At 54.6% G+C, this 71,342-nt stretch overlaps 1 protein-coding gene across 4 annotated transcripts; it reads right to left on the bottom strand.

Annotated features, from left to right (window-relative positions):
• Positions 1-25,657: 25,657 nt before the first annotated feature.
• On the bottom strand, positions 25,658-61,703 carry LOC122377363 (protein big brother-like). 4 transcript variants are annotated; one of them, XR_006255851.1, is made up of 7 exons: positions 61,488-61,703; positions 46,273-46,362; positions 46,031-46,135; positions 32,294-32,413; positions 31,584-31,687; positions 25,936-26,038; positions 25,658-25,904 (listed from the first exon to the last, which is right to left on the bottom strand). XR_006255851.1 is itself a non-coding variant. In XM_043357299.1 (6 exons), exons 1-5 carry the CDS (start codon positions 61,641-61,643, stop codon positions 31,592-31,594), a joined length of 567 nt encoding a protein of 188 aa, XP_043213234.1. In that variant the 5' UTR covers positions 61,644-61,703; the 3' UTR covers positions 25,658-26,038; positions 31,584-31,591. The 4 variants fall into 4 exon arrangements, 2 of the variants coding, with proteins under 2 accessions (XP_043213234.1, XP_043213243.1); XR_006255852.1 differs by having other exon boundaries at positions 31,588-31,687; XM_043357299.1 differs by having other exon boundaries at positions 25,658-26,038.
• Between the last annotated feature and the right edge of the window lie 9,639 nt (positions 61,704-71,342).

The raw sequence follows: 71,342 nt of genomic DNA, 5'->3' as shown, positions 1-71,342 counted from the left end.
CATGACGTCATTCTAACGTCATTTGTGGCCAACCTATCACAGCCTCTGGAAATTTTTTGGTCAGAATGTGTAAAATCGATGCCCGGAGGGGTCCTGAAAGTTTGGTGGCGATATCTCCAGCCGTTTAGGAGATATCGACGGAAAAGGACAGGAGGGCCGTTTCGCCCCCCCCCCCCCTACGGGGCGCGGGTTAACCCGAAATGATCGGTCGAAATGATGTTGCATATCATTCGACTCGGAACAAAATGATACCATTTCGAAGGCTCTACCTTTATTATGTGACAAGTTATTGACACAAAAGTCATTTGACCTCAGTTGACCTCATGGCTCAGTTGACCTGACCCTTGGATAAGTACACCAAACAAAGAAAAAACAAGTGACATAATGTTAAGTTCTGTGGTATCAGAGCACAAAAGTGATTGAACGAAGCGTATTTTCCGAATTGGAGTCATTTGAATATTTTCCCGTAGGCTTAACATTATGACGCATTGACCTCTAACTAAGCTAATGTCAGTGACATATGAACTATATGTTATACAACTCGGTGAACTTAGCAGTTAGCACATCCTGAAAGTTTGAAGGAACCCAGTCCAAAAGTGTGAGTTGGACAGGTGCATAAAGAAAATTGAAATTTGACCATCACATTGTATCGGTTTTTCTGACCTGGTGACCTGACCCAAGGTCACCCGGACCTGAAATTTTCAGGGAATATGTAAAAACGTTGCCCCATTATAGGCTGTGCCAAATTTGGCGGCGCTGTGCAAAACCGTTTTCACGCTACTATCTTTGAAAAACCTTAGGGGGGTGCATCGACCCCCTGCCAGGGCGAAGGTTAACCCTCGCACGACCAGGCCATTTCTCATAACACGAACGACCAGGGGGGGGGGGGGGTTGTTACGACCCCCCCCTGGCGTTTCGAAACGGAAGGTCGTAGAGCTTAGCAGAAAAAAACCAACGGATTGCTCTCAACGAGATCTCGCGATTGGTGGTATATTTTTTGGTCCTAGGTCAACATTTGACCTACTTTTGACCGGTCAAAGGTCAAATTTTCGGAAAAATATACTTTTTTCAACTTTCGGCGGCGATTGCGGCAAAACGGTGGGAGATATCGACTTGAAACCTTCACTATCGTGTTCCTTGATCAATTCTCTATCGTTTGGTATGTATTTCGTTTCCCTAGCTCTAACAATGGCGCGTTGGGAGCGCCGGAAGTCGGCAAGGTCACAGTCGGCGGCAGAAATTCGAAAAATCAAAATTTAAATTTTTGAAATCTGATTGTATTTTTGGATTTGGGAGGTCCATTTGCTCCCTATAGAAGCTAATATTGCTGCATATTTCCATTGAGGTGACAAGAATTAGCAAAATAGTGGTTCGGGCGCTTTTCAAAAATAGTACCGGACGCTGTTCCTCTTGTGACGTCATAGCTCCGTGACCTGACCTGACCCGGTCAAATTTCTTATACCATATGATAGCCAATACTTGCCCCAACATGCATGGGAAGTTTCATCACGATCCATCAACCGATGTCCGTACCACCGGCAGGAAACCTCGGGCGTTGGCACTCAGTTTGTGAAAATCCGGCCGGAGGCTGTACCTCTTATGACATCATAACTCCGTGACCTGACATGACCCGATCAATTTTTTTCGGCAAAAGATGCGCAAAGGTTGCCCCAGAGGGTATTGAAAATTTCAGCCCGCTACGACAAGCCGTTTAGCGTGCACTCCGCAAAAAACCTCAGGGGGGGGGGGTTGATACAACCCCCCCCCCCTAGGCGTTCTAGGGTTAATGTGACCTGGAATAAAAAGTTCACACATAATGCTAAATTATGTATCATAACCCGCGACCGCCTGGGGCGGGGGGTCGGATCCGGCCCCCTTCCGTTTTTCTCGAATAACTCATGAACCGCTTACGCTATCAATTTGAAACTTTGCATACCTTCTTCCCTATCAATTTGACGTCTCCTGTATAATTGTTAAGAAAAATTTTTCAAAATCTTTTGAGATATATCTATTTTAGTGATGTAACTACATGGCGTTTTCAGTCAAAAAGTGGTAAATGTTTAAAAAATCGCCAAAAATCAAGGTTTCAAGCAAATTGCAAGTTAGGGACATATATAGACGCAGCTCAACGATTTCTTTAAAATGCCTATCTCGGATTTTCCATAAAATGTGTTTTTCATCCCTAAAATTCAAAAAACTATATTTTTTGAAAAACAGCTAATAAAATCCAAAATTTTGAGGATTTCCAAAAAAAAAACGGAATATATGTTATAGAGCTCTATCAGAACATTAGATGTCCCAGATTTCAACTTTCTATCTCGATTTTTGACCCCCAAATTGTAAAAAATAGCTCCAACATGCATAGCACATGGTGACGTCATAAGCATTTTCGTGACTTAGAGGCACTTCTGAACATCGCATGTGAAAACAAATGGCACCACTAGATTCCGGGAACAAAGCTCGTCTAGAAAAAATGCATTTTTAATGTCAAAAATAAAAAGTTAAAAAATTGCCTTTTCTTCTTAGCCCTCGTTTAGTTATATATGGTAACTGAAGGTTTGTTGTCAATAGTTAAAACACTTTTCTTTAGAATTGTGTTTTTCTATTGAAAAACAAATCTGAGTTCCCTGACAATTTGGCAAAATATAAACAATTTTTATGCTTTCAATGCACACTTATCACCAGCACAGTGACTTGGGGTCACATATAACCATTACCATCGGATTCGGGGTGAAAAAATAAGCCATAAAACATGTGTCGCACTCACATGTAGCAGAAAGTGAAAACCGTGACCTTTCGTGCCCTGGCCTGACCTTGACCCGTACTTAGTATGACCCCTATACGCACATGGTACGGTTCTCCAGGGTATTAGTCGTTGGTCGCTCGGCGAGCGGGAGGGCAACCAGTTCCGCCCCTGTATCGCGTGACCCCTTGCTCCGCCCAGTTACGCACGAGCGTACTCCACGCCGCGTAGTAGTGTGGGGAGGGGAGGGTTAGAATGGTGGCATGTGTAGAGGCTAGAACCGGTTTCCACCGCCATGCCACCGCCCAGCGACATGGAGCGGGGTCGGTGACCCGGGCGCAGGGAAAGGTCAGAGGTCAGCTATAACGTAGAACTTTGTGCCTCTCTCCCCTCCGCGTGTAACGACCGCACGACAGCGGCCGGCCGCCGATCAGGCTAGACATGTCAAGGTCACCCGCAGTCAACGGGCTCAGAGGGTTGGTCGAGTGCGCGTCCGTGGCTGACGACAGTCTCGACCATGTGCTATGGTGCCGATAGACTAGCGTGGGTAATAAGTTTTTGTTCAGGCTGCTGGGATGTGTCATCTTGATATGATGCTTTGTAACATGTATGATACGCAACCTCGCTGGCAGTGGCCGAGAGGAGGGGGGGGGGAGGGAGGCGGGTGCCGCCTCCACATGTTTATTTTTGTTGATAGGTGCGAGAGCTGAAATTTGGCAAGCCTGACCTTTGGTTCAAGCTGAATTTTTATGACAGCAGCTGTATTTTCACCCTCGCCCATATTGGTGTTTTGCCAGCGTCTATCGTAAAGAGGGGGAGGAGGGTCCGTTGGACCCCTTTGCCGTTCAGCCCCAAATCGAGCTAGAGCTTCGCGGAAAAAGAGCGTGTTGCCCGTGACGAGGGGAGGCCGATGATACCCAATTTTAACCCTCGCCGGCACAGGGGGGTTGATGCAAACCCCCTAAGGTTTTTCGCGAATAACTCGCGTAAAAAGCGGCCGGTCACGACGAAACTTTCAGTACCCTCGCATTGATCAATTTTACACCTACCCTGAAAATTTTTTGACCCTGACCCAAATGACCTTTGACCGGTGACCTCTTTTCCGAGACCATGTTTGGCCGGAATCGCGATTCGGCGTATGTCGGCTCGCATTAGCCGCGCGTTTGCAAGCTTTTCGTGGTTTCAAACGTTCAAACATGTGATTTGATGTTGATCCCATACATTAGGGTGGGTTTCAAGGTCAGCTGAAGGTCAGGTCAGGTCATTGACCTTTGAAGACCTCGGGTGACCTCGGTTCACTTTTTCGAGTTTTACATGCTTCTAGGCTAGTTTTTGGAGCTGAATTCGAATTTAGCAACCATTTGAACATTTCCGAAGTAGTTTTTGTGCCTTCGTAACATGTTACGAAGCTGTCAGAGGCGGTTGACACGTATTACGAATACCCGTCACAACCCCTACCGGTTGACCTGACCTGACCTGACCCGACCTGGTCTAAATGCTTAAAGACATCATCTCTGATCAAAACTAATACGATATTCGTGATCAGCACCCCGGAAAACCACATAGCAGCCACACTTAACGACTTTCTAACAGGTCCCGATTTTCCCGGTTTTTGGGTCATTGATCTGACCTGGAAGGTCACCCGATGACCTAGGACCTTAAAATTGGGTATCATCGGCTTCCTCTCGTGACGGGCAACACGCTCGTTTTTTTCCGCGAAGCTCTAGCTCGATCAGGGGCCAAACGCGAGGGGGGTCGTACCAACCCCCCTTGTGCCGTCGAAGGACGCAAAATGGCCTGTGCCGGCGAGGGTTAAGGTCCTAGGTCATTGGTTGACAGGTCAATATAACTCAAAAGTAGGGGAATCGGGACCTGTTGGAGCTTCGTAAAGTGAAGCTGTTATAGGGCTTTGCGGGGTGCTGATCACGAAATTCAAGCTAGTTTTGATCACAGATGATGTTTTCGTGCATTTAGGCCAGGTCGGGTCAGGTCAGGTCAGGTCACATGTTACGAGTGAACCAAAACTACTTCTTAAATGTTCAAACGGTTTCTAAGTGCGAAATCAACTCCAAAATCTACCCTAGAAACATGTAGAACTCGAAAGAGTGAACAAAGGTCATCAAAGGTCAGTGACCTGACTGATCTTCACGTAACCTTGATACCCACTAGAATCCATGCGATCAACATCCTTTCACATGTTTGATCGCTTAAAGCCACAAAAAGACAATAAAACGCGTTCTACTCGAAATACGCCAAAACGCGATTCCGGCCAAACATGGTCTCGGAAAACAGGTCACAAGTCAAAGGTCTTTTGAGTCAGGGTCATGCAAATTATAGGGTAGGCGTAATATTGAATAACTCGAGGGTACTGAAAGTTTCGCCGCAATCAGCCGCTGTTTGCGCGAGTTATTTGCGAAAAACTGAGGGTAGGAGGTCTGTCCAATCGACACCCTCCTACAAGTGCGAAGGTTAAGGTCAGGCCGTTGACCAATGACGTCAAAAGTGAACCTCTGTAAGGCCCCAAAATGTCGCAACGTCGCAGCACCCTTCGTGCCAGGGGTCTTTTCAACGGGGACTGAAGCTTATATGATCTAGTACTATCTCCAAGAGGCCTCACAACTTGTATTTAGCTATCTCGTATTTTTCTTAAGAGTCACTTGAAGTCAGGTCGGTCACGCAACCTCACGATTATTAATCAATTGGGAAATATGAAACCTGTTATTTTGGCGCCGGGAGCCATCTAAAGCTGTCTCAAGCGCATGAATTCGCGATTTTATACAATTTTTGCAAGCCCCAGCATTCACTTTTTCATTCTTAAAGTTAGGCGACTTCATTTATGACGTCACTAAGGTCACAGGAGATTTCACCAAAAAAGTCCCGATCAAATTGAGCTAGCAAGTCGGGAAGCCACCAGTGGACTTGTAAGGACCTACCGCATCGAAGAAGCGATATGACCTCCTTGAGTCAGCCTCGTGGCTTGAGTGGCTCTGCCCTGACATGACCTGAGGTAAACACCTTAAATTGACCTCAACAAAAACAAAGCGTTAACTATTCGACGCGTTTGAGCATGCAAAACTCTTGGCTCTGTAACCACTTAACCCTATTCCTGGCGGGCTCCGCCGGGACAAGAAACTGGCGGGGGGGGGGGCCGATTCGGCCCCCCCCCTGAGATCTCGAGAACGAAGCAAGATAGCGAAAGCGGTAAACGGCATCGGATACGCATGGACAAGGTCTACAATTTTTACTAAGGTCATTTTCAGGTCAGGTCAAAGATGACGTCACAGGGGTCGAAAAAGTCAAAATGGCGGCGCTAGATATGGAGAGAGTTTTTCTCGAATAACTTTCGAATTAGTCAAGATAGGAACAAACTAAGGGCATCATTGTGATCCTCTCGTCAATCCGCATCGAATGATATATATGTTGACCTCGAAAGGTCAAGGTCAAAGGTTGACCTCAGGTCACGTGACCTCGAGGTCATCATGTATATCATTCGATGCGTCTTGACGAGCTGAACACAATGAGACCATCCACGCGTCTGTATCTTGTTCCTGTACGGAGTTATTGGCCAAAAACCTTTGGTGACCTTTGATGACGTCACATGACCTCACAGCTGCCCAACAGCAAAACAGACCTCAAGGTAGTGAAGGTTGATCGTATATGAAGTCATGTATGGTATATGGGGCCATTCCGACCCGTTTTAGTGGTAAAAACAGGGAGTTGATTTTCCCCCATTGACTTATAATGGGGAGGTCGCGAAACTGACCTGACCTTAGGTCACCGATATCAAAATTCCGAGATATACAAATTGCACATACTGGTACCCTAACTAAAGCCTGAAGAGAAGAAATTGATCGGTCAAAAACTCTAGCTCTGGCGTGTTTGCAAACTTTTCTGAGGTAGGGTCACCAAACCGCCTCTGGTGACCTGACCTGAGGTCAGATCAACTCAAAATTTTCAGACATGTTGCGTAGAAGCCTTTTAGGAAAAGTCAGAAAATTTGAGCTTCCTAGCTCAACGCGTTTGGGAGAAATAACCAAAAAAACCTCAGGGGGGGGGGGCTCCTGAGGCCCCCCCCCCGCCAGGAATAGGGTTAAGGTGAAGTTGTTTAACAAAAACCGATCCCGCGACTTAGAGCACTTATACTGACCTCAGAGTTTATCGGTGGACCTGAGACATTCAACTCGGGTACCAGTTGCTACATCTCCTGCATCTCATACGACGCACGCGCTCAGTTTTATCCGCAAGGCGCTAGCTCAATTAGGGGCAAAAAGACGGAGAGGGGTCGTAATCGCCCCCCCCCCTCGGCCGGGGTATATGCAGAAAACCCAAAATTCCGTTGAAGGTTAAGCACTGAAGTGATATATTATGATGCGAGAAGGCATAGGTAAAAACAAGTATGCACACGAGCGGATGTGAATTAAACTGTGTTTGAGGTATGCCTTTTTTATTATACATTCGATTTGCTTTAGTTACTGGTAAGAACAGATACAACCAAGAAGAGCGCCCCTGAAGAAAAGGTGGCGCACCGGACCGGTGCGATTTTAAGGTCCAAGGTCAGTCGGGGAGCTCTAAGTTCGGATCAAGCGCTGCATGTTAGGGTTAAAACTTAATAAAAAAAAAAAATGGGAGCAAACAAGCATCCCGATTTTGGCAGCATCGTCATGCTTAATCACGGCACTCATCCACTCCCTCGGCCGAAATATTAGTTCCTTTTTGTATGAGTTCTGGCATAATCCCGCACATTATGCTGCATGTTGTTTGCCATGAAAAAAACATGTTCAGCGACGTTCTACGCAGTACGCACTAACCTAACCACCATCCCATCATCCACTACTAGCCACCATCCCGTTCTGTGATCCGTTCCACCCCACACGAATCAGCCGAGATACTAGTCAGTCGGGCTAGCGCTATCCTCCCCTCCCTTCCTGACTGCACAGCGCTAAAACCCAGAGCCGAGACTTCCCGAGCGCGACCTCTGACCCCACGCGGTCCGAAGGGTCGGCCGATGCCTAAGGGCGCGCCGCGCGCCGGCCACCCGGATAGCCTCTGCCGAGTCTCCCTTCCATACACCGTTTACTACGCGCTCGATTCATTCATGATTCTGTGTTTCCGCGTCCCTCTCGCTAGGTGGCACCATGGATGTCATAGGCGATCCCAGGAAGATTGCGGCCAGAATACCCCAAACGGCAGAAAATGAGGTTTTTGGTGGATATCTCGGAAAGTATTTGGCATACAACGATGAAATTTCACAGTCTCGTGGTAAATGTGCATACACATAATCCGGGTTGATACTTATGCATTTAAACATTATATAGGACCAGATATGTCCGAAAAAGCAAAACCAACAAGACTTTTACTGGAGAGCCGTACCTTCACTAGGTCTTTGAGGTCATTTTTGCTGAGTTTCGAGCAGCAGCTATCGATTCCGCTGTCCGTAAGCCTAATCATGCAAAACCCCAGAATTTGACCTTTGACCTGATCTTGACCCGAAAGTTGACCTCAATCTAAAATCTTAAGAGTGCTTTAGAAAGGTCTCGTAGAGACCTTTCGAACGCCGCCTCGCGGGGCTCGATACAACCATTGGTTCTCGAGATAACAGGGGGGGGGTCGGATCCGCCCCCCCCAGGCTGTCGTGGGTACGGAAATAGCCCAGGCGGTGCCGGGTTAAGCGATACCAAGTTTGGCGGTGCCGTGTGCCACGGTTTTCTTTACACACGCAAAAAGACTGGCCAAAAGGTAGTGTCCAACCCCCCCCCCCCTCCTCAGCCTGGGCGAATGTTAAGAGCAACATTGCTTTATATAAAAGGCTTCCATCTGAATACAATAAATAAATAAACAAAAAGCCACAGGATGGGAGCAAATTTCTTATCTCCCGATTTATTCACATGAGGCAGAATTCGCTGATAAGACCCGTTTGTTGATGCCAAGTATACCGTAAGACGATTTCCGTCGGAGGGGTCGAGTAAGGGGATCATCACCCTAACAGGGTGGGACCGATACCTATTTGTTCCCCCAGAAACAAAGACAGCCAGTCCTCCACATATATAGGAGCTCCGCGCGGACGCCGAAATGCACGGACACCGATACGGAGCTGGTGCCGGCGCCCTCCGCGCAGCCCGGCCGTCACCACGGACTCAAATCGCGGGCGCTTCCTGCGGCGATTTATCTACAGACGCGCTGACACGACACATCGCCCCAGGCGCCGGTGACGTCGGCGTCCGGCCGTGACGTGGGCGGAGGTCCGGCGGCGCCGCGCGGGGCGCCGGGGGGGGGGGGGGTCGCCGGGGTCGCCCCCTGTGTGCACCCCGGCTGCGGCACACAAGGCCCTATATACCGCGGCACAGAGCGGCTGAGTCACGGCCGAGAGGGCGCGGCGGCGGCGAGTCCTTGCCGGCGGCGAGGCCGGCCGGCCGCCACTGCTGAGCGGCACTGGACGCTGCAGTACGGCGCGCCGGGCCGCTGACAGACGGCGGCGGCGCGGCAGGAGTTGCGGTCACAGGTGGTCGCCGACGCGCTGACCGCACGACCGGCAGCGCGAGTGCCGCGGCCGATAGGTATCGGGCGCAGCCGGCGTTCTGTCGGGCGACAACTGGCCGCGCGGACCGGGACGGCGGCGACTGACCGCTGAGACTGACCGACTCCAGAGCGGCGACTGACCGCTGAGACTGACCGACCTCAGAGCGGCGGCTGACCGACTCCAGACCGGCGGCTGACCGACCCCAGAGCGGCTGACCGACCCCAGAGCGGCTGACCGACTCGCGACTAACCGACTCCAGAGCGGCGACTGACCGGCTCCAGACCGGCGGCTAACCGACCCCAGACCGGCGGCTGACCGACCTGACCGCGGCGGCTGACCGATCCTACACGGCGACTGGCCGATCTGACCGCGGCAGCCCTCTCGTTTTGGAGTGGGTGGCCGATGTCGAACAGCGACTCGACAGCGCGACATGGGTACGGCTCGATCAGTAACACCGGCACCGGGCCCGCGGCCGCAGTCGCGCGCCTCAGCGAGCGCCTCAGCGAGCGCCGCTGAAATTCAAGGTACAGTTAGTCATGTGCTGGCCGTCTTTTCCGGCCCCATATCGGGAGCGACTGCGCAGTGCGCCCGCTGTCAGCGTGATGTCATTACATCTCGACTGGGCGATGGCCGGGGCTGATTACTGGCCGGCGCACCGCTCCGCTCTGATCGACAGGACACGGCACAGGGCTCCGAGGCCCGCGGCCCCCTCCTCGGGGCGGGGGAGGGAGAGGGGAGCGGAGCGGCCGACGGCGCGGGCGGCACAGACCGCTCGTAAAGGGCGCCTCTGGGAAGCAGCCGCAGCAGCCGCCCCCAGCTGGCCGGCAGACCGGCGGCGAGTGGTGCCTGAGGTCACAGCTGGCCGGGCCGGAGAGGGACGTCAGAGGTATGTACGTACGGCGGGCGGACCAGCCTCAGGGACGGCAGGGGAGCTGGCACTCCGGAGCAGGGGAGCCACACAGGAGCTGCGGAGCAGTTGGTCCCCGGCTGCCCGGTGTCTGGCCAGGCTCAGTGTCAGCGTCGGGCTCTCAGTCGAACGGTCCACTGAATCAGCCGACTGGAGCTCAGAGTAAGGCAGTGCACCGTTCACCGAACGTTTACTGGCTGTCGAGGTGAACGGCGGAGCTGCGTCAGCGGACTATCCGGAGAGCTGGGAAAACCGCGGGCGTCAGAGGGCCGGGCACACAGCTCTACGCCTTCATCGGCAGCTCCCATCGAACTGAGTAGGTGTGAGCTGTGCCCCCGCGTCTCCGCCTCACGCCACTGGCCGTCCGGAGCTTCCGCCGTGGCCCTGCCGCCGCTGAACTTCCTCCGCGCCACGGCCGTCCGCCGGCCTCCGGCCATTGATCGGCTGCTCCCCTCTGGGATCACCTCCGCCGGCCGGAGCCGCAGCCGCCCTCGCCGCCCGGTCCGCCGCCACCCACCGCCCGGTCCGCCGCCCCCCACCGCCCGGTCCGCCGCCACCCACCGCCCGGTCCGCCGCCACCCACCTCCCGGTCCGCTACCCAGGCTGACCGCTCCGCCGGCCCCACCGTACCGCCCGGTCCGCTACCCAGGCTGTCCGCTCCGCCGGCACCCAGTAGCAGTACCGCCCGGTCCGCTACCCAGGCTGTCCGCTCCGCCGGCACCCAGTACCGCCCGCTCCGCCGCCACCCCCCACCGCCCGGTCCGCTACCCAGGCTGTCCGCTCCGCCGGCCCCACCGTACCGCCCGGTCCGCTACCCAGGCTGTCCGCTCCGCCGGCCCCACCGTACCGCTGCTGTCAGACCCTGTCCCACTGTCCCACTGACCGGCAGCTGTCCCGCCACCAGTCGGTGTACCGTCACCGCTTCTGATGTCTTCCACCGCGCCTGTCTGTTCCCGATCCTGCTCTGTACCCCTGCCGCCGGTCACCGCCGCCGCCTCCCTCTCCCCGGCCGCCGCCCGAGATGAGATGCCGTCGCGTCTCGTCAGCGCCGGATGGAAATTCCAATGGCTCACGCGCGGTTCCGGCCGCCTGCAAGGCGCGCAACAAAGAGCCTGAGCGGCTGAGTCAGTCAGTGGGTCGCCGAGTCGCCGAGTCGCCGAGTCGCCGAGTCGCCGAGTCGCCGCGGGCCGGCGCTCCGAGCGGGGCAGATGAACGGCTCGTGCTCTCCAGTAGGGGAGGGGACGGGGTGAGGGGGTGTGCGCTGGCAGTGGCCCGCGCAGGGGCGGATCCAAGGGGGGGGTCACATGGGTCATGGCCCCCCCTTGAGGCCCGGGGGCCCAAAGACCTGCCAGGGGCACCACCGGCCTATCAGGGGTATCACAGTCCTGACAGGGGCACCACAGGACCGCCAGGGGCACCACAGGCCTAGCAGGGACACCACGGGCCTGGTGCCCCTGGGCCCTGACAGGACCGTAACGCCCCTGACAAGCCTGAAGTGTCCCCGGTAGGCACGTGGTGCCCCTGACAGGCCTGAGGCGCCCCTGCAAGGGCGGTGGTGCCCCTGGCAGGCCTGTGGTGTCCATGGCAGGCCTGTGGTGCCCTTGCTAGGCCTCTGGTGCCCCTGACAGGCTTGTAATGCCCCTGGAAGGACTGTGGTGCCCCTGGGCCCTGACAAGCCTGAGGTGCCCCTGACAGGCCAGTGGTGCCCTTGCTAGGCCTGTGGTGCCCCTGGCAGGCCTCTGGTGCCCCTGACAGGCTTGCGGTGCCCTTGGAAGGACTGTGGTGTCCCTGGGCCCTGACAAGCCTGAGGTGTCCCTGACAGGCCCGTGGTGCCCTTGTTAGGCCTGTGGTGCCCCTGGAAGGCCTCTGGTGCCCTTGCTAGGCCGCTGGTGCCCCTGGCAGGCCTCTGGTGCCCTTGCTAGGCCGCTGGTACCCCTGCGCCCGGAGAGGACTGGTGCCCCTGAAAAGTCTGAAGTGCCCCTCGGCAGGCCCGTGGTGCCCCTGACAGGCCCAAGGTGCCCCTGACAGGCCCAAGGTGCCCCTGCGAGGCCGGTGGTGCCCCTGGCAGACCTCTGGTGCCCCTGGCAGGTCTGTGGTGCCCCTGGCAGGTCTGTGGCGCCCCTGGCAGACCTGTGTTGACTGGTGCCCCTGCTAGGTCGCTGGTGCCCCTCACAGACCTGTGGTGCCCCTGGGCCTTGACAAGCCTGAGATGCCTGGCTTTGACAGGCTCGTGGTGCCCCTGATAGACCAGTGGTGCCCTTGCTAGGCCTGTAGTGCCCCTGGCAGGCCTCTGGTGCCCCTGCTACCCCTGCGCCCGGAGAGGACTATGGTGCCCCTGAAAAGCCTGAAGTGCCTCTCGACAGGCCCGTGGTGCCCCTGGGCCCTGACAGGCCCAAGTTACCCCTGCGAGGTCGGTGGTGCTCCTGGCAGACCTCTGGTGCCCCTTGCAGGTCTGTGGTGCCCCTGGCAGGCCTGTGTTGACTGGTGCCCCTGCTAGGCCGCTGGTGCCCCTCACAGGCCTGCGGTGCCCCTGGAAGGACTGTGGTGCCCCTGCCCCTAGGGGTGCTCATGGGCCCAACAGGTCCGTTGTGCCCCTGACAGGCCTGTCGTGTATACTTGCTAGACCTGTGGTGCCCCTACTTCCTGGCAGGCCTGTGGTGCCCCTGGCGGGCCTGTGGCGCCCCTACAAGGCCGTAGGTGCCCCTGAAAGGTTTGTGGTGTCCCTTAAAGGACTTTGGTGCCCCTGACAAGCCTGAAGTGTCAAGGACAGACCCTTTAGGACGCCAGGGTCAAGTTCGTCGGACTGACAACGATTTGCTTACCTGATAACGTTCCTGGTAAGTACTCACTACTCAGCGTCCACAACATATATACACATAGCATCTATGCACATAGCACATTCATATATACTTGCTTACAATTGGTAAATGTGGTTGTGGCTAAGAGTTAAGATACTGACTAAAAATAAAAAAAAAATAAAAAAACTGAAAATGGGGGCACCACCAAAATGAAGTGGACGAAATCCGTTGAGTTTTTAATTTTGGGTATAGGTAGGGGCACCACTTCGATTCATGACCCTCCCCTTGGAGTTTTCCTGGATCCGCCCCTGCGGCCGCGGCGGCAGTGGTGCAGTGGGCACGAGTGGAGGCAGCACGGCTACTATACCTGTCCGGCCCCTGGACGCAGAGGGGGGGGGGGGGGCTAGGAGTGAGCAGCCGCCCAGTGAAGTTGCTGTGAAGTATGTCCTTCACTTCCTACAAGTATGTGTTTCACGAGCAGTGAAGCACATACTTGTTTGCATGTTCGGACCCGAGCGGGCAGGTGCCCGCGTGATCATATCTTAATGCCAAATGTCAAATAACAAGGTGACATGTTCTTCTATAGGCTCTAGCATGAACATAAGCTGCCGGGAAGGTACATAAGTACTGCAAGTACTTAAATACCCCCCCCCCCCCCAGTGCAGGAGCGCCGTCGCTCGTCAAATGCAGTGGTAGCGCCGGCAGTGCAGTGGTAGCTCAGCTCCGGCAGTGCAGTGGTAGCTCAGTGCCGGCAGTGCAGTGGTAGCTCAGCTCCGGCAGTACAGTGGTAGCTCAGCTCCGGCAGTGCAGTGGTAGCGCCGGCAGTGCAGTGCAGGAGCGCTGTCGCTCGTCAAGTGCAGTGGTAGCGCCGGCAGTGCAGTGATAGCTCAGCTCCAGCAGTGCAGTGGCAGCTCAGCTCCAGCAGTGCAGTGCAGGAGCGCCGGCGGCCGCCGGCTCCGAGCCGGCCAGTGACGCGCGCGCCGCTCGGCGTCACATTCTCGGAAGCGGCTCATCAGATTTGCGGTTTTGCGGTGCTTTCCAGGGGCACTGAGGGCTAAGATCGTGTTACATGCATGCAGTGCAACGCTCGCAGCACAAAGGAGCTGATTTTCAACCCGAGCGGGAAAATGCGCATCGTGATATGGTGCAACAAATTCATTTGTTTTGCTCGTTTTAGAGCCAGCAGTCGTCGCTTTCGAAACGTCTGTAAAATATCTGGCTAATGAGTCCTAAACATTGTCTTGTGCAGATACATGGCTATTTCGTGTTTACAAGTCATATATAAAGATGTCATGATAACATTTATAATTGCGTGAAATACACTGAACAAGCAAAAACTATGAAGCTGCCTTGTCTGTGTTCAGGCTAAATGCGGACCAGTTTCCCCTGCAGCTACCGCGCCTGGTTTGCTGACAGCGGGACTGCTCAGTGCTCCTGGACCGGCCAATGTCACACGTCGCACTGCTCCTCGACCGGCCAATGTCACACGTGGATTTGCTCCTCGACCGGCCAATGTCACACGTGGAACTGCTCCTGGACCGGCCAATGTCACACGTGGGACTGCGAGTGACCCGACCAATGACCGGACCCGCGCTACACATGCACATTAATACCGCACGACACACGGCACATTGCATCTGACTGTCTGAAGGGGACGGAGCCCGCTCGAGCGAGGCGCAGTTGTACTGGCCGGACTGGACGCTCGGACTGATGACCGGGGTGGGGGCGTATCCTTCCGCGAACCGGAGCCGCCGCGGCCGCCGGTGGCGCGTGCACGGTGCAGGCGGCAGATCCGTCTCACACGACCGGAGAAAGGCTTTATTATTGAGCCGATACCGGCTGGCCAGTGCCGTCGCCGGCGGGAATTTCCAAATGTCGAGGACACGCCACCGACCGGGCCTCCGTTGGCCGGGCTGTGTGATTTGCTGGATCAGGCGTGGCGCCGCACTGCCCACTCAGAATATGGGAGTGTGAACTGGTTCCTCTCACGGGGCACTGCGGACACCTTTTGTCCGTCTCTCTAGGTATGGTATGGCGTATTGCAGATGAGTTATTTGATAGACCCAAGCTTTAATGAAATAGTCTACATTTGTCGATGACAATGTCACCTTCGTTGATAGTCTCATTCCCTTTCGATGATAAACTTAGTACATTGTGATGTCAAACTTCACCCAGCCATCAACTCCTCCTAGTCCACCATCGCCCAGAATCCGGGGGGGGGGGAGGGGATCAATCATGCAAGTCTCTCGCTCGGGCACTACTATCAGCGGCGCATTCGGCGTGCTTTCCGCGCTCCCCAGCGAGGAGTATGTACGCCAGCGGGAGACCTTGCAGCGGCGGTGGACTGTCGGCGGACTGTCGGCGGAGTGTGGACTGTCCTCGGACTGGCGGCGGACTGTCCGCGGAGTGCGGACTGTCGGCGGACTGTCGGCGGCCGCTGGCGGGGAGCCACCGTCGGCGGCCGCTCCCCGCCGCCTCCTGCATGGACGGAACGGAAGCTGCCCGACTGGCTTATCCAGCTGGCGATTCCGGGAAAACGGAGCCCGCCAGCCCGCCTGTCGCGACTCGCGACTGTCGGCCGCGCCAGGGCGCTCACCGGGCCGCGGGCGCGTCACAAAGACGGTCACCGTACGGCCGCCGGGGCACCGACCCGGCGGGGAGGGGCCGCCCCCCCCCCCCACACCCGGAGGCCGGGGATTGGAGCCACGATGGTCACCGAAGGCGATGGAGACGACATGGAATCACCGACCGGCAGCTGCTGACCGCGCGCCGCGCCGCCGAACGATCGGACAGATGTCGATAAGGCCTCGCTGACGGCCACTGATGGCGTGTCCCGACCGGCGGCCGCCGACGGAGGGGCAACGGCCCAGCTGTCCGCCTCCGGCCCGGTCACTGAGGTCACCCGCGTCACTGAGCGAGGATTCAGTCACTGAGGTCCTCCCCCGTCACCGAGCACCCCTAACAGTCCGGCTCGGTCACTGAGGCCACTCGGCCGGACAGGGGCTATCGCCCCGCTCGGCCGGACGGCTATCGCCCCGCTCGGCCGGACGGGGGCTATCACTCGGCTCGGCGGGACCGGAGTCGTCCCTCGGCTCGTCTGTGACGGAGCGGCTCGGAGTCTCCGCGGAACGGAGTCGTCACTCGGCTCGTCTGTGACGGAGCGGCTCGGAGTCTCTGCGGAAATCGCCGCCGGATATGGCCGCGTCCGGCGTGACCTCACGGACCGCCCGGCTGGGTGTCGGGGTGTTGGTGTGTGAGGTCAGCCAACAGACATTCGGACGGACGGTAGGAGGGAGAGACGGACAGGTGGAGGGAGAGACGGAGGGAGGGAGAGACGGACGGAGGGAGGGACGGAGGGTCAGGGACGGACGGTGGGAGGGAGAGACGGACGGAGGGAGAGAGGGAGGCAGAGACGGACGGGCGGAGGGAGGGAGGGACGGTCAGGGACGGACGGTGTCATGAGCTGGCTGGCAGCCGTCCGGTAGCGGCAGCGCCCGAGCGATGTCTGCAGAGTGCTGGCCACTGTGGTAGTGTGTGGCACATCGGAATGATAAACTGCACCCCTAAGCTGACGCAGTGCCGTCTCTGGCCCAGGGAAGCGCCCCATGGTGTGAGCCCCAGCGGCCTGACCTGTCACAAGGCCGGTGGTGGTGCAGCGGAACCACCCAGTCTCATCCGGCCACCGCAGCACGTAACCGCCGCCGGCGACCGCACGGCCTGCCGCACAGCGGCCCGGCCAGCACGTGACCCAGCCCCGCCCTGACCTCGCCCACCGCCGGCTGTCACATGACCTCGCCATGACGTCACTGGTCTGCGGAGGACACCTACGGGTGGGGGGATGAGGACTGCTCAGCGCGCGCGGCGGACGCACGGGCGCCCGTCAGCAGTCAGCCCAGCGCTCACTGGGAATCAATGAGTCACGCGCGCGCTGACGGGGCCGGGCGGCTGGGTGGCACCGCCGGCCGCGCCGCGCTGCGCAACGGAAGGGCCCAGACGGTGAGTAAGCGGCGCCTCTCGGAGCGGCGCAGGGCACAGTCCCTGTCCCAGTCCGTGGAGCGGCGCAGGGCTCAGTGCCCGTCCCAGTCCGTGGAGCGGGGAGGGCGCTGCCCCCTGTCCCAGTCTGTGCGGAGCGGGGAGGGCGCTGTGCTGTCCCAGTCCCAGTCTGCGCGGAGCGGGGAGGGTGCTGTTCCCTGTCCCAGTCTGCGCGGAGCGGGGAGGGTGCTGTCCCTGTCCCAGTCTGCGCGGAGCGGGGAGGGCGCTGTCTCAGTCTGTGTGGAGCGGCGCTGTCCCTGTCCCAGTCTGCGCGGAGCGGGGAGGGTGCTGTCCCTGTCCCAGTCTGTGGAGCGGGGAGGGCGCTGTCCCTGTCCCAGTCTGCGCGGAGCGGGGAGGGTGCTGTCCCAGTCTAGTCTGTGCGGAGCGGGGAGGGCGCTGTCTCAGTCTGTGTGGAGCGGCGCTGTCCCTGTCCCAGTCTGTGCGGAGCGGGGAGGGCGCTGTGCTGTCCCAGTCCCAGTCTGCGCGGAGCGGGGAGGGTGCTGTCCCTGTCCCAGTCTGTGGAGCGGGGAGGGCGCTGTCCCTGTCCCAGTCTGCGCGGAGCGGGGAGGGTGCTGTCCCAGTCTAGTCTGTGCGGAGCGGGGAGGGCGCTGTCCCCTGTCCCGGTCCGTGGAGCGGCGCTGGTCCCTGTTCCTGTCCGTGTGGAACAGTCCGCGGGTGGGCGGTGTCCCGGGCGTGGTTACTGGGCCCGGCCTGGGAGGGCAGTGACCGGTTATCCAGATGGACAGAGGGTCATACGAGAGCCCCCACCACCGCGCCGGTGACGTCGCGGGCCGACCGCAGATCGTGCCGAGTGTGCCGCACCATACCGACGTCACCCAGCCGCAGAGGCGCGACAGTCCGTCCACTCCAAAACAAACAGGGCGCCGCCGCCGCCAGTCAGCTGACGACTCCGTGACGTCACAAGGGGTGTGCGGGCGATCGTACCGCCCCCGCGAACATGAAACATCAGCAGATGCAGTGGGCGGCGGCTGCAGGGGCGCGAATGGCAACAGCTGCTTTGAGCTGAAAGTGCACTCACATAACATTTAGGCCGCGTTCGATGTCTCCTCGGACGAAGAACATTCTACGCAGAATATTCTATTTTGCGTTCGATGAAGCACACAGGCGGACGACGAGACCGGCCATTTTGTGCGCCACTTACACAATGTGCGTCAGTTTCGGAAAAGGCCCAAGTTTACGTTTCCATAGAGACCGCGCACAAATGTCAACTACTTCTGCAAACAGCTGCTGCGCCGCATTTGAAATACGCGCCATCATTGCCTCTCTGCCCGCCGTAGTACGCTCAAAAGATTCTGCGCGGACGGCAAAGATTCTACGTGACGTCACGTAGAATCTTTGCCGTCCGTGCGACATCGAACGCCATTTCGGGCCCGGACGGCATAGAATAGAAGGACGGCATAGCCGTCCGGGAGACATCGAACGCGGGGTTAGTGGACTTGTTGAGATGTAGGCTGACAGTACCTATATCTGTTCATTTCGCTCGTTTTCCACCATGAGGTCACTGAAAATGCCTAGGTCGTTTGTAGATTAGGGAAAATGTCATTCGGCATTCGGCTGTTCATCATTGCAGCGGAAAGCAATCTCACTCTAAACGCTCCTCTTTATCATATCGATTACTGTTATTACCTACTGTCCTTATCAAATAGGTACACTGAAAAAACACTGGAGGCTCTTATTACGCAATAAGGAATATTACTTCCCAAGTGATGTACATACGTTGTACATTGCATTATGCACATGACAGTTAAGATAATGCAGAATTAGTAGGTATATCTACACCACCGTGCCTACATAAAATATAAATTGTGCTGAGCGGCGCAGAATGATGCTAAAAGGCATGGGCGTCGCCACCACTACGGACACTACGGACAGTGTCCGTACAAGTTTCGGAAGGTCCCAAAACTTGTACGGAATGTCCGTACAAGTTTCGGCGACCAAAAATGAACTCGTCGTTTCGCCCCTAATGGAGCTAGAGCCTCGCGGGAAAATGAGCGTGTGCGCCGTTACGAGAGGTAGCAATTGGTGCCCAATTCTAAGGTCTCAGGTCAACAGGTGACCTATGAGGTCAGGTCAAGTGGCCCAAGTCACGGGCTTGGTTTTTGGTAAATAACTTAACAAAAAGTTGCCGCAGTGCCGCGATTTTGACATCATCGTGTTCGCCTCACTCGGGCGCGTCGAATGATATACTTTTATTTGGGTGACGTCAACTTAAGGTCTTGACCTCAGGTCAAGGTCAGGTCAGAGCCTCTCAGATCACGGAGTTGGTCGAAGAAGGTCATATCGCATATCATTCGATATGGTCAAGGTCAACAATGCAAAAGTGAAGCATTGAACCTTGCAAGGAGTGCATGAAATCACGATTCCATGCGCTTAAGATAGTTCTAGATCATTCCCGGCGCCAAAATAACAGTTTCCATATTTTATTTCCCCATTAACATAATGGTGAATCACGTGAACGACTTGACCTCATGTGACTTTTAGGAAAAATCCGAGATATGCAAGTTGTCTGACCTCTGGAGAATACTACGTCCTGTAAGTTGCACCTTCCTGCGAAAGTTACTCTGGCACTGAGGGCGGTGCGAATTAGCGACCTTTGGGACTGTGCAGAGGTTCACTTATGACGTCATAGGTCAGTGACCTGACCTGACCTGAAAATGCGGTTAGTGTCACAAGATTTGGCTTGAATCAAAGACCAGGTATACTAAGTTTCAGCTCTCTATCGCCGGCGTGCACTGAGCTATCGCGAAAAAAAAAATTGGGGGTGGGGGTGGGGTTAGGCGGCGCCCGCTCCCCCTTGGCCGGCGAGGTTAACACTTATAGGGTGGTCGAACGGACGCCTACCCCTCGCTTTTTCGCGAATAGCTCGCGCAAAAGCGGCCGAAAGCGACGAAACTTTCAGTACCCTCCAGTTGATCAATTTTGCACACTACGAAAATTTCATGACCCTGACTCAAATGACCTTTGACCTGTGATCTGATTCTCGAGACCATCTCCGGCCGGAATTGCGATTTGGCGTATTATCATTATCATTCATATCACATTATCCGCGCATTTCCAGTCTTTTTGTGGTTGTAAACGTTACGTTGAAACATGTGAAATAATGTTGGTCCCATGCATTATTGTGGGTGTCAAGGTCACGTAAAGTTCATGTCAAGGTCATTCACTTTTGATGACCTTTGCTTACTTTTTCCAGTTTTACGTGTTTATAAGATAGTTTTTGGAGCTGATTTCGAATTTAGCACCCATTTGAAGATTTACGAAGTAGTTTTGGTGCCTTCGTATAATGTTACGAAGCTGTCAGTGGTAGTCGACACCTACTATGGATAGCCGGCGTAACGCCTACTGGTTGACCTGACCTGACCTGGCCTAAATGCATGAAGTGCATCTGTGCATCTAAATGCATCTGTGATCAAAACCAACATGATGTTCGTTATCAGCACCCCGAAAAAAAAACATATCAACCTCACTTTACGAACTTCTAACAAGTCCCGATTTCCCGACTTTTGGGTCATTGACGTGACCTGGAAGGTTAACCGATGACCTAGGACCTTAAAATTGGGTATCATCGGCTTCCTCTCGTCGCGGGCAACACGCTCGTTTTATTCCGCGAAGCTCTAGCTCTATCAGCCCCAAACGGCAAGGGGGGTCCAACAGACCCCCGCCTATACGGTAGACGCTGGCAAAACACGAATACGCGCGGGGGTTAAAATTACATAAAATGCTGCAACAATATGAGCAACATCGCTAGCGCCCCGCTGGGGAAGGGGCAAATTATGTTGAGGTCTGAGGGGCTGCATGGCGGCTGACGGAATGTGTCCGTACAAGTTGAGGAGCTGTGGCGACGCCCCTGCTAAAAGGCGGAGCCTGGAGGCTTCTAATCGGCAGTTTCCAATGACTCCCGTTATACCTATCTGAGACTCGAACCACTAGGTGCGGCGTGTTGTCAGGCGCAGCCCTCTGTTCGTCTCTGTGCTCTGTCAGAGGAGGTAATATGGCCGCCTGGGAACAGCATGAGGAGCGCCCGCGCCTCCTATCAGACCAACTGAGCCCGTGTCTGGGCTCTGACTTCTGAACATGCTCTGTGGGCCGGAGTGATTTGGGCCACATCTGGCCGCGCGCGGCCCGGCCCGGGCGGACGGCTCACTTGGGGGTGGCGCTGAGAGCAGCGGCCGGCGGCGACCGGAACCGCCTGAGATCCGGCGCTGACGCCCAGCGCCAGTTGTGTTTACCCACTGCTCCGGTTCGGTAAAGAATTGTCAGTCTGGGCGGTGGGAGAGACAGGGAGAGGGGGAGGGGGCGAAGAGCTGAATCGTTCATTTCTATGCTTGATGTAGGTTTAGCAGCCGTCTTCTGCCCGCGATGTTCGCAAAGGAGGTATGATGAAGCTACTGCCATGCAATTACGAGTATTATTATTATTCGACAGATATTACAGAAGCTGATAAAATGACGATGACGGACGACGGTGTTTTACTAGTGAACATGAAAGTGGTGATGATTTTATACAATTTTGCCGCCTCGAAGAACGTTGCGCGCTTTTTAAAGGGTGGGTACCTATAATACCATGAATGCCATCGTAAAGCATACAAATATTGGACATTACCTCTCGCATTTCAGAGAAATGCGAGAGGTTCAGAGAAAGGCAACTAGGATGGTGCGGGGCTTAGCTCAAATGAGTTACAAAGATCGACTTGTGTCACTTAACATGTTCTCGCTAAATTACCGGAGAGTAAGAGGAGATTTAATCGAACTGTTCAAGATTTACAAGGGTATTGACAAACTTGACTTTCAGAATATGTTTACAATAAATTCGCATTCTACGAGGGGGCATAAATGTAAACTGAAAAAGAAGTATACAAGAACGCGCAGTCTTTTTTCACCAGTAGGGTCGTAGATATTTGGAATGGCTTACCATCTTTGGTTATCGATAGTTCCTCCATCCAGCAATTCAAGAATGGAATTGATTTATTCTTTGCAGAAAGTGGTCTAGTTTTTGACACTTGAAATGAAATCTAGGGTAACTGTGGGGAAAACGCACCCCTGGGTTAAACGCCTCCCCTAAAAAAATCGTATTTCTTATCGACGGATAGGTGTTTTATCCTGTCTTTCAGAACAGTCAGCTGCTTGTTTACGTAGGTCTCTATTTCCGGTTCTACGTCTTGAGGAGCAGCGTGGGTAGATGCTGATGTTGGTTTTGGGTGTTGTTTTTGTTGTTTTTACAGAAGATTCCTAATATTTTGATGCCCTCTTTATATCACAAAACTTGCTATTGTGTACATCACTAAAAACTGCGTTTTATTGTCATTCTGTTGAATTTATTATGCTGCGGCGTTAGTGGCGCGTTTTTTGTCAATAATTTGTTGACCGGAAATGGAGCGGATGGGGAAAGACGCCTACTCGATGCATGGGGCAAGACGCCCCCAGTTTTCTGAAAGGGGGGCGTTTTGCACGGTGGTGAGAGTGCAGGGTAGCGCCTTGTAGGTGGGTGCCGAAAAGGCCTCTCCCTGTCCTTTTTTGCTGATATATCCTAAACGACTGCAGATATCGTCACCAAACTTTCAGGACTCCTCCGGGCATCTATTTTACACATTGCAACAAAATTTTATTCCAAAGGCTATGATAGGTTGACCACAAATGACGTCAGAATGACGTCAAGTTCTGCCATGTTCATCATGTTCTGTTGCTGCAGGATGGGGTGGGGGCGCTTTGCACATGGGTGTGGGCGTATTACCCAGGGTGTGGGGCAAAACGCCCTTTTGTAAGGGTATGCGAAAACCTTTTTGGGGGGTTAAATACCACACGCAGGTGTCTTTTCTTGGTCTCAAAGCGTAGTAAAAAGAATGAGCTACATGATGGTGCCCAAAGGTTTGAGTAATCTGTGTTCGGTTGAGTGTCAGAAGGTTTCGCGCTTAATGGGGGCGTTTTTGACCTATTCACCCTAAAACTTTTTTTCTTTTTTTCTTCTTTTTTATTCGTGTCGGGATATTTATGTAATGTAGTGAAAGGAGATTGTTTATCGATGTATGTGAGATACGTCTGATTCATGTGAGTTTATGTGCATTGATTTACATGTGCATGTAACCTTGTTGGGCCCATGTGGCCTGTTGTTGCATGGAAATATATGTTATGTTATGTTATTTCATTAATTGCATGACATATTGCCGGCGCTGTTCCCCCTGGCACCGCTGTGTCCCGAGGACCGCGCTCCGCCGCCGCGCCGCCGTGCAGCACAGTGCACAGTGCGAGCGGCTGCACGGCGCACAGTGTCAGTGGCTGCAAGGTGCACAGTGCGAGCGGCTGCACAGTGCACAGTGGTCACCGCGCTACTATTGTGGCCGCTCCTGCGCTGCGCCGCGGTGTGCCGGGGCCCGGAACTGCCGCCGGTCACCGGTAAATACCCGCCTCCTGCCGAACCGGACCCGCTCCACACCGGCGGCCGTCAGCCGCCCGTCCACAACCGTCCACCGCCCGTCCACCAACCGTCAGCCGCCCGTCCACTGTCCGGTCACTGTTAGTCCGCTGACCGTTCTTCGCCCGTTCACTGTCCGTCCACCGTTTGTCCGCTGACCGTTCTTCGCCCGTTCACTGTCCACTGTCTGTCCACCGCCTGTCCAGTGCCCGTCCACCGCCCGTCCACTGCCTGTCCACTGCCTGTCCACCTAACGTCAACCGTCCGTCCACCGCCAGTCCACCGCCCGTCCACCGTCCGTCCACCGCCCGTCCACGGCGGCCTGTCCACTGTCTGCCCACCTAGCGTGAACTGCCCGTCCACAACCGTTCACTGCCCGTCCGCCCCCCCCCCCCCCCCCACCGCCTGTGTGGGGCATGTTGCACGCCGTCCATCCGTCCACCTGCCATGGAACACCCTGTCCGAACTCATCCAGCACGGCTCCACTGAGACATTCAGAGGCAAGTCGGTAGTGCTGGTTTACCGCCCGTTTCTACAGTTCGTCCACTCCACTCCTGCCCGCGTGCTCGTCCACTGCTCGGCAAACTCCCCCGGTGCCCGCTCGCCCGGTGTTCTCCCAGTGTTCTCCCGGTGCTCGCCCTCACTCGCCCGGTGCTCGTCCACTGCTCGTCAAACTCCCCCGGTGCCCACTCGCCCGGTGTTCGCCCGGTGTTCTCCCGCTGCTACCTCACTCGCCCGGTGCTCGCCCGTGGCTCTCTGTCCCGGCGCTCGGCTGTCGCTCTGCCGGCTAATTTGACGGGTCGTCCCGGCGGCGTGTGATGTATAGGATAAGTGGGCGCTGCTGACATCGTCATCAGTCAGGTGTGCGCGCGGCCAGCACAGCGTCATCCGCCGCCGCCGCCGGGGGTCACGGGGCGTCATCACTGCCACCAGGGGGGGAGGGGGTCACACGGAAGGAGTCAGCAGGGGCACGGGACGCCACCATGTTCATCCGCTGTCCAGTGTCCATATAATGATTTTAGAGGATATATGCTTCATGCTTTTCAGCCAGTGGTCTCATCAACTGATGTAAAAATCGGAAGGCAGCATTGATAAATGTACTTGTGCTAAGCTCTTTTAGTACTGCGAATACCGGAAGGCACAAAATTTGCTCATAATCTCTTAATCCGATTAGATATTCTTCGATCAGCGACAACTATCACCAACATACCAAGGGAACTTTTTATTTTTGAAATGTCATTCTGCAGCCTGCAGCAGCTATGAGCAATTATCTGAGCTTTCCAGGCAGGATTACATGTGGGCGAAATGTGTATATGACATAGACGTATGACGTCACTGGCTGTAATTCTACTCAGGTTATAATTTTCTTTTGAAACTCTTATGACATAATGAATATGCAGCGACATCACCAGGGGTTTAGTTGTGCGTTTAGTTGCACTGAAATAAACGGCATCACGAAAAGCACTGACGGACTGAGCACAGTCATTAAGGGGAACGGCGGCGGGTATCCCCACTTCTGCATATGTTACCCGATTACGTTTGAAATGAAACCTTCAGAACGTTGTGCCTCAGGGAAGTGACCAGACCCTATTGCGTTTCGCACCGTTCAACCCGGCTGCTCCCGCTGGTAAGTGCACGCTCTAGCGCGGGATAATCGGCACATAACGCGTGAATCGGGGCGCCAATCCTCCGTTATAAGGCCGACGGCGGGAGCTGGCCCACACCCGTAAACGGCTGTCACAATCTGCCTAAAATATGGGTTTCGGCGCGAAATGAGTCTCTGATGGACAGTGGCTCGGCCGGCTCCGGCGAGTGTGTTCGTGCACCCCGCTGGCGTCATTGAGGAAGGCCCGGCCGCCTGTTGTAGCACAACTGCCAGCCGCACAGCCCGGCTCCGGCGTTTTCTCTATGTGAGCGCTTCCTGTGTGTGTGTGCCGCGGCCCAGCCCGGCGCTCGGCACTCGGCGACTAGCGCCAGGTGCTCTGGGTATGTGGGTGTAGCTAGTTTCCCCGTATATATCACAACTTGCAGAACATCGCCCGATTTGTTTCAGCGTGATGCTCACTTTACTTTGCTGATATATGGTTCTCCGCGATCCGACGATCCACTGAGATTGACCAATCAGCTGCAACAGCACGTAAGTCGTGTAAACCCGTCTAGAGTGGGGCTCACCACACGTCTTTTGTCCGACGTATTCCGCCGCTCGATGACCAGCAGTGCCAAACGCGTCCTTCTCTACATCATACACATATATTAGGAGACATGTCGGTACATAATGAATTACACTGCACTGTCTGAACACATGGCGCCAGCCACTCAATACATACATAGGTACAGGCCGGGGGCGGACCGGCTCATAGTGAGGGGCGGCGGCGCCCAGGTCACTGCAGTTACAGGTCACTGGCGACCGGTCCCAGGTCACCGCCGCGGCGGGCGGCGGCCAGGCGCGGCTATTGCACGGTCCGCGGCGCCTGCCGTCTGCCGCCCGGCGGTGCGACCCCACTGCCGCCTGCCGCCGCCCCTGGTGGGGGGCCGGTGCCGCCCTCCGCAGTCGCCTGGCGCCGCCTCTGCGTCAATGGTACACCCAATATCACACCGTCAGTCGCGGCCATCTGCAACGGACAGAGGAAGGACACGGTCAGCGCCGCGCCCAGCGCACTGCTGTCGGCCGGGCCGGGCCGGCCGAGACGCCATCCCATCGGTGGCTCCGTCGGCCCGTCGCCCGGCGGCTGATGGGAGGACAATTGTCGATGGGTGATTTACGGGTGTCATTATGTGCGCGAGTTCCCACGGCGAGCGGACGGTGAGAAATGGACCCGGTCGCTGTTGGTAATGCCTAAGTACCTCCCGGTCCAACCGGAACACAGAGTGATAAAATCGACTGGGCCGGATAATGGAACGAGAGGAGTGAGCTCAATTCCAGAGAAAATGGCAGATGACGGATCACTGAGCTATTGGAGGTAAAATCATGGAAGATCATTGGACTGTCTGGTAAGTCGTATAGGATCACCAGAACATGGGAAAGATCGTGAAGGACCAATGGGCAACTGGGAAGACGGTGGAGGCTCCTTTGAGCGCCGGGCAGACGGTGTTGCTTTCATCTCCTGTGAGAATGCGCCATACCAGCGTCAAAGGTTATGCAATGGATTACGGAATGATTTACCAATTAACGCCGCACGACAAGGTGCCTGGTGGTCAGTGCCTATCACCAGCTCCCAGCTACGCTTCTGTCGTGACGCTGACAGCAGCTGGGTCACATCAGCGCCGGATGACGTCAACAGGTCAGCCCGGCGGGCTGGTGACGCATACAGCGGGCAGACCGATACAGCGGACAGACAGATACAGCGGACAGACAGATACAGCGGACAGACAGATACAGCGGACAGACAGATACAGCGGACGGACAGATACAGCAGCCAGCGAGGCGCCCGGAGACAGATACAGCGGACAGACAGATACAGAGGACAGCACGGCACCCGGAGACCGATACAGCGGACAGACCGATACAGCGGACAGACAGATACAGCGGACGGACCGATACAGCGGACGGACGGGCACCCGGTGCGTCCGGCGCCCATTACCGCCATTACGACTAGATTAACGAGCCGGCCAGGTGACCGCGCCGCGCCGGCCCGTAATTGCCGGCGCATTTGCATGTGAATGGTACGCACGGCGCCGGTGGGCGCGCGCGGCCCTGCCCGGTCGGCGCCCCCCCCCCCCCCCAGCCCGCCGACACGCCCCCCAATCGGACATGGACGCCCACCACGATTGTTTTTCGGCCGGCCCCGCCGATAATTCACGCATTTTTCGGTAGCACCTAATGATGTGTGCCGGGGAATAAAGCGCGCGCGCGCCCCGCCACCGGCCGGCGCGCGTTTTTTCTTGGCGCGCCTCTGAGAAGCGCGGATGGAACAACTGTCGGCAGCGGCTGCTGACTTGCAGCTAAAGCGTGCACTGATTTATGTGCCACTGTTGGATGGAGGGCGGGGCGCAGAGAGGGAGAGCGACCGGTCCGGCGATCCGCGCCGCCGCCACCGCCTCCGTCCGGCGACCCGCGCCGCCGCCGCCGCCACCGCCGGTAAATTACACTTTACACCAGCCCGTCCACATCACCGTGCCGGAAGCGGGGCAGTGCCGAGAAGGCGGCCGGCGCTGCGTTCTGTGAAGCCGTGCATCACTGGGGAGGCGTTCGGCGGCCCCCAGCGGCCAGATGATCTCACCACCGTCTTCCCGAGGGCCGAGCGGGTACCGCGGGCCGCGGCGGCTCAACCTCTCACATCGAGCGAGTACCGCGGGCCGTGAGCGGCTCAACCTCTCACATCGAGCGAGTACCGCGGGCCGTGAGCGGCTCAACCTCTCACATCGAGCGTGTACCGCGGGCCGTGAGTGGCTCAACCTCTCACACAGCCGCGAGCAGCTCAATAACCCACACAGTGCGAGTCGATCCAAGCCCAGAACACGAACACAGCCGGGGCACGCTCTCATACGCGAGAGCATATCCTTCCGGGCCTTTATAATGGACTGGGTGATCTATACACCTTTGTAGGTAGGTACATAAATATACATTATGTATATTGCAGTCCCGAGAAGCTACCAGATATCAATTCAGTTAATTGTATGATGCATCCATCGAGACGACGGAACTCCCATTCGTCACGATACGCTGCCGTGAGTCGACCGCCAGACGTGTGTGCGTGAGCTGACCGCCAGTGAGTCGACCGCCAGACTTGTGTGCGTGAGCTGACCGCCAGTGAGTCGACCGCCAGACTTGTGTGCGTGAGCTGACCGCCAGTGAGTCGACCGCCAGACGTGTGTGCGTGAGCTGACCGCCAGTGAGTCGACCGCCAGACGTGTGTGCGTGAGCTGACCGCCAGTGAGTCGACCGCCAGACTTGTGTGCGTGAGCTGACCGCCAGTGAGTCGACCGCCAGACTTGTGTGCGTGAGCTGACCGCCAGTGAGTCGACCGCCAGACTTGTGTGCGCGAGCTGACCGCCAGTGAGTCGACCGCCAGACTTGTGTGCGTGAGCTGACCGCCAGTGAGTCGACCGCCAGACTTGTGTGAGTGAGCTGACCGCCAGTGAGTCGACCGCCAGACTTGTGTGAGTGAGCTGACCGCCAGTGAGTCGACCGCCAGACTTGTGTGAGTGAGCTGACCGCCAGACTTGTGTGAGTGAGCTGACCGCCAGTGAGTCGACCGCCAGACTTGTGTGAGTGAGCTGACCGCCAGTGAGTCGACCGCCAGACTTGTGTGAGTGAGCTGACCGCCAGTGAGTCGACCGCCAGACTTGTGTGAGTGAGCTGACCGCCAGTGAGTCGACCGCCAGATTTGTGTGCGTGAGCTGACCGCCAGTGAGTCGACCGCCAGACTTGTGCGTGAGCTGCAGAGAGGCTAGCTGCGGCCCCCGCCGGCTACCGGGACTGAGAGCTACCGGGACTGATACCCCACTGCCCTCAGAGCCCGGGACTGAGAACCCACTGACCTCATAGCCCGGGACTGAGAACCCACTGACCTCAGAGCCCGGGACTGAGAACCCACTGACCTCAGAGCCCGGGACTGAAAACCTGCTGACCTCAGCCCCGGGACTGAGAACCCACTGGCCTCAGAGCCCGGGACTGAGAACCCACTGACCTCGGTCCCGGGACTGCCCTCAGCCCCGTGGCTGGGACCGCGCCGTGACGCCGGGTGACGCCGCCGGACGCGGCCGGCGGATAGCGCGTATCGCCTCCGTCCGGACCGCGGCCCGGGCCGGGTCGTCTCGGCGGGCACAACAGGAACTGTGACGCACGCCGGCGCCCACAGCTCCCCCGTCCAGCGGCGGCGGCCTGACGCAACGCACAGCCGGGACGTCCGCGCGCCTTGGAAAGGCCATGTGATGCACCCAGAGTTCTTTTTGTGATTGGTATGGGCTGCGCTAGGTTTTGCTTCCTATTACGAGGAAATATCTGCGAGCACAGGCCAGGGCTGGAACTGCTGGCAGCCGCGCTGCGGCGGATTTATTCCAGCCGACTCAGTGACATGTCGCCGCCGACCGATTCACTGCAGGGTCCGTCCCGTTTTGGGCCGGCCGCGGTTTCCGCCTGGTGTCTCAATCAATCACTTCAGCGACCGACTGCGGCTGGCTGGGCTCCCTACCCAGCTGTCGGTCCGCTGTGGCGGCCCAGCTAGCAGTGGCTGACTGGCAGCGGCGGCGGCGTGGCTCATGGTAGCTCACTGAGCCCATCAGTCTACTGTTGTAGCTCACTGAGTCTGACAGACGGACCTGGGCCGGCGCCCTCCCCCACCCTCGGCCTGCAGGGTAGGGCGGGGGCGGGGGCGGCCCACGCCGAAAGTCTGCAGTGGGTGGCACTTCCGCCGGCAGAGGCCGCGCCGCTACCGTCTGCCGGGCACCGGCGGCCGCTATTAGCGGCAATTAGCGGCGCCGTCAGTGTTAACTCATCAGCTCGCCGGCGCCACCAGTGAGACCTGGCCCGGGGCGGCGGCGGCCCCGGGCGCGGCTCAGCCCGACAGTCCGTACACACACGGCAGCGGCAGGCACTCAGACCCGGGGCGGGCGGCTGTGGCTGCTCACGGCGCCGCCGCAGCAGTGCCAGTGCCGCGCCCGGCAGACAGCCACCGAGGCGACACGTCGATCGGCGGCGCCTTTGTTTTACAGCGGCCCTCCTTAAACCGGCGCGTATAATGACCGTAAAATTACCCCAATCATGTATGTCTTATTTGACCATAAAGTTTTTGCAGCGCTCTGCGGCCAGGTGTAATTGTACGGCTCGGTGGCGAGCGGACCACACGGCGCGGTCTGCCGCGGTCACAGGCCGGGTCACAGACCGGGGGGCAGCCGGCGCTGACCGCGGCCGCCCCGCGCGGGTCAGCGGCCGCCGGCAGATCGGAGGGCAGCTGTCCGACCGGCCGGCAGATCAGAGGCCAGCCGTGTGACCGCTGCGGTCAGCGGTCGGCAGCCGCCGGCCGACGGCACGTACCGACTACAGGCGCCGCGGCCGCCCCGGTCACGACCTATCCCAACCGCCGCCCCGCCGCAGGAGCGGCAGCTGGAGCGGCAGCGGGAGCAGCAGCCCCGCCGAGGCCGGCAGAGGCACTCGGAGCGGCGGACCGGCCACTCTGACAGCAGTTTTCCCACTCGGTAACTGCCGAGCGGGGCCGTCTGCGAGGCCCGGCCGGCTCCGCGCCGCACCGTCAGGGTCACCGGCCGTGGCCTCGACGGGGCGTCCGTTCGTTTTTCGCATGTTCTGACCTTATCTGAGCGCTCGCCAAATATTCTCAAAGTCGGCTCTCCACCTGTCATGCAGGCCATGTCATTAGTGGCCGCAGAGGCAGCAGGAAATCTGAGGCCGGGCCTCCAGAGGCATCTCTACCAGCACATTCTGCCTGAGCCCCGCGGAACTCAGACCAGCCAGTGGTCGCGGAAGCGCTGAGCGTCGATCGGAGTCCGATCGATGAAACCGACTCTTCTCAGCGACTCCACTTGGACTGGCTCACAGGCTCACATGACAGGTCCCGGGCAGGTTACGAGCTGCTAGCTGAGCTATCGCGACAGGGCCAGTCACCAGTGCGGGGTCACGGCTGCGATATTATAAAGCTAAATAAAACGGTTCACTGGCAAACTGCCACGTCCCTGGTCTCATGTTAAGCGACGCTAAAGTGGCGGGAACGGCCGGGTCATGTCAGCGTTACTGACTAATGACGCTGTCGTTAACTGCAGCGCGGAGAAAACGGCTTCATTGTCACCGGGTCACAGCATTATTCCGCGCCGCCGCCCCCATTAAAGTTTCATTAGAGCAATTACATTTAATTAAAGGTGAGAGATCCCGCCGGTAATATATGGAGATTCGCCGGCCGAGAGCGAGCCGCCGGCGGCTCCAGCACAGAGGGTAATCGCAGCCACCCGTCGCAGAAACCCCGGCTCCGATAAATGCCGGTGCCCCGCCGCGGCCGCGGGGGCGTCCCATCCGGCCTCGGCAGCACGGCGGATAAAAGCACAAATCTTCGCAGCACTGCACTAGAGAACCTCACACCGTCAGTAAAGTAAACATGTCAGCAAACGCTCTGGTCTCTCCAACGCAGTGCGTCGCTTTGCAGCGGTGGTACTGCGACTGCACACTCCCAGTTTCACGGTTCACAGATGGTCTTGTGGTTTGCTTACCTACCCGGTCAGTCGGCCTCTCGTTTGTACTTCTGTCGGTCATTGAAGTCGCGTATCCTCTGATTATAGTACTCCATCTGCTGCCTCAGACGGTTATCCTCCTCCTGAAAGTCAGGTCACAGGTCAGAGGTCAGGTAATGGGTCAGATGTCTGGTAAGAATCTATACTGGAGGTCATAGATGTCAATTTGAAGTAGGGGATCCGGTTAAATGCCACAGGTCAGACATCAGGCCAAATGTCATATTAGAGGTAAGACAAGAAGACAGGGAGACTAGCCCATGGTCTTCAGGGCTTTAGAATGGCACATGTATGCAATTTGGAGTCAAGAAGGCTAAAATAAGCATGATAGCTGCAATCCAACGGAAGTACGCTTGCAAGTAAGCTTGATTACAAAGATGTACTTCTCAAAAAGACTTCAATAAGATGTCTCGATGTATGCAAACATTCCGGTATACGAACACTCTGGGTTCTATCCGGTGAGATCATGTTCTGTCTATGTAGTGACCTCACGTTCTGTCTAGTGACCTCATGCTCTGTCCGGTGACCTCACGCTCTGCCCGGTGACCGCGGGTTCTGTCCGGGGATCCGGTGGGTGACCCTGCGTTCTGTCCGGTGGTACCGTTACCCCTGGGCTCTGCCCGTTGACCCGGTGGCCCCCTTACCCCTGGGTTCTGCCCGGTGACCCGCCCGGTGACCCGGTAGGCACCCACCTGGGCCATCTCGTCGTCAAACTCGATGGAGCCGGTGCCGTTCAGGCTCTCCAGGTTGAAGACGCCCCGCCACCTGACGCACACGCCGTTCAGGATGATGCTCTTGGAGGTGAGGTGGACCTGCCGGTAGGAGAGCCAGAGGTCACAACTCACAGGTCAGTCGGGGTCAGCGCCGCGCAGGTCACGACGGGGCAGATCCGATGGACAATCAGCACGGCTGGCGTGTAGTACGCATGGGGCAACAACATAGACGGGGCCGCAGAGGCTGATAAGCCGGGTCACCCCAGACTGACACAGGGCCGGTCCGCTCCGGGTGCTCGAGGTCGGGTCAGCGCGGCCGCGGCGCACCGGCCCGGTGGCGGTGGAAGGTGGTCTCCCTCGGCGGCGCACGGCGCTCACCGGGGATTAGCGCGGCGCCGGCCGTCGCTCGGTGTGACGGTGAACGACGGACGGGACCAGTGACGGACGGACGGGACCAGTGACGGACGGGGCCAGTGACGGACGGGACCAGTGACGGACGGACGGACGGGACCAGTGACGGACGGACGGACGGACGGACGGGACCAGTGACGGACGGGACCAGTGACGGATGGACGGACGGACGGGACCAGTGACGGACGGGACCAGTGACGGAATTGGCGGTGCAACGGCTTCCGTGGCCGCACACCCCTTCCGTCCGCGGACAGCGCGCAACTGACCTCACGAACGGCTCGGCAGAAGCGACAGACAAAACTGCTACTGCGCTCACAGTGATAAAATGCCCTGTCAGCTGTCCTGCTATCACTGATAACTGTGTGAATTTACCTTATCTACCTCCATCGGCAATCAACGAAATACGCTCTTCGATAAGCGGTACCTATTGGTCACTCAGCCACAGACCAGGACAGCAGAATTTGCCGTCAAGTTAACGCAGAGCATGACTGAAAAATCGGCATAGCTTGCATATCCAGCCGTCGTAACACAACAAACCGCCGGCAAATAGCGACACGAAGGGCCACGCTTCGGCTATTCGCGGCCGTAAAATTGCAAACCACAATTTCACACGTGTACGACAGGCAGGGGCGTGTAGTCATAACTGGCCTATAGCGGTAACATTCGCGTCGGGCGAGTCGGCAATACTCGGAGCCGTCCGTTCTCCTTACCAGACACCTGGGGCTAATCACTGATAGCTTACTAATCAGTTCACTCACTCGATCACTCGAAATTTACTTAAATAAAGCTGTTTAAAGCAAGTACAAAGCCGCGGACTTTCCGTAACTGTTCTATGTCACGCTTGTCTTCTTGTTATTTAAGGAAGTTAGTGCTCACTCCGGTATTTTGTAGCAAGGATTAAAATGTCATGACGATTTCATCATCACTGTGCTGGTTTTCACTACACATGCGCTTGTAATTAACCATGGTATTAATCACTTTATTCTTATGCAACATTTCCTAGACGGATTGAAGCCGGCGTTTGGCAGCGCGTGGGATACACTTGCGGCGCGGGGGAACAGGTCTGAACTTTGAACGGTATGTTACTGACGGCACTGCCACCGTGACGGAGTGTTACTGTGCTGATAGGGTGTTACTCTGCTGTGACGGATTGTGGCGGAGTGTGGCGGGGTGTTACTGTGTTGTGACGGGGTGTTAATCTGCTGTGACGGGGTGGCTGTGTTGTGACAGGGTGTCATTGTGTTGTGACGGGGTGTTTCTGTGCTGTGACGGGGTAGTAGTGCCGTTGTGACGGGGTGTGATTGTGCTGTGACGGGGTGCGACTGCGCTGTGACTGGGTGTGCCTGTGCCGCCGGCGCCGCCACCCGTGGGAAAGCCGCGCTGACCAGCGGCGGCGTCAGTCATACTCGGAGCGCTCGTCTAAGCTGCTAAGTAGCTACCGCCGGATCACGCGACCACCCGCAGTACCACTGTGAACGCGGCTCTGCCGAGTTAGTCAACACACGTCTTACCCAGGAGTTGCACCCCAGAAAATGCTCCTACGGCGCAAAACTTATCGTTGCAGCTTTATGGCGAAGTAGTCGGAACTATCACATTCAGGCTGTGCCGTTGGCAGCGTAACCACGTTTCAGCAGCGGCCAGTGGCAATGACGGGGCCGTCACAGCGGTGGCGGCGCCTCCAGGCCCTGCTCGTCCCGCCGTCACCGCCGCCGCCCGGGGAGGGGGCAGGGAGGTCGCCGCCGCCCCAGGTAGGGGACTGTCGCCGCCGCCAGCCGTCGGTGGCGACTACCGGCGGGGTGTGAGCTGGAGGCGACCCGGCGGCATGGACGCCAGCACTGCCGTCCAAAGCCTGATGACGGTCCAAAGTGGCCCGCCAGGTGCGACGAATCAAATATTCGCCGGGTGTGTGTGTGCACGCGCCGCGGCTGTCGGGGCGTGTCGGCGCCGACACGGCGCCCGTCGACACCGACGGCGCCCAGATGCGCCGTAATTGGCCGAATTTGTAGCCGGTGTCATTAAGGTGTCATCGGCGCCGGGCCGACGAGTGGCGCGCACTCGTAAAGCGGCCGTAACGGGCGGCCGGCCGGCTTTATGGGCGGCCGGTCGTCACGGGCGCGCCGGCGCATTGATCGGCCCGGCACGCCACCGCGCCGGCGGGACGGTGACGGCGGGCTGGTGACGGCGGGACGGGCAGGACTGGTGACGGCGGGACGGGCAGGACTGGTGACGGCGGGACGGGCAGGACTGGTGACGGTGGGACGGTGACCTCCCTGCCGCCTCCTCGGGGGCCGACTCTAGGCGCCAATGTGTGTCGCCCCCGATCGGGAGGGATTTCGCACTTCAAATACTCTTGCGAGGCAATGATGAGCAGCGACCACCGACCAGCCAGGAACCAGGTGCAGTAGCCAGTTGTCATTTCCACTTATTCAATGGCATCCTCCCGTCCCGGTGTGTTGCAGTCACTACATCTCAGTCCGCAGCTGGAGGCTCTCCGGTACGGTGGTGTTGGGTGGGCTCACCGGGCCCATTACAGCTCGTCCTGACGGGGCGGTCAGGTTCACCGGACCCCTCACCCAGACAGTTCGACAGGCCCAGTCAGTGGAGCGGCGGGTCGACCAGCCGCCGGCGCCGCGCCGACATTCGTGACGCGCCGGTGACGGTGGTGACGCACCGGTGACGCTCCGTGACCGGCCGGTGTTGTAACGGCGCGGCCGGCGCGACTAGTGGCGCGGCCGACAAGACTAGTGGCGCGGCGACGGAGACCATCTGAGCGGCGACAGAGACCATCTCAGCGGCGACAGAGACCATCTCAGCGGCGACAGAGACCATCTCAGCGGCGACAGAGACCATTTGAGCGGCGACGGAGACCATCTGAGCGGCGACAGAGACCATCTTAGCGGCGACATGGCAGCGACAGAGACCATATCAGCGGCGGCACAACAGACGCGCAGTACATCAGTCACCGCCTGCCAGCTGCCTGATCAGCTCGGGCCTCTGGGAAAGGGACTACGCACAGAGACAAAAGTTTTGCGTGACTGCACGGGCCAGTTTCCTCCTTTCTCTCCATTGCAGCATTCACGTAATATGATGGACGGGCTGGAAAACACGGCGAGTCGCTGCAGCGCGGGCGGCGATCATGCAATACCATGGTACTTTGGGAGAGCGCCGGACAGGCGTGCACAGCGCGATCGATCGGGGACCGCCGCCGTTCCGCCGCACCCGGCTCCACTGCTCCGCCTGGACCTTATCACCGACCGGCACCTACTGCCATATGGGGATCACTGAATAGCGTCCTCCGCAGCCAGCCGATCGCGCAGAGCGCCGCCTTTTTTACTCGGATCCCCTTTACGCTCGTCTGCAGTCGAAGGAATGCGAGTAGCCATTCCTGTCGCCAAGAATGCAATAAAGCCGGTGGGCCGGAGCGGCGGGGCGCGCGCTGCCGGTCGGCCTGGTCGCGCAGTATGAGTTCCCGGAATGTCTCGCCACTGAGCCGGCCAGCGGCGGCGCTCAGGAGCGACCCGGCGCCGCTCAGGAGCGACCCGGCGGCGCTCAGGAGCGACCCGGCGCCGCTCGTAATCAGCCGATTTCTCCCGGTCGACGGCGCACTACTCGGAGACGGCGCGCGGGGCCGGGGGCCCCGTCACCGACACGGCGGCCAGTCACCCTCCGACGTCACCGCTGACGTCGCCAGACGTCACGGCCGCTAATCCGCCGTCCGGCAGAGTCAGCGCCGCCGCTGTTGCGTGTGCCGTGGCGCCGTGCAGACTCGGGGCGCAGCGGCGCGCCGGGAGCGGCCGCGGCAGTGGCCCGGTCCGGCGGCGCGCCGGGAGCGGCCGGCCGCGGTCCGGTCCGGCGGCGCGTCAGGGGCGGCCGGCAGTGGCGGCGGTGGTATACCTCGGCACGGGGCACGGACCGACCACCCCACCGCACAGTTGCAACGGCACGGGCCGCCCCCCCCCCCCCCCCCGGCCCAGCACAGTTACAACGGCACGGGCCGTCCAGGCCACACGGAACGGCGCCAAATCAGATGGCTTAACTCAGAGAAACGGAAACGAAACCGCTTCAGGCTTATCGGAAGTCATCGCACTTCGGCCTAATTCTACAGGATATGCTGCCGTTTCGGCGGGCTCATGGCGAGGCGTGCGCTCGAGCGTTTTGCATGGCAAACAGACCCTCTGCACGCCACTTAGTGCAGCGCTGTGAATAATACGCGGCGCGGCATTCACACCGCGCGCTCACCGCCGAATCTGCAACGCACGCCGTCCCATTACCGGAGGAGCAGAGACAACTCGGCGGAGCGACAGAGACAACAACGCGGTACCAGTGACGCGGTACCATGTCAAGTGGAATTGTATCAGTGACTCGTTACCAGTGACGCAGATACCAGTAGCAGTATATCAGTGACGCGGTACCAGTGACGCAGATACCAGGGACGCAGACGTGCAAATTCGCGAGTCCGCCGGCGACCGGGCGCGCTGACGACGTGCATGACGGGCAAAAATGCACATCATGCCTGCGCTGGAACTGTGCACTTTTGGAAATTACACACAGACGAATGGCACGCCTAAATAGTGGTTATTGTCACATATTTCACCCAGACTATTTTGGAATTAATACCTGGGAACAGCGGTTAAATCGAATGAGCCACCATGTAGAATTCGTAGAATCTCGTTTGTTAACGATCGCTGAGCAGCGAGTGAGGCCACCAGCGCAGAGTAAGGCGTCCAATGACCGCCGGCGACAGATCAGCGCCGATCAGCTATGTATAACTGAGCTCCTGCTGCAGAAGGAGCCGGAGCGGTCCGGTACAGGCTATCGGGGTCTGTGTTCTCCGAATTCGAGGCCATTCCGGAGTGGTGGCGAGGAGCTCAGATACCTAATGGAAAAACCAATGTGTCCAATCAAATATGTAGGTATCTAACCAAAAAACACGGGAAAACGAGCCAACATCCGAACTATGAGAGAAAGTCGATCATAGCTTACCATATTCAATGCATTCAATAACACCTACCTATATTGAGAGAGCAACATAGGTATCCAACAGTTACACAATACCCAAAATATTGGGTTTACAAGCACCGAATATCGAGTTAGTTTCCTTTCGGACTGCGTCCCATTGGTATTAATGGAGATGATCGTAGTCCTGCTGTCGCTAAGCAGCATTGATTTTGATGCTTCGTCGAAACATAAATGGAGTAATAACTTGAGCCAACTCATTGATTGAAATTGTGTTCCGCCTATTCATGTTTGAAGGACAGCTCGCCACTGGTCGGCACTGGACAGCGGCACCAGGAGCAGCGGTGTCACACTGGACAGCGGCACCAGGAGCAGCAGTGTCACACTGGACAGCGGCACCAGGAGCAGCGGTGTCACACTGGACAGCGGCACCAGGAGCAGCGGTGTCACCTGGACAGCGGCACCAGGAGCAGCGATGTCACACTGGCCCGGTTACCAGGAGCAGCGGTGTCACCTGGCCCGGTTACCAGGACTGGGTGGGGGGGGGGGGGGGGCGGCAATTACCGGCGACCGGCAGAGCGGGGCACACGTCCGGCGCGCCAGCCGACAGCTCCGCGGCGCGCCGCACCGTGTTACACAGCGCGCCTCTGGCGCCACCGGCAGCGATTAGGCCGCTAAAAATGGCAATTATATTGATATATGGCGCCGTTAAAATGAGCGGCTGACGGTGGCGAGGTATACCGACCGACCGACGGACTACGTGCACCGCGGAGCTGCGGCAGCCCGGCAGCTGCGGCAGCTCGCGGCCAGCTGCGGGAGCCCGCAGCGAGCTGTGAGAGCCCGGAGAGCTGCGGCAGCTCGCGGAGCTGTGGGAGCCCGGCAGCTGCGGCAGCCCGCGGCCAGCTGTGGGAGCCCGCAGCGAGCTGTGGGAGCCCGCAGCGAGCTGTGGGAGCCTGCGGCCAGCTGTGGGAGCCCGGCAGCTGCGGCAACCCGGCAGCTGCGGCAGCTCGCGGCCAGCTGTGGCAGCCCGCAGCGAGCTGTGAGAGCCCGGAGAGCTGCGGCAGCTCGCGGAGCTGTGGGAGCCCGGGGAGCTGCGGCAACCCGCGGAGCTGCGGCAGCTCGCGGCCAGCTGTGGGAGCCCGCAGCGAGCTGTGAGAGCCCGCGGAGATGCGGCAGCTCGCGGCCAGCTGTGGGAGCCCGCGGCCAGCTGCTGCTGCGTGGCGGGGACAGACCGCGAGGAATTGTTCCACAGCTCTGCCAGCCGACAGGTAGGTGCTGCCTGCTCTGGTGGACTGTGGCAGCTGCTGTGGTGGACCGTGGCAGCTGCTGTGGTGGGCTGTGGAGTGTGGAGCTGCTCCGGGGCTGTGGACTGTGGCTCCTGGACTGTGGCAGCTGCTGTGGTGGACTGTGGCAGCTGCTCCGGGGTTGTGGTGGACTGTGACAGCTGCTGTGGTGAACTGTGGCAGCTGCTCCGGGGCTGTGGTGGACTGTGACAGCTGCTGTGGTGGACTGTGACAGCTGCTGTGGTGGACTGTGGTAGCTGTCTGCTGTTGTGGTGGACTGTGGCAGCTGCTCCAGGGTTGCGGTGGACTGTGACGGCTGCTGTGGTGGACTGTGGCAGCTGCTGTGGTGGGCTGTGACAGCTGCTCCGGGGCTGTGGACTGTGGTGGTGGACCGTGGCAGCTGTTCCGGGGCTGTGGTGGACTGTGACAGCTGCTGTGGTGGACTGTGGTAGCTGCTGTGGTGGACTGTGACAGCTGCTGTGGTGGACTGTGGTAGCTGCTGTGGTGGACTGTGACAGCTGCTCCGGGGCTGTGGTGGACTGTGACAGCTGCTGTGGTGGGCTGTGGCAGCTGCTCCGGGGCTGTGGTGGACTGTGGTAGCTGCTGTGGTGGGCTGTGGCAGCTGCTCCGGGGCTGTGGTGGTGGACCGTGGCAGCTGTTCCCGGGCTGTGGTGGACTGTGGCAGCTGCTCCGGGGCTGTGGTGGTGGACTGTGGTGGACTGTGGTAGCTGCTGTGGTGGACTGTGGCAGCTGCTGTGGTGGACTGTGACAGCTGTTCCGGGGCTGTGGTGGACTGTGGTAGCTGCTGTGGTGGACTGTGGCAGCTGCTGTGGTGGGCTGTGGAGTGTGGAGCTGCTCCGGGGCTGTGGACTGTGGCTCCTGGACTGTGGCAGCTGCTGTGGTGGGCTGCGACAGCTGCTCCGGGGCTGTGGTGGTGGACCGTGGCAGCTGCTGTGGTGGACTGCGACAGCTGCTCCGGGGCTGTGGTGGTGGACTGTGACAGCTGCTGTGGTGGGCTGTGACAGCTGCTGTGGTGGGCTGCGGCAGCTGCTCCGGGGCTGTGGTGGTGGACCGTGACAGCTGCTCCGGGGCTGTGGTGGTGGAGTGTGGACCGTGGCAGCTGCGGCTCCCGTTCAGCCAGCGTGCAACGGAAAAGTCGCTCAATTATATTTCACGCTAAACAAGTCAGGATCATGAATGCAATTAAGCCCGGTGTGCAAGGAACGCAAGCATGTATCACCACGCGCCGGAAACATGAACTATATCGGCGCGGCGGGCCGGCACGGTGGCGCGGTTGGCCGGCCCGGCTCGGCCATCATCTGGGTGGCAACACACCTGCAGTGCAGCGCGGAGAAATTACCTACCGAGCCCCGCAGCCGCGGCGGCCAGACGCACCATACTTCAACTGTGAGTAACAGCTGAGAAAGCGGCGTCAATGCATCCGGCGGCGGCTGATTACCGGCCGCAGCCGGCCGTTCCTGGTGGCCGTTAAATTAGGAGCCCACCGACAATAACACATACGGGTGTGAGTTATCGCCGGCGGCGCCACTCGGCCTGGGACCGGCCGGCGCGGGCCGGTCACCTGACGGATGGGTGCGCGGCACCCGATACCCCACTGGGAGACTTCACCGGCCTCAGCCACCCGGAGTAGGCCCGCCGCCCGGTCACCGGCTGCAGCTGATACCGACCGAGGCACCAGTCCAGCACCGCCTCAGCCGCCCATATACTGACCGAGGCACTAATACCGGCCGCAGCCGCCCAGAGACTGACTGAAACGAGACGGCGCGGCGCAGCGCGGGGGACGCAGACCATCAGACCATCAGAGGTGTGGATTTCGTGGGTTTCGCCACCAGACCAGTTGCAATTGAGCACGAGCAGCCGGCCCACGGCGTGCCCGCCTCCACGTGTGGCGGCACTGCCGAGCGGCATTGCGCGGCTCGCACCGCGATTCACAGACTGTTGGGAGCCGGCTGGCCCGCCTGCCGGTGGCCAGGGAGGCGAGTCCCTTCCCACTGCGCCGCGCTGTACTGCGGCCTCCAGCCAGCCCCTGGAGCGTGGCGGCCACACGGCGCTCCCTGCGCGGAGCGACGGAGCGACGACTCGTCGCTCTAGGCGGTGCAGCACATACAGGGACGACGGAGCGCTCCGAACAGGGACGGCTCGCTCTGGACCTCACCAACCGAGCCAGTTTCAATGGAGCTGTTCCGCTGCCTCCATCCTCAGCACCCGACCACCCGCTGCACTGCTCCATGAGCACTCGACGGACGACCGGCGGAGGTGACAGTGCGCGACCTCCGGTCCGGGAGCGCAGTTCGCACCCATCTCGCTGGAGGCGCGGGTGGCGATGGTTGTGATGTCACCGACGCCGCACCCGCAGCGACCCGAGCTCCCAGCTCTGGTGGCCCAGCTTCCCTGCTTCTTTGCCACCGTTTACTTCTCTGGGCTTCCCCCAGAGGCTACCACAAGCCGGAGCTCCCCGCCAATGCATGGCACGTCATTCCGCACATGCCATTCCCTCGTCGACACGTACAAATCATACGTGCCAGTGTGGCGATTAGCCAGCGACTGTCCGGCGCGGCCAGCCTGCAGCAGTCTGTCACAGCTGGGAGCGCCGCGCGCCGAAAGTGTCGCAGGAGCGCCGCGATGGCGCAGCGCCGCCACTTGTTGTCGGCGATTAGGCAGATTGGCTGGGAAGCGGCGGACCTCCGTCGGGGAGGTATTCAAACACTGCCGAGCGGACGGAGCGGAGGCCGCGCCACCAGTTGGCAAAGGTCACCGCCACTGGGGTCTCGAGCGCAGACGGTCCAGTTGGGGAAACAATCCTACTTGTGAGGCACGCACTTGTAAGCAATCGGGGTGGAGCCGATTGCAGTGGTGGACGTCTCTGACGGCAGGCCGCGTCGCTCCTGCATCTGATTTGCACCATGGCAAGTCTAACGTGCTGTTAAAGGGACTGTCCCACCTTCAAAAAATTGCTATGATATACTGTTCTTGTGTTGCAAGACATAGATTAGGGGCCCCTGTACACGGAATTGGCAAACATTCGGCCCATAGTTGGCTAATTGTTTAAAAATTCCAATTTAAAGCTTTTGGATCGATTACGTCATATGATTGTTTTTTTATCGGGTAAAGTTTTTTTCCTAGCTGCCAAATCGGTGGCACAAAGTTTTGTTACGCTTCTGCCGCGAATAGTACAAACATTGCGCATGAAATCAAAACTCAGGAAATTGGTATTTTAGTAACATGCAAGGTAACATGTTCAATGTTCATGGCTGTGTTCATGGAAAGGATTGAAATGAAAATTGGAAAATTGAAGCTTGAACTTTGTCAAGAAGAAGGTCGCAAACTGCAAAGAATATCAACAAGGCCTTATTTATCATTTTTAAAAGATTATAGAATGCTCCCTAACAAGCAAAAGCAAGATATTGATGTTTGATTATTGATGCTGCCCACAATGTCTTGGGCACATGGATGATGGAAGTGAGCTCAACTTCAATAATCAGACCTAAGAATCACAATGGATATAGCCATGAGCCAGACTGCAAAGTATGGCAATTTTGTCCAGATGTTGTCAGTGCAGACTCCTTCGTCTGGTGCGGATTTAAGTGTGGTGCGGTGTGGATTTGGTTTGGTGTGGTGCAGATTTAGTGTAGCGGGGTGCGAATTTGGCTTGCTGTGGTGCAGATGTGTAGCATTGTGGGGATTTGAGGTCAGTGCAGATTTTGACTGGCCATTTTGGGGTTTGGTGCATTTTTTGTGTTCTCTCAGCCCCTTTGGTGTGAATTTTCTGGCTCAGTTTGCAGGGTTTGTGTCAATTTTGAACTTAGGCCAGTGCTCCTTGGCGACCTGCGAGCCATACTCTGCAGTACTGGCCTGGGCCCATGAGCAAAGTAATATAATATAGTCTGTTCAAGATTCAATATAATAAGTCTGCAAAACACATTCCAGCAATTGTAATTGAAGCAGAATGAATTGTAGTGACCTGCATTTCTTTTTTGTTGTGTCTGTGAAAAATAATAAATATACCTACTTATTGGAAAAATCGTGGCCTTTCAGCACATTTGGCAGAGTTGTGTGACTGATTTAGTGGCTCATGTGGAACGCAACGAGCTGCGGAACAAGCTTGAATAGCATTTTGCCTCAGGGCTATCTGCCAGAAACATTTCATCTGCATGAATTTATCTACAGGCAAGTCTGACAAATTTGTGGATTAACTGGGGACCTTGTAAGCCTGCATATTAAATTCTAGCCTACCAGCTCAGCCCTATCTTCAGTTTCAGCAATCAGCATGATAACAGTTCTGATCAAGTTCTGATTGTCACCACTGAGACACCAATGGAGTCCTCTGAAATTTTGCCTTTTAATTAAATTATTTGTAAGAGTTTCAAGCTATATTTAGACCAAACATTTCACTCTCAAAGATCTGCGACCTACCCCACTCGTCCAGTAGGATGCCTGGCGCGCAAACAGTCCAGCAGTGAGCTGCCAGCCAGCACGCAGGGCAGCAGCAGGCAGCGGCAGCAACGGCAACTGGTGAACACGTCTTGGACTGCAGCCACGACATAATCTAGGCTAGCATCTATTCAATTTGTCCATGTACAAGTCCCACAGCTCCTGCCCGAGGTGCCCGAGGTTGCGCAAGTCAGGGAACTGACCACCTCCAGCCCAGGCGTGGTTCACTGACTCAAGATATTTCAACTGACCAGCCAGAGTTCATGTTTTGCAACTTTTATCCAAGTTATTTGTAATTGTAATATTCTAAACTGAATTTTAGGCATGACTTCATTTTTCAAGATCTACAAAGAACACACCTTCCCTGTGCAGCACGTCTATTGTCCTAACATTAGTCACATAGTTGCAAGAAGCGACTTGAATGCGGAACCTGCCTGTTTTGAAGCCCTGTTGTCTGTTGGGTGACACTGCACAGAGGTAAGGATGGGGTGTGATTTTGCTGCTGTTTGTCAGGTGCACTATGTGTGTCAATGATCACAAAGTACTCTAAAGGTTTAAAAAATGCACAGCATGGCCTAACAAAGCACATTACCTAGGTTTTGACAAGCAGCGCAGCGACTGTGGTACAAAGGCCCAGTCCTGGTCCCATGCTCATGTTAGTAGCTGGATCTGCTCCCAGGAAACAAAGGTAAAACACTATTAACAGCTTTAAGATGAAATCTGCAGGAAAACTAAGCCATCTATAAAATCTAACATAAGCTTAAAAGCGCAACAGAGCATTTCTGATTCAACGTGCAGCACTTCCGCTTTCATCCGCCATCAGCAACTCAGTTCAAAGAATGATGCATTACATCACTAAAATTTATTTCAAAATACCTCTGCATGGTGTTTACACAAACAACAGTTCGTTACTAGACATGGTCGACCTCAGGCCACCCACACTTCAGCAAACAGGGTATTATCAATGTTTAACGGCTCAAGGTTAGTCGTCTTGGATGCTCAGAAATAAAAAGGTGAACATTCATTGTCTCTTCCTTAGTTGTCACCATCAATAGATTGTGGACTCCTCAGAGCATGTCTTGATTATGGAGTTGAAACAGCAGTGAGCAAATCATTTATCATTTTGATACTATGATTAATTTCAGTGAGTTGCACACTTGAACTTGACACCTGCCATTGATAAGTTCATGGCTCTTGCATTCTTCAGTCACATGTAGGACGGCCTCTTATATATTTAAATACAAAAATAAAAATACTGCTAGAATTAGAAGACTATTAGAATTAGCTTGGCATATCAATTTAATTCTCCACCTCGTGGCGCCGGGCGCTGTTCCAAGAGGCGTTGTTATTTTTCAAGGTTTCAATAAAAAACATGTCGACAGATACAGAAACTTCGGAAAAGGCGGAAACGTCACAGGTTTTAAGTGCCAATACCAATACATTGTGGCACTTATTTGCACAGATGTCAAAATCAAACACGAATTTATTTGCGATGAAGTAATTGCTGGAGAAACGGTTTTCACGACTCTGATTTTCAAAGAACGCCCATCAAGATGGCTATCTCAACTCAATTCTAATGTTAAGGTGGGACAGTCCCTTTAAGGCGGCCCAGTAATTCGACACCGCTCGCTGGGGCCGCGAAGAGGCAGTTTGGCTCCGCAGATGCCTGTGCAGTGAAGCTGAGCGGCCACTGTAATGACATGTAATATCCGCGCCGGGCGCGGCGGAAGAGTGGTGTGAACCGCCGGCAGGGCGAGGGCCGCGCTACCGCGAACAGCGGACGGCGGGCGGACCTGTGGGGACTGACTGACGCCTAATACATACAGTACCCAGCCGGGCAGTGACTGACGGCTCTTACAGCCGGGCAGTGGCTGACGCCTCATACAGCCGGGCAGTGGCTGACGCCTGATACAGCCGGGCAGTGACTGACGCCTCATACAGCCGGGCGGTGACTAACGCCTAACACAGCCGGGCAGTGACTGACGGCTGACGCCTCATACAGCCGGGCAGTGACTGACGGCTGACGCCTCATAGAGCCGGGCAGTGACTGACGGCTCTGACAACCGGGCAGTGACTGACGCCTGATACAGCTGCGCAGTGACTGACGCCTGATACAGCTGCGCAGTGACTAACGCCTCATACATCACTCGGCCGTCAGTGCGCCGGCACTTGGAAACTGGCCGTCTTTGAGGCTGCCGACAGCCTTCTTCGTACTGACGCACCGGCTGAGCCCGGCGTGACAATGTCCGCTGAGCGAGAATAGGGGAGGCGCGTTGCAGGAAGAGGAACTAGGAAGACTTTGCTGTTCCGACAAACCGGTGGATTTTTAGCGGTGGCGGGGAGCAGGTAAGTGTCGAGCCGTCGGGGCGAGCACGGCGCGCGCGCAGCGGCGTCGAGGAACCGGGGAACCTGTGAGCGGGTACCGGGGAACGGGGAACCTGTGAGCGGGTACCGGGGAACGGAGAACCAGTGAGCGGGTACCGGGGAACGGAGAACCTGTGAGCGGGTACCGGGGAACGGAGAACCTGTGAGCGGGTACCGGGGACCGGGGAACCTGTGAGCGGGGAGGGGATCCAGAGACGAGGTGCTCACGGAGTGATCTGACGGCACTCACCATTCCCGGCTCCTTGGCGAAGTCCACGTCCGGCGCACGGCCCGTGTAGCCGTTTGGTGAAATGTCGAACTCCAGGATGAGGTTTAGCCCGTTCTGAGTCAGTGCCTGTCGACGGAGAGCAAACGTCACTGTCAGGTAAAGCCGTTTGAGGCCAGACCAAGTCGTTTCAGGTCAGGTGAGGTCGTCTGAGGTCAGGTAAAGTCGGCTGACACGATTGGCGGTCGGAGCGGCGGGTCACTCACCAGCTCAGTGCGGCCGTTGGTCTTGAGATCACTCTGGAACTTGGCCCTGCGCTCCTCCATGGGCCTCTCGCGGTTTCCGGTGTACCTCGCCTGGGGGCACACACCGGGTCAGGTCAGTACCAGGTCAGCTGGCCGGAACCGGCCAATCGGGTCGCAGCCAAATCACGGGTCGGGGCACGGCCAGGCGGGCTGAGGTCGGCCGAGCGCCAGGTGCTTTAATTCGGCCAGAGGCCTAGCGCTGTTATCAGTGAACAGTTTTCAGTCTATAAGAGTGCACCTACGAGTATGCTCATATGTAATTGTGTATGTATCCTGTATTGTTCCTCAAGTTTACGTTTATGGCATTTGTTATCTCGTGCAGCACGCCTCAGCGAATCGTGCATGGTCTATAAAAGTTTCCGCATTACAGGAACCAAAGATAGCCATCGTAAAAAGCTGCGCTGTCGATGTCAATCGTTATTGAGAGTTAGGAACGAACGTTTTGTAAAATCCGCATGTCTTGACGATACAAAACGGAGGGAATTTGGAAGATCATTTCAGTGTTTGCAGTGAAAGTTCGCCGAGGAAACTCAGCACTGAGCCATGCCGTTCAACGGCTCACACGCAACTGAATCAGCTGCAAGGCATTCCCATCAATAACCGGGATGTCGTCTGGTACAGTCCGTCTGCTATGTATTCCTCCAGCGGGCGAGCTTCTCTGCCGGCGGGCCTTCCCGAGTCCCCGAGCCCGTTACGTGCCATCCGAGGCAGCGCCGCCGGTCATCGGAACTCGGCGGGCGAGTGCTTCCCGCGGCACCGAGAGAGGGGGGGGGACCCCGCCGGCGGAAATCACCGCGCCCGAACACCGCGCCGCGGCGCCGCGCAGCCCTCCCGGGGACGCAGCCACTGGTCACTGGTCACTGGTCAGTGGTCAGTTCTCACTGGTCACTGGTCAGTGGTCCGTGCCGACAGACACGAGACCATGAGGACAGCATGCGGCGCGGCACTGCCCTCAGTAGGCCGAGAAAGCGCGGCCCGTCTATACCGAGAGAGTGGGCCAGCTTTGGTCTGAACAAGGTGTGAGCAAAGCCAGCCTCCTCTTCAGCCACACCATAAGACCCACCATCGGCGGCGGCTAATCAACTCTCTGCGGGTGTACGCGTCGCGAGGACCAGCGGCAGGGGCGGCGCGCGGCTGTCTGCGGGTGTACGCGAGGACCAGCGGCAGGGGCGGCGCGCGGCTGTCGGTGCGTACACGGACTAGGGGACAGGGGCGGCGCCGACTGCGCGAACGTCAGACTGCCGTCCGAGCGGCTGTCCGTCCGTCCGTCCGTACGTCTGTGAGTTCTGTCCGTCCGTCCGTCCGTCCGTCCGTCCGAGCCGCCGCCACTGCCGGTAGCTCCAGGAATGCCCCTGCCGTCAGTTTCCTGGAAAACATGAGCGCGGCTCGACACTCGCCCCGGCCGCCGCAAAACCCGTTCTCTACTCGCGTGACGTCATCTATGGAGTGGCGGCTCGTAAGACGGCGGGGCTGGAGCGGGGACTCTGCGCCACCCGCGGGGCCCGACTGGGGACTCTGCGCCGCCCGCGGTGCCCGACTGGGGCCTCTGCGCCAGTAATGAGTACAGTCTGATTGGGAGTCTGTGCCAGTACTGAGCACAGTCTGATTGGGACTCTGTGCCAGTACTGAGTAAAGTCTGATTGGGACTCTGTGCCAGTACTGAGCACAGTCTGATTGGGGCTCTGTGCCAGAACAGTCTGATTTGGACTCTGCCGCCAGTACAATCGGCAGGCGGTCGTGCTGGCATCTGCCGTCCCCCAGTGGCCATGACCAAAGCGTAGTGTACCGCGCGAGCCCGCAGAGCCGCAGACACCCGGGAGGAGCCGCTCTGAGCCCTGACGTACTGATGGCAATGTGCGGCTCCACTAGCCGCACTCCCCAGTGGTCACCGGTCACCGGCGGGCCCGCGCCGGCGAACAGAGTCGTTGCCGCAGCCGAGTGGACCGTCGCGTGCGGCCGGAAAAACTGCCGCCGGTGTCCCCCGGCCGCCCAGCTGGCACGGCTCGGCGGCCAAACAGTTCGCCGGACTGTCATGTCACCGGGCCGTTTTTATTGGGATCAGCTTGGTGTCAATTAGGTAGACGTAACCTGGAGGCAAGGAGCATGCATCATATTAGTGGAAATATTGTGCAACAATAGTTGCCTCACGTTTGCCTAACATACAAAATTGAATTATTTGTTGATACGTTACTGGGAATAGCGATTGCCTCACTTCAAGTTCCTACAAATTTGTGATGTACCCGGTTATTCAGTGTCACTTCATATTCTACTTAGGGGCAAGGGTGACTCTAAAACTTTTTTAGCTTGGGGAGATCCCTAAGTGATTTATTTCCAAGCAAGGGACCGAGCGCTGCGATATAGAGCGAATTGTACCTATTTACGGGGCCGACCTGTGGGTACCGTCTCCGATCCCTCTCCCTTAGACAGTGTCCTGGCGTCCCGGTGTCCCAGCTCTCTCTCTCCCTCGGGGAGTGCCTCGGCGTCCCAGCTCCCTCTCCCTCGGGGAGTGTCCCGGTGTCCCAGCTCTCTCTCCCGGGTCGGGGAGTGTCTCGGTGTCCCAGTCGGGTTCCCTCGGGGAGTGTCTCGGCGTCCCAGTCGGTTTCCCTCGGGGGTCCCGGCGTCCCAGTCGGTTTCCCTCGGGGGTCCCGGCGTCCCAGTCGGTTTCCCTCGGGGGTCCCGGCGTCCCGGGGTGTTAGACGCTCCGGCTCGAGCCCTCGTCCCCAGTCAGCCGGCGTTTTCCCGTGTCGTCTCCGGCCGCGCCCGTGTCGTGTTCCGTGTGATGTCACTCACGTGCGGCGTCGTGTCCGTGCTGGCGGCCAGTTTCCTGGTCAGCGAGAAAACGGCACGGGGAGGCCCCGCTCTGCCGGCGCCGCCAGGAAGGTCGCCACCACCCCAGCGCGAACACAGACACACAGACACAGACACAGAGACACAGACACAAACAGACAGACACACACACACAATCAATCAATCAATCAATCACATGTATTTGAACATCCAGACGCATGTATGAATTAGTACAAAAGCACTTACGTGCTTAAGTCGAGGTACATCATTCACACTGGTCCATGAGAACTGACAACAAACACCCCACATCACACATCACTTTTCCGTGGCTTTCCTACCTTTAACAAATCATATTTCTTTACAGTATCTCATATTTAAGACTCAAAGCGCTTGGTTTCCCTGATATACTTTTGTACCGAAGCAGCCACAGCCACACACAGGCTACTGTTTTTTCCAGGACCATGAAGTATAATAGTTAATTTATCTTTTGAGTTAAGCGTATGGTAATTATTTATTAAATGTCTTAACGATGCTTCAAGCTCTTCCCTTTTTTGTGCGTACTGCGGACAAGACAAGAAATAATGGTGTACTGATTCTGTGAGGGAATTGCATTTGCAATATGGTGAATCTACCAAAGATGAATTTATTTGAAACAAATGAGAGTTTAAGCTGGACATACCAAGCCTGAAGCTGGGGCATAAACTTCTCTGTCGGTGGGGATAGAGGGTAGCAGGGAGGGGGAAAGAAAGGGTTACGTCGGCACCAACGATTGGCTGTTTTGCCCCGGGCTTTCCGTGCGCAGCCGCCAGCCGGCGCCACCGTCGGAAGGCCGGCCATGCTGACCGACAGAGGCGTCCCCAGGTGAGAAGCAGTGGAGAGTCGTTCAGCCGACGCTGGACCTGAGGGTGTAACGCTCTTCTTATGGTAGGTGAATACCACCGCTGAAAGTTTTGCAGCATATTGCAAGGGCTCAGAAAGTCGTATTCTAATGAAGAAACGAATGAGCCTAAGTTTTGAGCCTAACATAGTTACAGGTGACGAAGATTAATGAACATATTCTGCCAGTATTTAATGTGAAAATTTGAATGTGTTATCGTCAGTATGTAATAACACAGAAGCTATGCCCAACTGATCATTACTTATTGAACGACCTAATAATAAAGATCTCAACGTAACTAACGATAAAAACTCTCCCATCCTTACTGCATCTGTTATAGAATCCAACTAGCCGGAAAGAGGCTGGTTCGAGCCAGGCCCCTGTGTCTGTTTTGACTCTGCCGACGCCGTCGATCACTGCGAGATGGAAAATGAGTATTCCGTGACCCGATGAATTCTACTGCGTATTCCCATGAAGTATAGCAAAGGCACCGAGCGGCTAGCCGTCCGTGTCGACCGGACTTTGAAGGGCTAGGGCTAATATGTAAGAGTGTAAGAGCGATAAACGAGGGCAAGGTTGCCGAGTTATAGGACGCGGATTGGCTCCGCCGAGGTGTTCAGAAGAACACAGAGTTATAGTTTCGCGGAGGGCTCCGCCGAGAGTATTATCATTTAGGAATTTATCCCTCAACTGAAGCACAACCGGACCACCCACAACACCGAGTCGACAGACCGGCAGAGGTGTGTACAACCGTTGTTTCCTTTGAGCTTGGGCGAAATTATCCGCACTGTGGCAGTGCGCGCGCGCGAGAGAGAGGTGGTCGATGGAAATGTAGAGTTGTTATGCGGAGTGGCTCCGCCGAGAGTATTATCATTTAGGAACTTATCCCTCAACTGAGGCACAACCGGACCACCCACAACACCGAGTCGACAGACCGGCAGAGGTGCGTACAACCGTTGTTTCCTTTGAGCTTGGGCGAAATTATCCGCACTGTGGCAGTGCGCGCGAGCGAGAGAGAGGTAGTCGATGGAAATGTATGCACTGTGGCAGTGCACGTGATTGAAGAGCAGGCAGTGGCCGGGAGCGCATGAGAAACGTAGCTTCAACGGAAGAGAGTAATAACGTAAATGGGGTCAGAAGGACACCCAGTGCCAATTTGCTTAGAATTCAGGGACTTAAAGGGGTTAACACCTCATTATACGCATGTAAGTACCAAACAGGGTATAAACTTACCTCAGGAGATAACCATGCAAATTTCAGCGCCACTGGGGGGATTAGATGGAAACGGGAGGGTCGGTTTGTCTAGCCCAGTGGTCGGCAGGTCATTCGGGGTCGTGCCCCCTTTTTGGGCGCCAGGCAGGGCCATTACCCCCACCTACCAGACCCCATTGCTGACACAACTAAGTTTACTGAAATTCCATACCGTCCTGGAACTCTTTGGGTATTTGTGCATTTCCAATGCATCAAATTTAAAACATGACACTTCCTCCACAAAACATTTAATGCCTATATCCCAGTAGCGGCGGAACACCTTCAATTAAGGGGGAGGGGGGAGCACTGCCGACTTTTGGCCCCATTCTTTCCATGCAACGCCCATAGGGCTAATGTTAAAATGCAAAAATCAAAGGGTGCACGGTGCCCCGGTGCCCTCCCCGTTCCGCTGCCTATGCTATATCCCATTTAACCCTTGTACGTATAGGGGCGGCGGGTGGTTTTTCGTTAAAAGCTCACGTAAAAGGCATTGGATCACGACCAAATTGTACCCTCGAGCCCAAGGCCATATATAGTCTCAAGCCCATCATTTTTTTTTTTTTCACCAGCCCGGAAAATATCATGACCTGAGACCAGTTTTACCAACAGAAAAATAACCGCCTGCCGGAATTTTTGCCTCAAGACCGCTTCACATACGGAGCGTAAACGCGATGGGCTCGTAAGCGGATAGGGCTTTACCGTTTACGCTCCATATGTGAAACGATCTTTAGGCAAAAATTCCGGCAGGCGGCTATTTTTCTGTTGGTAAAACTGGCCTCTGGATCCATAATGACCGTTGGCTTATGAGCTTTTTCTGGAGATCATCTTGAGCCATAAAATCTCACTTCAAGAAGTTATAGCGGGTCCCGATTTTCTCGACACTTATCATTATCACTTGAATGAGACGGAATGACCAAGGACCTTAAAAAGGGGCAGCAGCGGCTTCCTATGGTCACGGGTAGCACGCTCGTCTTTTTTTATGCACAGCTCCATATCAGAGTCCGAGAGGCCGCGGGGTCCGATCGACTCCTCCCCCTTACGTTAGCGGCTGTTGAAACGCCAACAGACGGGCGACGGTTAAAAGTTGCAGCTGCTTTTGAACGACTGTACGGAGGGGTGAGATGGTGAGGCGAGCAGGTACGTGGAAATTGGTATCTAATCAATAGAGTGCTGTGCCTTTGGCCTGGGCTAATCTTTGAACCCTGGGATGCAACAGTCACGATGGCTCCATCACTGGAGCTACAAACTCTAAAAAGATAGGCTTTCTCAGAATCCCTCATTACCCCCACCGAAAGGGCTCCATTACCCCCAAAGGGGGCATGCCCCACCATTTGCCGACCCCTGGTCTAGCCGAATGTTCTTCGTAGATGTATGCATGATCGAATAAATGGATGCGTGTGCGGATGAAAAGGGAGTAATGAATGGTTATATTAAGGACCAGCGGGAGCTAGACACTCATGCTCGAATTGCATTTTATTTCTCTGATGGGACAGAGCCCTTGGCATCGAACGGATACGAAATGGGAATATGGAAAGGCCTTGCCCTGGGGTTTAAAGACAAGCAATTCCATCAGCCGGTGACAAATCCCATCCCTTCCAAATTGAACCTATTCCTCCCCGAGCAGTGAAGACTATATGTTGTAAGGAAATTGCAAGCCTCTCAAATAAATTTGTACTGCACGACGACGGAGCCAGTGCCATGTGGGAATCAGACAGGCGTTAAAGAGGAGACGATACACCTGCCCACCCGGTGTCGTCCTCCGAGGCAGACGATCACACCGCTTACAGCCACACGTCACTCACACGGCACACGTGCACCGCCAAGCCGCCCAGCAGCACCGTTACAGTACCAATCGAAACCTGGACATTTGGAGTTCTGATTTTGTCCAATGTCCAATTCGGAATTGGTAGGACAAAGGTAGCAGACTGGACAACATTGGACGATGGCTTGCTACACTTCAGCGCTTTTTATAAAGTAATCGTGCATAGCATTGATTGGCAATTGGAAAGCTTGTTAAGCTCTCAATATAATGAACACTTTTCGGCTGGTAAAAGTACATTATAAGCAATTTAAATGACAGTTTTGAGTGTTTATTAATGCGTAATTTTCGGACATATTTGGACAAATGGCTGACTTTAACATTTTTGAACGGAAATCAACAAAAATGCCGGACATTTGTTGTTAATTGGGGCTTTAGGGCGCGTCGACTGCAAAGGTCATTTTGCGCCCAAATGCCGGACATTAGACGGATATTAGACGTAAATTTTGTAAAACTGGCATCACTTATCTGCTACTGCTTTGGGTCAAAATATTGGCAAAAAAACTGGGAGCGTTGTTTTTTTCGGAGCTATCCCTGTCTTCATTGAAATTCCCACACTATGTTCAAATTACCCCACGCTAAAAGTTATTTTGCCATATTTAAAAACAGGTTTCAAAAGCAAATTTCTTGGATAGAAGGCACTGATTAGGTCATTGTACAACAAATTGCGTATTAGGCGCTAGCAATGCAAGATTTTGCGCTGCAATGAAGTTGCAATGACGTGTTTTTAGGCGTTTTTACTTGCAAAAATGATTTTTTACAGTGTGCGTCAGCATCTTCATTCCATGAAACTTAAAACCCCGTTCATATGATAGCCCTTTTAGTTACGATAATTTCCCTCATTGGGCATAATGTCATGCCACTTATGGATTTTCCGTAATTTTGTGTTTTTCACACTATGTTCAAATTGCCCCACATGTTCAAATTACCCCACCCTACCCTATGCTCCAGTTATCGACTTTTTGACTGTGAACTTAATTTCCTGAGAACTTTCTTAAAAAATAATGGCTTCCCTGCTCCTCTAATCAATGCCGAAGTGAGGAACTTCCTCAACAAACAATACGATCGGGTACCAGCTTCTTTTGATGTGCCCAAGCTCTGCAAATGCGTGACTTTCCCGTACCTTGGGGAACAGTCCCAAGCTTTAAAACATGCTATTACCGATATACTGACTACCTACTACCCTGCAAGATTTTGCGCTGCAATGAAGTTGCAATGACGTGTTTTTAGGCGTTTTTACTATGCTCAATTTCGTATCGTCCTGAGGAACTAACTTACGATTGGCTCTTTTTTTCAAACACAAAGATAGTTTCAAAAATGTGCTGCTCTGGCGTGATATACAAATTCTGTTGCCCCTCGTGCGGGGGGTCGTACATTGGTTCTACCAGTGCACGCCTTAACACCAGAGTCAGCCAACATTTAGGAATCTCTGAGAGAACGGGTAAGATGTTAACATCTCCTCCCCAGTCATCTGTGAGAGATCATTCAGATCAGTGTGACACTCGTTTTTCAATTTCGGACTTTCAAATCGTGACTAGACCCTAAAAGGTTAAGGAGGTCGGTGTTCCCCCATCTTCCCCTATATAATAATATTATAATAGATATAACTATCTATTGGGCGGCCGCCGCCACCACCCGCCGTCTCCGCCGGCCGTCCCGAGCTGCGTCTGCAGCCGCCGCCTCTGCTGCGGAGCACCGGTAGCGTCGGCTGGCGGCACCAACCAATCAGCGGCCGAGTTATGCCCCCGCCTCAGCCAATCAGCGACCGAGTCGCCTCGATGTGTCGATTGTCCCGAAGAGTCCCGAAGTGTCCCGAATTAGTCTCGAATCGTCCCGAATTAGTCTCGAATCGTCCGAATGCGGCTATACCTTCAACACTATTCGGGACTCATTCGGGACACTTCGGGACACAATTGGGAATTTTACAGAGAAGGTATGCCCCCAGGCGAGCCTGAGGCGAGTGTGCAAAATGTTATCCCCCTTAGTTCCCAAGCTATAATAAAACAAAGGTTTCGCTACCCCATACATCTTCTCTAAGGTTTGTTTAAATTCAATAGCATTTCTGATTGATTTGGTTTGTTCTGATAGTCGATTCCATCTTTTAATGGTCGAAGGAAAAAATGAGTTTTTGAAGGAAGATAAGCGATTGAATGGTGCACTTATGCTTCGAGAGTTCCTGAGGTCACGCTGAGTTTGTTCGTATCTTGTGCCGGGGATAACGTCTAATAGATAGCGGGGCGCATGGTGCTTGATTTTGTGAAATAGTTTAAGCGTGCTTATTTCTCTTCTTGTATGCAATGTTGTAAGTCCTAATTCTACTAGCAGTGATTTTGTTGGTGTCCTTCGAAAAGCTCCGGTTATGAGCCTTGCTGCTCTGTTTTGAACCCTTTCTAAGTTTAAAGAGTCTCTAAAGGTAAGGGAGTCATGAAAGACTGCATCTCCATAATCAAGTAGGGGTCTTACATATGTTAAGTATATTTGTTTTAGAACGCGTCGAGGAATAAATTTCGCCACGGGGTACAATGGAGCTAGTGCAGCATTTGCTCTTCTTACTATCTCTTTTGTATGCAGATGAAATTTGAGGTCAGTGGTTATATTTAAGCCAAGGTGTTTGTGATTAGCTACTGTGGGGATCGGACTACGTCCAAAGGTAAGGGAGGGTGGGCTAAGTGTGCGTTTATTAGTGAATGTTTGCTGTGTAGTTTTTGACGAGTTAAATGTGATTGCCCATTTCTCTCCAAAGTGTTCTATTTTTGCAATGTCTTGTTGAATTGATCGTTCTGCTTCTGACGAGCCGTGTAAATGAGACTTCAACAAAATGGTGTCATCAGCAAAGAAGAGTAGCTCATTTTCGGTTACACCATCTAGGTCATTAAGATACACTAATGCCAGAAGTGGTCCTAAAACCGATCCTTGAGGGCATCCTGCGTTAATTGTTTGCGTTCTCGACATGCAATTATCCACACGCACACTATGCGTCCTGTTGTGCAGGTATGATCTTAACCAGCTTAATAGCTTTCCGTTCATTCCACAATGTACCTTACATTTTGCTAATAACCCTTCATGCCAAATGGTATCAAAATATCGGGATATATCTAGGTAAATGATTGTAAAATCACGTTCGTTGTCTAGAGAAGAGTACAGCTTGTGAATCAAGTAAACAAGCTGAGTGTATGTCCCGTGATAATGTCGGTATCCACTTTGCCTTTCTGTTAAGAGACTGTTGCTTACAAGATGTTCATATAGTCTATTATATACAAGTTTCTCGAATATTTTTGACATGCCTGCTAAAAGACTTATTGGCCTGTAACATTTAACATCTGAAGTAGACCCTTTGTTTTTAAATACAGGTATTATATTAGCATGTTTCCATGCGGTTGGGTATCTGCCTTCCCTGAGTGATTTATTGAAAATTTTTGCCAGCGGCTCTTTCAAGAAAATGGCAGCCATTTTTAAAAGTTTGTTAGAAATACCGTCAGGCCCACATGCCTTGTTTAGCTTAAGTGTCTTTAAAACACCAAAAACTTCATCTTCGCTAACTGTTATATCGCTTAGTGACGGTACTTCTCTGTTGACGAGACACTGCGGAACTTGATGTTCGGATACTATGGTTTTCGATTGGTTTGCGAAGAAGTCGTTCAATAGGTTTGCTTTGTCTAAACTATTCTCACAAATTTCGTTCCTATCGTTAAGCAAGGGTGGTAAAGTTAGAGTACGCTCACGTCCAATCATTTGCTTAAGTATCTGGTGGTATTGTTGAGGACTTTGTTTGCTGTCCATCAGTTTCTTCACCTGACGCGCCATGTATTTATTTTTAAACCTGCGATTCACAGACACAGACACAGACAAATACAGACACAAACACAGACAGACACACAAATGCAGACACAGACACACAGTCACAGACACAGACAGACACAGACACACAGTCACAGACACACAGTCACAGAAGACACACAAACACAGACACACAGACACATACAGACACACAAACACAGGCACAGACACCCACCCACACACAGACACACCCACACACACAGACACACAGACACAGACGCACACACACACAGAAACAGACACTGGCGGCCACGTCAGGTAGACGCTGACGGCGGGATGCACAGCGCATCGAAGCAAATGACAGCATGTTAAATACTAATCAAATATCAACTATGTACAACTGCATAATGCATATGATCAAAAGGTTTACTTCGCATTATTTGAGCACATTATCAGTAGGGCTGCGGAGTCGATCGATTTTCGGGTGATTTTCTATTTTCGGGTGCCGACTCCGACACCGGCTCCGGCTTCAAAAATCGAATCCTACTCCGACTCCGACTCCAGGTGCGACTACGGGCGTTCTCTTAAAAATTCATATCATGTTAATAAAATTCATAGTAGTGCTGTTTCTATTTTGTCCGAAACAATTCTTTGAACGTTCCAAGGCCTTACATTGCAAATCTGCTTTATAAATAGCATGCATAATTAAAAGCGGGTTCTGGCGAATCCGCCGTCTTCTGCCTCTTCCGTTGAAAATGCTCGTCTAAAACAGGAATTTGGTCTTTTTTCGACAAAATCTTATTTCAAAAGGGTGTAGCATCGTCAAGCAATCAGGTGCAGGGCATGACGCTGAGCCACACAGCGTTAGCTCAGACTCTGGAGTCGGAGTCGGTAAGATTTTGGCGACTCCGACTCCGTTCAGAACTTTCGACTCCGACCTACTCCGTCTCTGACTCCGACTCCGCGGCCCGGCACAGGGGAACAGTATAAGAATAGGCATGTCGTCTGTTTCCTTTTTGAAGATAACTTTAACTTGAGTTAATCGAACGCAAGACAAATGTCTTTATGGTACCTAATTGTCTCCTCATGTTTGCCTTTTACTCTGTTCATTTCTTTCTCACCATACGGTAGCCCTTAAGGCAAAATGTGAAGATTATTCGAGTGAATCTGCATACTCAAACGGCCATTTAATTGCTTCCGGGCTCTGCCAGAAGATTTTGGCTAATGCAAGCCTGCAGCAGTCAACAATTTGAAGATTCGATCAAGTACGATTGTTGTGCTTTGCTAATTTCAGAGCTTCTAGCATATGTCGGCTCAAAAGTTTCTATCAAGTATCATAATATCAGGATCTTAGTCAAATCGGTTCACCTCACTTGCAAATATCGTCTTTATCCTTACGTCATGTCGAATCAAGCAATGCAAATCTTGCAATAAGTTATAGCCATTTTGCTCGCTATGATAAGACAAGACAAGACCGTCAACAACCTCCATGCATTCTACGTACGTTCACCAGTCACCAGCGCACGTGGCGATTGCTGTCGTCCGGCGTCAATAGAACAGTTAATGATGAAAAGCGATTATATGAAGAAAGAGAGGGAGACGCATGGGCTTTTCAATTTCAAGGGATGCTCGAACGCCCTGAAAAACATCGATCTACCCTCGTTCCTGTTCATGTGAGGGTTATTTCGTAGAAAACCTTTCACTAGCGATGAGAAGAAGGATAGGCCTAAGGGCCCTCTACACCAGATACTCAAATTGATTAAACACGCGCTACAAAGTTGCGACTTATGCTCAAAACACCACTTGTAAAGCGTGTGTTCTTTTTCGTTATATTTGGGTTAACAATAAATACACACCAATCGGAATACTTTCTGCATGAGCCATTTTAATGATCCCGGCAAAGATGTATACTGCCATTTCCATTAATTAATCAGGCTAACAATTCATGGATAAGAGTAGGGAATGAAATGGCACATGCCTACATAGACAGGCACGCATGTTCTGAAAAAGACTGTTCCAACATCAATTGAGCATAGTTTAACAACGTTCAAGGAAAATATCAAAACAGTGTTCCATCACACTGGTGGATCCAGCTCAGAGTTTTGGGAGGGCAAACCATAACAATTTAGAGTTTCTTTCCATGTACTGTCTATATAGGCGTAATGTTAAAATGTTGCCGTTGGGGGGGGGGGGGGGCAAATGTCCTATTTGCCCTCTCCTGGATCTGCCACTGTTCCATCAACAGCCTTAAATAACTTCAAATCGGCCATTACCGGCATAGAAAAACAACGAATCACGCAGACTAGCTTTTTCAACAAAAAAAGCCAGGGCCACCAGTTGGCAGTGTGCAGAGTGGCTGGCTGACGCGTGTTGCCGATTGACTGGGCTCATAACAGCCCAATACAGAGAGTCCTTTCCTAACGAACAGCCGCCGGCCGCGCTGGTGCTGAGCTCGATTCTGCCCGTCTCACTTTGACCATTCGGATGACGTGAAAATTGGTACGCTGTTAGCAGGCTGATCTCGTGTGTAATGTGTTAAACCATCTACGTGGGGTGAATGAAAAGTTTTGAGCCTAACACAGTTACGGGAGACGCAGGTTAATGAAAATTTGGTCACATATTTTGCCTTTTTTCTTATGTGTGTACACCAAGTTTTAAAGTCCTAGTCCTTTTTGTTTCGTTTTTAGAGCGCGTTAAAGTGAAGAAGATTCCGCGTTCGGTGGAAAGGGAGAAAATCGAGAGCCGAACTTTTACAAAGCATTGCGATTTGAAACGCATGCCTTCATCCGAACTTAAAAAGAATATGAAAGTAAACTTATTGGTTGTGGTCCATCATATGGCACTGTTAAGGTTTGAGCTGCTAATTTCAAGTAAGGCCGGAACAGTGTCCAAGATGAACAAATGTCAAAAACGCCGTAGAATGTGACAAAATCCTAAAACACTGACCCTGCTGTCGTCGTCACTGACTTGTCATCGGTAAATAGTGTCGTCAATGCTATGGACCTACGCTGCTCAATAGTCATGGGCCTCGTCTCCCATTACGACTCGACTTAGTCTCAGACACTCTGGTGCAGCGTCCCGTGGTCTTAGACCAGCCGGGGACGGTCTCAGACACTGGTGCAGCGTCCCGTGGTCTTAGACCAGCCGGGGACTGTCTCAGACACTGGTGCAGCGTCCCGTGGTCTTAGACCAGCCGGGGACGGTCTCTGACCGGGAGCTGATGGCGGTTATGTGGATTCCCCAGTTTCCGAAGCATTGTCAACGTTCCCTTTACAGTGATCAGTCGCGCAGTTCAGACAGAGGTGAGATTTCTGAGGTGGATAGGACCCAAGGGCGCCATACGCCGTAAATACCGAAATCGCCAAAATAACGTTATACTAAAGGAAGTGAATACCATAATGCAGCACAAACACAAATACGAGACTTTTAATTTGAAAAGCTAAAAAATTGTCAGTGCCCACCACCTACTTCACACGGTGGTTGACCGCGTAGAACTTCAGCCGAGGACGAGGTCCGTGCACTGTTCGGATCACACAGATGTGTCGCCAGCCACCCGACTCACCCCCGGCCGTCCCAATCCGCCCCAATCCGCCCCAATCCGTCCCTATCCGTCCCTATCCGTCCCTACCCGCCCTTCCCGTCCGTGTCCGGCACTCCGGCCGGTGAGAGATGCCCAGTCCACAGCCCCCGGGGATATAACGACTCAGAGATTATCCGCAGGTCCCAGCGGCGATAGTCGCGGGCCCATCACCCGGATAACAAATTGACATCTCGGCTCGTCATTGCGCCGGCAGTAAATCAGGCGACATGTGAGCCGGATAATAACAATCATCACCGCCGCCAAATGCCCAATCTGGCCATTAGCTCGTGTACTCGCCAGCAGCGAGCACACACGGCCGGGCAGTGATGTCCGCTATCATTGGGCCCAGAGGAGAGCGCACAGGGGACCCCACACGGCGGGTGGGGTGACACAGTCTGCCACACTGCAGGGGCCCGGTCCCCGGTGGCTGAATCCCGGCGGCAGAGGCCCCACCTCCGCCACACGGACCGTCTGTTTGTACACTGTGCGGCGATAACAATAACAGAAAATGGCGCCGGTCGGCGGCGGCCGCTGGGCGCCCGAGCCGCCGCCGCTACAGTTCGGGGAACGTCGTCCAAATGTCACCGACTGTACTCGGCCGGGGTCACCGGGGCGGCCAACCGGAGTCCGGAGGCGGGGAGAAGGCCAGGGGTGGTGGGGGACACACGGGGACGGAGGGAGCACACGTCCCACCGCCGCGGCCACCGACCAGCGGCCCGGCCCGGCCCGGCCCGACTCTGCCGTCCGTCCGACCGTCTGACAGCGGTCCGCCCCCACTGAACGGCAGCCCGCGGCCCGGCCCGCCCCTCCCCGTGCCAGGGCCGGTATCAGATCGGCACGGCTAGAATGTGCTAACCGAGAAATACCGGTGCCATGACACTGTCGCCGATGACGCATCCCAGACACGTCAGTCTCGGACCGGTGTGCGCAGCGCGCAGTGCGCGGGCGGCCCGGCCGTCCAGGGGCTCCAGGGAAATGTGCAAAGGCTTCCTTTGCGCATTCTGATTCACAGAAAATGTTGCATATTGTACTATAGTGTTGCTGAAAACGGTGATTGTGGTGGGGTGGGTCGACGGCGTACTCACCTCCGAGGCACGTGTCACCTTCTTGAACCAGTCATCCTGCTCGAACTTGCCCTTCTGGTCGGAGACCACGCGCGGCACTTTGAAGGCGAACTTCTGCTTCGGCTGCTCAAAGATTCCCGCCGACTCGTACGGAAGCATCGCTGACAGGGACGCCATGCCACCGCGCTCACTCGGCACAGACTGACAGCCGCCGCCGCGCCGCCGGCCGCTCCCGCCAATGACGTCACAGGCTCCGCCCGCCGGCTGACAGTCGCTCCGCCCCCCGTCCGGCAGGCGGCCAATGAGCGCGCCGGCTGGTCGGGGATTACCGGCCAGATGGCAGCAGTGGCGGGCTGAGTCAGCCGCGCGCGGCCCGGCCCGGAAGCCGGCTGGAATCTCCGCTATGCGGGGGAGGCCGGTTCCGGTCGGCCCGAGGTGCCGAGATACAGCGCCGCGGCAGCCGGTGCCGCCCAGTTCCTGGAAGTGCGCCTCCGAGTAGCGTACGGCTGAATGGGGCTACCGAGAAGGGCTGCTCGTCCGCCGCTTAGCAGAGCCGTTAACGTTAATTTATGCTCACAGCTTAGAGTTACGGTAAATGAAGTTGATCAGCGGGCGCGATTTTCCAGTTAGTGACGGCGTTACAACTGAGGCGAAGAGGAAGCACAGCGGTGGCAGTTCCTTTGAACGTCTTCTTCATCATGGTCAGCCTTTAGTGTTGAATAGAGCCCGGCTTCCATCTCAATCTTTGCGCGCGCTGCATTGTCGTAAGGATCGAAGTTGATCAACGTAAGACTAATCTTTGTTTTGCGATGTTTGTTTAGGTATCGGAATCGCTACGGTGCAGGGATGGGGGGGGGGGCCTTCCCAAAATGCACACTACACACCATTATAGGTGCATAAAGCTGCACCAACACGGTGCCCCGGTGCTCTCCCCGTTCCGCCGCCTATGATTTTGCTTTTGATTAATTAAGCCAGAGCTAACAGGAAATTGATAATAACTGTTGGCGTTTAAGTAACCACTAACCGTCCCACCCTAAAGTTGCCATCCCACCTTAACGCTAGTTTTGAATTGAGAATTGAGATAGCCAAATTGGGGTCCCTGGCTTACAATTGCCTACCGGTTTGGGTACTCATAACATCGAGAAATATTTACTTAAATTCGTAAATAAAAAACCGGTGAACATTTTTCGGTAAACTTTCGTAGATATTCCTTTTTGCTCTTTCTGAACCATGGTACATCACTTTTATGCCAATTCATAACCTTTTTGGAGGTGGGAGGGTCTCTTTAGGGAGAGAGATGCAGCGCGTGACAGGCACAAGTTTATGGGCCAATCGCTGACCTCAGATGATTGTTACCTATGTCAACAAGTAACGAACCAAAGGCTGAGCTTTTGTTAAACAGCTTTAGTAAAAACGTCACAGGTCGTTAACGTTCAAACAATTTTGAATATTGACCAACCTGTCGTCAAATTCATTTCAAATCAGTTCAGGGAGGGCTACAGACGGGAGGATCGTATCATTCATGTTGGCAAGTTATTCTGAGCGCTCATTGGGACATTTACCGACCTCAGTTCGATTGGGAGAATTATTCACAACAGATGAACGAGCCAAAAAAGGCCTATTACAAACGGATGGTGTCAGGTGTTGTGATCATTGGTCACAAGTATGTAGGCTTGTACTGCAGAATGAATCTGTGTGTATGACTGAAAAGAAAAGAAAAGAAAAACGCTGATTACCACAAGTGACCTCAATGAGCCAATATGTTACGATTAGAGATATTTCAGTCGGATACCAACTTTTTGGTATACGAATACCAAACCGATACCAAGTTGGTATTTGGTATTTCAATACAAATGTGGTTGGTATTTGGTTGGTATTATAAATCCTCGCTAACGTATAAGAGGCTGTGAATTTGGTAGAAACTTGGTATTTCCCCTCAAAGTCCCTAGTTGATTCGGTTTCGGTATTTTTCCATGGCTTTGGTTGGTATTAGGTTTGGCATCGGTATTCCGATTCTCTGTAACTGACATCACTATAGTTACGATGCCCCCTGGGTACTATATAAAGCAGTGTATCGATGGTGACCTCGTATGCTACACCGATGTAGCTTGCTTGAATGACGCAGGTAGGCGTGCAGGGCCTTCCCGGGAGTCGGTAGGGGACCCTCTCAGGGCACCGCAGGCTGGTCATGGGGATGTCTGCAACTGGCGGATTAAATCCCTAGCCGAAAAGATATGCCGCCCTGTGGAGCTACGAATTGGGGCGCCGCAACAGCACAAACATTTCCGTGAGTCCGTGACAATCTTCAACGATGAGAGCATCGTTGAACGAGAAATACTCGCTCAGACCCGGTCAAACGTTTCGCTCACTCGTCCTAAACTGTGACGCAAAAAACGACATGACACGGGAAACAGATCCTGTTGCATCTAACAGACTCACCAGCCCGGCATTTATTGACTTCGGCTTGTTCCAAGAGATGAATGTCAATTGCATACCCGTAATATGGTGGCAAACTTGACATCATTTACGAAGTGACGGAGCCATATTTTGGAGACAATCGAAACAATTTTGCTTTTTCCGATAGAATGCACTTAAATTCATCTCGGTAATGATAAAAACATAGCATTTCTTAAAATTCATGAAAAAAGGTGACGCTACCACATGAACATTTTATACCAAACATTTTAATTGTGCAGCTGTGGCCTAGGTATGTGTGGCGACTTCCGGTCCGGAGAAGAAGTAGGGGAGACCCGCGAGGTATGGGCCTCGGGAGGTATTGGCCATCGGTGTTGCGTAAATACAAGATTAAACTTATCTTTACCTGATGTTCATGAATTATGTGTGTGTTAAGCGCTTTTTAAGACAGGCTGACGAAGAAAGGCGAACGTCTTTCGAAAGCTCCCATAACTAATAAACGAAGCTGGTGTTTTGAATATTTTTATGCTAGAACTTCCTCAGTCTTCTTTGGCAATGAGCGGTGATAATGCGTTTTTGCCCTCTTCGAGTAAAACACGGTACATACATAAAATTCGTAATAAATTTGAACCAGGCTCGCTTTATGATGTCAGACAATCGCAATCATAAAGTTCAAAGCATGCAAATTAAGACTGGATAGACAATTTGAAGCTTTCTTGCAAAATTATGAGCTGAGATGCTACGCGCATTCTGGCGTCCTAGCCGGGAGGTTCAGGCCACCCACCCCCACGGATCCTAAATCAATGAAATGATGCCTTCATTGAATGTCCTCTGCAAAAGGTTTTATTTTTGTCGCACAAGGTCGAAAATTTAAGTATAAATTGCATTCGAACAGAAAAATCTTATTTGACTTATTTCATGGTGCATGATTAGAGTTTACCAAAATACATATGTGCCCAAGTGACCTCCATGAAGTGGCCGCTTATGCGGTACCTGGGCTCTAACCCGCGCCCCGCTGGGCTATTCAGCCATACGCGCCCTGCTGGGGGGGGGGGGGGGCAGATTCTGCCCCCCCTGTCTAACTTTCGAACCGATGGTCGTAGAAAGACGAGGAAAACGGCAATCGAAGGCTCTCAACAAGGCGGATCTTAAGAGCCCAAATTTTTTTGCTTAAGTAGGTCAGAGGTCAGGTCAAGGTCAGGTCAAGGGTACAAAATGCAAGTTTCTACAGTATCGGCCTTGCACCGTAGTTGCCGAAGAATGGACTGAGACTGATTGCCCAAAACGTGTTCTTAGACTACCAAGACAATATTCGTTGCACACAATGTCATTCAAAGGTCAAGGTCAAGGTCAGGTCAGGTCAGGTCAGGTCACCAAAAACAAAATATAGAAAAGGGCATGTGCGACACATGTTTTATGGGTCATTTTACTCATGGAATTCAATAGGCACACTCAATAAAAGATATGGACCACCTCTGGATGAATTTCACGTCGAGGTCAGGTCAAGGTCAGGTCAAGTGAGGTCAAATTTTGAAGTTGGTTGTTAAGGCCTAAAAAGGTGTCTATCCGATGCAGTTTTTCACGGCGAATCGAATGGTGCTATTTTTGTTTCCGTGCGAGGTCTAAAACTTCAAAAAAAATCATTTTTGCAAAATTTTTGTGTGTCGTGACGTCATAAAATTTTGAATAACTCCCACATTTTTGAACCGATTCTTCTAAAATTTGGTATGTTGGTGCACATAGACCACTTCTTTGACATATATTCCCGTTTTTTCGATAAACTCAAAATTTTGGATTTAATAAATATTTTCCCAAAAAGGTCAGTTTTTTTTTTTTGGAAAAAAATTTTGGCCAAAATCCAAAATTTTCAAAAAACCGAGATAGCCATTTGATAAACAAAGTAGAATCACGTATAACCTTTTTTGTTACGTCTTCATTCCTTTAAAAATGAAGATGTTAGCGGCGTTTGAAATTTTGCCGTTTTTGAGGCGAAAATGGCGAACATGACGTCACTAAAACGTCAATTTCTCAAAAATTTTCCGACGGATTTCACTCAAATTTTCAGGGAACGTGTCAAATTGATGTATGATAAGGTACTGAAAGTTTGACGTCGCTGGCGTAACGCGTTTAGAAGTTATTGGCGAAAAACGGGAGGGGGGCAGATTCTGTCCCCCCCCCCCCCCAGCGGGGCGCGGGCTAAGAGAGCTCAAGATAGAGCCCAGCTACAAGTAGGTATTATCTCAATATCGAGAAAAGGATATGAAACATGGCACCGGCCCATACCTCCCGGTGTATTTATATTGATCGAAAAAGCGCATGATTTATTTAAAGTTATCATTCTCAAGACAAAATAGTTGATCCCAAATGCCTAGTATCAGGTACACTTTACAGGCGAAAGGCAATTTCACGTTTTCACGTACACAGAGTGAAAAACCAGGTCTAGCCACTGCCCAGTGTCCACTGGAAGAAAATTGCGTTTTCACAAAACCGGCCCATACCTCCCGGGTCTCCTCTACATGAACATCATGTTAGAGGCCAACTTGCTGGCTCTTGAATTCGACTATCAGAACCAGGGGTGCGGAGCCAGAGCCGGAGCCGGAGCCGGAGCCGGAGCCGTGAAACAATATAGCCCGGAGCCGGAGCCGGAGCCGGAGCCGTCAAAAAAGGGGGCGACTCCGGCTCCTTATTTTTTTGAAGAGAGAAAACAATTATTGACCTAGTGGCTAGTTCGGTTTGACGTTCAAGGCAGTAAAGCATGCGGTATTCAAAATATGAAAATAGCCTTGTTATGCAAATACAGAAGCAACGTGCACCTATTCCATCGTCTCTTTTCTTTCATCCGTATTTAATTGCATAGATGATGTACTGAGGATTGGAACCGGAGCCGGAGCCGGACCATTTTACTCGGAGCCGGAGCCGGAGCCGGAACCGCCATGGCATTTTACCCGGAGCCAGAGCCGGAGCCGGAGCCGTCTGAAATTTCCACGGCTCCGCATCCCTGATCAGAACTGATATATGTAGAAGCTACGCTCTCGTACATAAGTCGTAATCTCCTAACGAATGCCGTTCAGGGATCCAGTCTAGTCCGAGGACAGCAGCTGACCAATCGCGCACATGTGAGAGCCATCACAGGCCCGTCACTGTAGGCACATGGGGGCAATCACACAGCTGTGTGCACCGCACCCCACTCTCCACTGCCTGGGCCTGCGGCAGCGGCGGAGCGGCGCGCGCCTATCTGCCAGCCGAGAGGTGCCGGGCGGCCGCGCAGTGAGCTGCCGAGAGGTGCCGGGTGGCCGCGCAGTGAGCCCCGGTGAGGTGCCGGCCGGCCGCGCAGTGAGCTGCCGAGAGGTGCCGGCCGGCCGCGCAGTGAGCCCCGAGACCGAGCTGCTGCCGAGAGGTGCCGGGAGGCCGCGCAGTGAGCCGCTGAGCCCGTCTCCGCCTGACGCCAGCGACGGTGAGCGAGCTGCGGAGAGGTGCCGGACGCCTCCTGTCGGCGGAGGGTGACGACGCGGGTCTCAGGTAGAGGGTTCGCAGACGAACGACGCGGGTCTCAGGTAGAGGGTTCGCAGACGAACGACGCGGGTCTCAGGTAGAGGGTTCGCAGACGAACGGCGCGGGTCTCAGGTAGAGGGTTCCCAGACGAACGGCGCGGGTCTCAGGTAGAGTTCGCAGACGAACGGCGCGGGTCTCAGGTAGAGTTCGCAGACGAACGGCGCGGGTCTCAGGTAGAGTTCGCAGACGAACGGCGCGGGTCTCAGGAAGGGCTCGGAAAGGGACAAAGCGGGCCTCGGGTAGGGCTCGCAGAGCGACGACAGAGGTTTCAGGTAGGGTTCTTATGTTAGGAGTTATCTCTGTTAGGGTTATATGAAGAAGAAATCAGACTTCGGAGAGGCGTCGGGGCACCAACTCTTTTGACTTAGGGCGGGCGGGGGGGGGGGGGGGTCGTGTTACATCCCGTTATCGCCCAGGTATACGCGATTACAAGAAAACTTGAAGTGAAACCAACATTCTCTATAGCTTAGTCCTACAAAACTCCTTACGAAATGTAGGTAGGTAAGTACATACGATGCATACGATGCCTAACTGTAAGAGTTTCATTTGGTTTTGTGGATTTATTTTTGTTCGTTTTAATTTTTTCTCGATTTTGGGACGTCAGTGTACGCTAATTTCGGTCGAAAAGGGCATTATTCTCAACTTTGTCCAAGACCGTAAGGTGGGGCTAATTGAGGCCATAATGTAGTGGTTAAGTAAAATCGTTGTAAAATGAAAACCGTCGGATTTTTGTGGTCATTTTTGCCCAGGCTGATAAGGAATCGAACGGTGAATGCCGTGGATAAAATTTTTGAAGATGTTGAAAAGTTTTAAACGAAATTTGGCGTAAAACAAGAAATACAGAAAAACGACAATTTAACCCTCGCCGGCACAGGTCGTTTCGCGTCCTTCGACGGTACAACGAGGGGGGGGGGGGGTGGAACGACCCCCTCGCATTTGGCGTCTGATCGAGCTAGAGCTTCGCGAAAAAAAAAAACGAGCGGGCGGCCCGTGACGAGAGGAAGCCGATGATATCCAAGTTATAGATCCTATAGGCATCGGTTAACCTTCCAGGTCAGGTCAATGACCCAGAAATCGGGAAAATCGGGACCTGTTAAAGGTATAATGTGCGGCTACTGGCTGCTATGTTTTTTTTCGGGGTGCTGATCACGAATATCATGTTAGTTTTGATCACAGATGATGTCATTATGCATTTAGGTCAGGTCGGATCAGGTCAGGTCAGGCCAACCAGTAGGGGTCCTGCCGAGTATTCGCAGTAGGTACGTGTCAACCGCCTCTGAGCAGCTGAGCCTCGTAACATGTTATGAAGACACCAAAACTACTTCGTAGATGTTCCAACGCAATGGTTGCTAAATTCGAATTCAGCTCCAAAAACTAGTCTAGAAACATGCAAAACTCGAAAAAGTGAGCCGGGTCAACCAGGTCATTGACCTCATCAAAGGTCAATGACCTGACCTGCCCTTCAGGCGACCATGACATACACCCTAACACATGGGAGCAACATCAAACCACATGTTTGAACGCTTGAAACCACGAAAAGACTGCAAAAGCTTGGCAAGTGCGAGCCGTCATACCTACGCCGAATCGCGATTCCGGCCAAACATGGTTTCGAAAAGTAGGTCACAGGTTACAGGTCATTTGGGGCAGGGTCATGAAATTTTCAGTGTGTAAAATTGATCAACGCGAGGCCGCGAATGCTTAATAACCCAGTAGGGCCTCTCAGAGACCGGCAAAGGGCCCTCAGAGGCCGGTAACGGGCCATATGATGCCATCGGGTCTTCACAGGCCGGCAAGTGAGGGCCGGCACTATCTTCAGGAGCCCTGTGGAGTCCTCAGACATCGGCATGGTACTCTCAGACGCCGGTGGGGCCCTCGAGAGTCACCGGTGTAGGACCTACAGTTACCGGTGGCTGTCTGCCAGAGGCACCGGTGTGGGGCCCCAGAAGCGCTGGTGTGGGACCCTCAGAGTCGTCGATGTGGGGCCTAAATAGACACCGGTGTCTCACAGGTGGCGGTGTAGGGCCCTCAGAGGTGTCTGTGTGGAGCCCTCAGTCGCCGGTGGACTTTCATTTTTCAAAGGCACCGTTGTGGGGGTCCTCACTCCTCAGAGACACAGGCATGGGGGCAAGGGGTCTTCGAGAGGCCAGTAAGGGGTCGGTAGAGGCCTTCAGGAGCCCTGTGGGATCCTGGAGACCAGCGTGGTACTCTCAGGCGTCGCTGGGAGCCCTCAGAGTCACCAGTGTGGGGCCCACAGAGTTGCAGGTTATAGGTAGCCGTCAGATGCGCTTGTGTAAGACCTTCAGAGGCGCCAGTGTGGGACCCTCAGAGCCGCCGCCGATGTAGGGCCTTAAAAACATTGGTGCTAGTCCCTCAGATTGGTGGTGTTGGGCCCTCAACAGGCGCCACGTTATGGGCCCTCAGAGACACTGGTAGTGGTGTGAAGCCGTTCCATGCGGGCAGGTATGGGTCAGGACCCTAATTAGAGTTGACACTTAATAGGTCAGCAAGGGCTCTCAGAGGCCAGCACAGGGCCCTCAGAAGCCGGAGTGGGGCCCTTATGGAGATGTGTGATGTGTGGCGACTCAGGAGCCCGTGACTCCGTGAGGTGCTCTCACGAGTCCTGCGGGTCTTATCTCAGTCGAAGTAAGGCACGCTTGGACCCTGAGCGGCCAAGTGGCACTGCAGGGCCTCTCGGGCCTGATAGGGCACCATGCATCTAATGAGGTGGCACGTGCCCCTTGTGCCCCCCCCCCCCCCCCTTGGTTACGCTGCGCTGGCTTCGGCCACACAGGTAAATCGTATTCTAACCGTCCCTATTCCCAAGCATAGGCGGTGGCTGATTCCTAGTTTGCGCAATATTGACTGCCGTCGCTAGACAATACGGTCAATAGGGTTGAAGCGGCATTGCTCCCCTGTGGTAAGAAGCAACATATCTTTAGACAAAATAAAGGCAATGGCAACTAAATTTAGGCTACTAAAACGATTCTGCTCACAAAAGTAGGAAGGCTTTCTAATCCATTTTTATTTAGTTCCTCGTTATAGGCGTAAGAAGTGTAAGTCTGAATGGGGGGGGGGGGGCACACCTACTTGTACTGAATGCTCCCCAGGCTCCTGTCCGGGGGGGGGCATATGCCCCTAATGCCCCGCTTGGATCCGCCAGTAATTGACCTAATAGGAGTTTTTGAAGCGATTCTGAATCCGACGCTATATTCGTTGCTGTTGCTGACGCTACTTCACGGACATTGCAAGGGTGGCGGCCGAATGGGTGAGTATTGAAGCATCCAAGAGCGCAGCATCCAAGGGACGCAACATCCAAAACCTTAGCATCCAGCGATCAAAACGTCCAAATAACATCCAAAACCGACCCCTTAGGGATGATTCAGAGCATCCAAGAGCGAAACATCCAAAACTGCAACATCCAGGACCACAGCATCCAAAATCGTATCATCCAAATTGGCAGCAACCAAGGACGAGGAATTGCAGCATCCAAGAGTGAAACATCCAAGAGTGCAGCATCCAAAACCGTATCATCCAAAAAACATTTTTGGCACCGCAGCATCCAAGACTGTATCATCCAAAATAGTGACATCTGTTGTACAAGCTGTAAGCTATTAGTTCAATGGCTGTCCGATAGGTGGTGGCACGTACGGTTCATAAGTGACGGAATTGTATGACATCACTGAGTCTCTATACAGTGGCATCCCTATAATGACCTTACATCCTCAAGACGGAGGTGCGTAGCTGCTGGTAGCGACATCGCTGCGATACCACTACAAACCTGACATATGACATGAAGACGCATTGCAGCGTATCCAAGCGCGGCACGTATGTAGGTAGGCTGAAGTGTCGATAATGGAGACCGATACCGAAAGTGGGTTTATTAATTGCCCTTTGTTTTCACACCAGAAG

This window comes from Amphibalanus amphitrite, unplaced genomic scaffold, assembly GCF_019059575.1.
Source record: "Amphibalanus amphitrite isolate SeventyFive unplaced genomic scaffold, NRLGWU_Aamphi_draft 000004F_arrow, whole genome shotgun sequence".
Lineage (NCBI taxonomy): Eukaryota > Metazoa > Arthropoda > Thecostraca > Balanomorpha > Balanidae > Amphibalanus > Amphibalanus amphitrite.
This window is presented reverse-complemented; position numbering and strand designations above follow the sequence as displayed.

Coding starts and splice junctions, on each gene's coding strand:
- LOC122377363 (XM_043357299.1), bottom strand. CDS start 61,643: ATGGCGTCCCTGTCAGCGATGCTTCCGTACGAGTCGGCGGGAATCTTT. Junction 46,136..46,272: donor CCAACGGCCGCACTGAGCTG/GTGAGTGACCCG, acceptor CTCCGTCGACAG/GCACTGACTCAGAACGGGCT. Junction 32,414..46,030: donor TCGCCAAGGAGCCGGGAATG/GTGAGTGCCGTC, acceptor TCCTACCGGCAG/GTCCACCTCACCTCCAAGAG.